Raw genomic sequence first — 72,089 nt, 5'->3', positions numbered from 1 at the left:
CATAAAGGTATAACTCCTGCACACAGAAACCCTTAAGCCCCCACCCTTCCAGCCACTTGGTTTCTCTCCCTTCTCTTGTCCCCTTTATGGCCACATCTACTGGGAAAGTCTCTATATCCTCGCCTCCCACTCACTGCCTTCTGGCTTTGCCATGGAAACTGATCTCTTGGAGGTTACCACTGGCCTCCTTGTTGCTAAACCCAGTGGAACCTTCTCAGCCCTTCCTTATTTAGCTGACCTTTCGGCAACATTGGGCACCACTGACCACTCCGGCCCTGCCTCTCCTGCCCTCTGCAGGTCTCCTTCCACCTCCCTGGGAGCCTCTTTCTTTTCTTTGCCTGTCCGTTAAATACTGGCATCTCTTAAACTCTGGCCCAGGGCCTCTTCTCTGTCTGCACACACCTCCCAGGTGAGCTCATTGCATCCTGACTTTCACGCTCACAAATGACTTCAAGATCTGTGTCGAGGTCTGTGAACCTCCTGGGCTCCAGTCCTCAGGACCCAGCTCCTCCCGGGTGGCTCCTTGGATGGCTCCCAGGCATGTCTAACTCATTTTGTCTGAAACAGAACTCCCCAAACCTGCTCCATCCTGGACTTTCAGGGAATGCTGTTATTAGCCGAACAGACATGACCTTCATTCGTAACTTTCTGTTTTCTCTCACCAGCAGCTCCTAACCCCCGTTTAGTTGGTTGAACACAAAGTCTCATCCATTCTGCCCCTCAATCATTTTGCAGTTCTATCCATCTTTCTCCATCCCTAATCTGGTCCCAGCTACCACTGTCCTCAGGAACAAGTCCAGACTCCTTGTTAACAGGATCTTACTGCTTGATCTTACCTGCCCTGCGTCTTGGGCCACATCTCCCTCCACTTCCCTTCTACCTCAAGGTCCAGCTTCACTGAACTTCTTTCAGTTCCTTAGACCTACAGTCTCCTATTGCCCCCGGGCCTTTGCAAATACGGTCCCCTCTGTCTGGGACACACTTAGCCAGCTGACTTGCATTTATTAGTAAATGTGTGGGCGGTGTGATGGAGTGGACCTTGGAAAGAGGCAAGCGTGGGCTTGAATTCCAGCTCTGTCATTTGCAAGCTGTATAATCTTAAGCCCGTCAACCAACCTCTTTAAGCCTGTGTCCTCATCTGTATAAAGATTCATGAAAAGACCTACCATACCTAACACATACTGGCTTTTCTTTTCAGTCACCTAAACCACATTCACTCTGACAAGCCTTTTCTGGGAACTTCCCCCTCTTCCCTGATCATATAGGAACAGTGGTGGTCCCTGATGGCCACATTGGTAGCACCATGTGACACAGCCCACTCCCCATAGATAATTGGGCCAGAGATTGGCACCTGACCCAAGCTGGACCATCAGTCCCTATCTCTCAAACTAGGAACTGGAATCCAGAGAGTCACACTGGGCTCTTCCTATGTGGTGAGACCGACTATTGACCCCACCGGTGTCAGTAGCCATATGCTTCTGTGTGGCTGGGAGCAGAGGCTAGCCTGAGGTAGATGGAAGTAGATACAGAAATGAAGCAAAGGGCCTGAGAGGAAAAGGGGGGGCAGAGTAAGGGTCTTGTACACTTGACATCCCAGCACCAGTGACCAATTGAGGTCAGCTGCCTTGAGCCTGTGAGAAGCACTCGGTATCCTTAAACCAAAAAACAACAACAAAAAATTTCCCCTTAAGTAGCTAGATTGGATTTTAATGACTCAAACCAATAAAGTCCCAAGTAATTTACCTATCTTATGAAAAATTATTGTAAAAATTAAAAATGAAGCTGAACACTGTGGCTCATGCCTATAATCCTAGTACTTGGGAGGCTAAGACAGGAGGACCACAACCTCAACAACTTAGTGAGGCCCTGTTTCAAAATAGAAAATAAAGCCAGAATGGCCGCGCACACTTGCCAGTATTTTGGCAAATCCCAGTATTTGGGAGGCTGAGACAGGAGGATCACAGTTCGCAGATAGCCTCAGCTACTTAGTGAGGCCCTTTGCAACTCAGTGAGACCCTGTTTCAAAATAAAGAATAATAATAAAAAAAAATAGGGCTGGAGGTGTAACTTTGAGGTAGAATGCCCCTGGGTTCTATCCCCAATACTTAAAAAGAAAAGAAAAGAGACTTCCGGGAAGATGGCGACCGAGAAAAGCAGGGCTTAAGAGCCCCGCTAACAACAAATCTCCATTACCACAAAATCAGCGCCTTTCATAGCCAGAAAACACCATCACCAGAGGGGAAAAAAAAAATCACCAGGCTCCAGAAGGAAAGCGACTGAGAACAGAGCTGCAGAGGAGATCTACAAGCCCGAGGATGCGGCAGCAGCGCCATACTGCCGGCAGCACCGGCGAATTCACGGGATGGCTACAGCAAGCCGAGGTGAGCCACTGCGGAACAGCCAGGCGGGATTTCTCTGCGCAGAGATCACCTAAAGCTCCCAGTGGCCGAGCTCAGCACACGCTGCAGGGATTCAGAGTGGAAATCAAAACCAAGAAGAAAAACTACAGCCCCACAGCTGAGGGCGTAGCAGCGGCGCCATATTGCCACCAGCGGCAGCAGCAGCGAATTCATCGAATTCAGTACAGCTACATCTGTGTACTCAAGAACAGTGAGTCAAATTGCGGGCCACAAAGGAGAAATCCCAGTACTGTACTCCCTGGGACTTGAACCAGTGGGAGAGAGGCGGTGGCAGAGATATCACACCATAGGAGAACGTGCAACCTGGCACCCCCCCACAGTCTAAAGCAGCCTCTATTGACTCTCTGGGTCGGAGACTCTGTGATACAACCCAGTAAAGGAGTAGTGGGGTCTGAGATACTACTGACTCTAGATCCAGAACACCTTAAGTGAAGTCATAGTGACCCAAGGGAAGAACCCAGAGAAGGCACAAACATCCAAAATCATGGGAAAGAGGAATAATACTGGAGCAATTAATGCACACAACCCCACAACATCAGAACCCGATAAAACAGAAAATCAAAGATTTCTAGAAGATCAAATCAGGAAAATAACTGTAGAAATAATAGAGGTGCTTCGAAAAGAACTCAGAGAGAGCCAAAAAGAGATAAAGGATGCAATTAATGAAGTAAAGGCCTCAATTCAAAGCACAAACAACCGATTAGAACATATGGAGAACAGAATCTCGCTCTTAGAAGATGATCATTCCAAAAATGAACGCATAGTTTCTAATCTAGAAAAAAATATCCAACAGCAGGAATCTGATATTGAAGAAATATGGGCCCATTTTAAGAGAGCTAACCTAAGAATAATTGGAATAGAGGAGGGAAAAGAAAATGAAACCAAAGGGATCAACAATCTCTTCAAGGAAGTAATATCAGAAAATTTTCCAGACATAGAGCAAGAGGTTGATACACCGGTCCAGGAAACTTATAGAACTCCCTTTAGACAGGATCGGAGAAGAGGATCCCCACGCCACATAATTGTCAAAATGACCAATGTGGAAGCCAAGCAGAGAATCTTAAAGGCAACAAAAACAAAGGACCAAGTGACATTCAGAGGCAATCCAATTAGAATCACTCCAGACTTCCCAAACCAAGTCATGAGAGCCAGAAGGGCTTGGAGTAACATATTCCAAACTCTGAAAGAAAACAACTTCCAGCCAAAAATTTCCTACCCAGCAAAACTTTCTATCAAATTAGATGGAAAAATAAGAAGCTTCTATGACAAACAGAAACTGAAGGAATTTATGTCTTCAAAACCAGCACTAAAGAAAATACTCAAAGAGATTAACTACAAAGAAGAAATAGGTAACACACATCAGAACTAGAGAAACAAGATTTTCCATCCAACAGACAACTAAGATTGGTTATCTGTGGAGATTCATTATTTATGTTAGTCTGTTACCTATCTCTAAAGGGTATTGTTTGCCTTTATTGTTGTTAATTTTTAGGATTTCTAGTTGGAATATTAATATACCTTCAGATATAGCATTTGGAAATATTTTATCCCATTCTATTAGCAACTGTTAACTCTGTTTACATTGTCTTTGGATATACAATATTTTTTTTTTTTTAGGGAGTTTGTATACTCTTCTGTTGCCTGTGCCATTGAAATCATAACCAAGAAATCACTGCCAATTTCAATGTTGTGAGGTTTTATGACCCAGATTTTCTCCTAAAAGTTTATAGTCTTAAGATTTATATTTAGGTCTTTTATCTATTTTGAGTTAATATTTGTATATGGGATTAGGTAAGGGTCCAATTTTATTCTTTTCCATGTAATTTTTATTTTTCAACAATATTTAGTTAAAAGATTATTATTTCCACCACCAAATGTTCGTGGAAACCTTGTCAAAAATAACTTGACAATATAGGGAAGAATTTAGCTCTAGGCTTTTATTTAACTCCAATGGTTTATATATCTGCCTTTAGAATAGTACTACACTGTTTCAATTATTGTAGCTTTATATGGTTTGAAATCAGAAAATATGTATCTTCTAGCTTTGTTCTTTTTCAAGATCGTTTTGGGTACCTAGAGTCCATATTACATATTAGGATAGATTTTTTTTCTGAAAAATAAATATATAAATATATGATAGTTTCACCTAAAAAAATAGAAAAAAAAATATTCTCTGGTAAGAAAGAAAGCAAAAAGAAATATTGAAAAGTTATCTTTAAGTCATCAAAAGCTTGGTATCAGACAACTGAAATTGTTATGTGAGATTATCATTTTTAATTTTGGATAAATTGCTATAATACTAGATGTCAACCACTAAGCCAAGCATGGGAGGGAGGGATAGGGAGAAAATGGGGTGGGGATCGGGTGGGGGCTGACTGGGCATTGTGTGCATGTATGTCTACAAAAGTATGTATCCCACTATGATGTATGAATACAGTGCACCAATAAAATAAATAAATTAATTAATAAAAAGAAAAGAAAAGAAAAGAAAAAGGGCTGGGGATATAGCTTGGAGGCAGAATGTCCCAGAGTTCGATCCCCAGTACCTCCAAGAAATTAGAAATGAGCTTTGTATATAGAGTGGATATTTAATAAATAGCAATATTATTAATATATTTAAGAGGGGATATTGAAATTTTCTGCACCCATTTCTTTATAATGGTTTCAGAAATAGGGACCAGGGACCAGCACTAATCATCCCATGAGTATTTACACACACACACACACACACACACACACACACACACAACTCACACACATATATATGGATAGAGTTCTGAGATGGAGTCTATGTTTCCCAGGGTGGCTAACTCAAGTGCTAAAGCTAACAGGTGTGTGTGTGTGTGTGTGTGTGTGTGTGTGTGTGTGTGTGTGTTGTACTGAGGATCGATCCCAGGGGTATTCTACCTTCAAACTACATCCCCATCCCCAGATCTATTTTATTCTTTATTTTTTATTTATTTATTTATTTATTTATTTATTTATTTATTTATTTTGGTGGTACTGGGGTTCCTGGAAGCCCTTCTATCTCTGGGCTACACTCCCAGACCTATTTTTACATTTTTATTTGGAAACAGGGTCTCCTAAGCCAGCGCGCGCGGCTGGCTTCGAACCTGAGCGATCCTCCTGTCTCTGCCTCCCAAGTGCGGGGATTACGAGCGTGCACCACCACGCCTGGCTTATTTTATTTTTTATTTTGAAACAAGGGCTCACTATGTTGCTGAAGGTCTTGTTAAAGTTGCTGAGGTTGTCCTTGAACCTTCCATCATCCTAAACCTCCCAAGTTCTGGGATTATAGTCATGTGCCACCACACCCAGCTTATTTTTTTAATTAAAAAGGCAAAGTATCATATTTTGGTAATTTCAAAAAAAAAGGAAAAAGTTACACATAATCTTACCTCACCAAATTGAAGTATATTTTTACTGCATGCATACTTTACATACTTATAATCAGGGTGCACATTCCATTTTGTGTCTGGTATTTCTCATACATATCATAAATATTTAAGCAGCTGGGTGTGGTGGCACACGCCTGTAATCCCACTACCGGGGATGCTGAGACTGGAGGATCTCAGGTTTGAAGCCAGCCTTGGCAACTTAGTGAGACCCTGTTTCAAAATAAAATAAAGCTAGAAGCCTAGCTCAGTGGTAGAATGCCACTGGACTCTTCCTCTCAAACTAGGAACTGGAATCCAGAGAGTCACATTGGGTTCTTCCTATGTGGTGAGACCAACTATCGACCCCACCGGTATCAGTAGCCATATGCTTCTGTGTGGCTGGGAGCAGAGGCTAGCCTGAGTTCAATCCCCAGTATCACATATACACACATACACACACACACACACACACACACAAAAAAAAAAAAAAAAAAAAAAAAAAAAAAACACTTTAAGCCAGGTGTGGTGGCACACACTTGTAATCCCAGCATTTGGGAGCCTGAGACCAGAAGATCGTGGTTTGCAGCCAGCCTCAGCTACTTAGTGAGGCCCTCTGTAACTTAGTGAGACCCTGTTTCAAAATATAGAATAAAAAATAGGGCAGGGGATGTAGCTTGGAGATTGAATGTCCCTGGGTTACACCCCCAGACCTGCAAAAAAAAAAAAATTTTTGTTTTAGTAATCATTTTAATGATTATATAATATTGAGTACAGTATGTTATATGGTTTTAAAATCATTCCCTACATAGATGTGCTTTCTTTTTTTCTACCATAAATCATGCTGCAATGAAGATATCTTTATGGATAAGGCTATTTATTATTTATTTATTTATTTATTTATTTATTTATTTATTGCAGTACTGGAGATAGAACCCAGGGGCCAGCTACACCTACAGCCCTATTTTTTATTCTTTATTTTGAAACAGGGTCTCACTGAGTTGCAGAGGGCCTCACTAAGTAGCTGAGGTTGTCCACGAACCAGGATCCTCCTGTCTCAGCGTGCGCCACCACGCCGGCCCGGCAATAAGGCTATTTTAAATTAGCTTTTGTTGATTGTTTTAACTACAAAAGGAACATATAGTAATCTTTGAAAATGTTGATGATACAGATAATCAAGAAGAAAATATAATTTCACCAGGCAGAGAGAAGTCTTGTAAACATTTTGCTATATACATCCTTTAATTCTCTTCTATGCATAATTTTTACAAACATTAGATTATATTGTACAATTTTATAATCTGCTTTTCTCTACCCTAACTATATGTAAATATCTCTTATTTCTTTCTCTCTTTTTTATATTCATTTATTTATTTATTGGTGCTAAGGATGGAACCCAGGTTCTCATGAATGCCAAGCACGTGGTCCTCCACTGAGCTATACTTCTGCCCCCATTAAATACTTTTCTACAACCCTTTGTATAAATGCACCTTCTATAAATAGTTCTGTATTTTTGGAATATTTATTTGTTTTCAGCATTTTAATATTCAGGTGAAGGTATGAAGACATTTCCAACCAAATCTTTATGTCCACGTACACTTACAGTATTTCCTTAGAATAAATTTCTTCAACTGGTCAAGAACCATGTGGAAATTCTTGAGATATTTTCTAGGAGTGGAATTATGAAGCCACATTTATTACATTCTCCAAGGCTCCTTCTCTTCTGCTCTTAAAAAAAAGAAGGAAGGAAGGAAGGGAGGAAAGGAGGAAGGAAGGAAGGAAGGAAGGAAGGAAGGAAGAAAGAAAGAAAGAAAGAAAGAAAGAAAGAAAGAAAAGGAGAGAGAGAGAAAGAGAAAGAGAGAGTTTGAGTTGATCTCATGCCTGTAATCCCAGTACTTGGGAGGCTGATCTGATACAGGAAGATTCCAGGTTCAAGGCCAGCATGAGGTAGCTCAATGAGGTACTGTTTCAAATAAAATAAAATAAAATAAAATAGGACTAGAGGTATAGCTAAGGTGTAGAACACCCCTGGGTTCAATTACCAATACCCCCCACAAACACAAAGAAAAGGTTGTCAATTTTCAGAAGTGGAATTTGGCTCGGGGAGAAAGGATGGCCTTTGTCCTCTCAGAATAACCTCCTAATGAAGAGTCATATGGGGCGTAGGGACCAGCTGTTGGCCTTCTCGATCCCTGCTTCCCCACCTTGTGCTGGGGAACCCTCTGCTGCAGGTGGGGAGGGGAGCCTCCATAGGCATCCTCCCAGCCCCCACTGGCTGGCTCTATTCTGGGGGCTAGGTTTTGGTTGGTCCCTATTGCAGAGACTGCATTCGTCATGGTGGGATTTTTTAGCTTTAATCAACAGCCCCGTCTCCCCTAAACCAAGGCAGCCACTGTAGGTTCCCATGACAACAGCATGCCTGAGAAGGACCAGCTTGGGGAAGAAACAGATTTTACTGTAAGGAAAAACTGGCCAGAAGCCACAGACAGGGCAGGCTGGGACAAGGGCTCTGCAGTGGGGCGGGTCCTGGGACAGGGACCACACAGGTATGAGATCCAGCTCCATGCTAGGTGCTGCGGCCAGAGGTCACTACCTGTGCTGTGTGTGCCTCAGCCATTCCATGCTCGCTGCAGACCTAAAGTCGGTGCATTGCCCTCTCTGCTTTGCAAGCGAGGAGAGAGAGGCATGGCGACATGAAAAGTTGGCTGTCTGACTTCAGCGCTGGCATCCCTGACATCTCAGAAGTCATAACTCTCATCTCTACCATCTTTGGCAATCAATAAAGGACAGTTTCATTCTATCTGCATACGTACTGAGCAAGAGTAAAAATCACTATTCACATATTACAGATGAGAAATCCAAAGGTCAGAAGGGAGGAGTGATAGACCCCAAATCACACACGTAGCAGGAGATAGAGGCCATGGTCTTGTCGAGTGTGATGGTGCACACCTGTACTCTTAGTGCTTAAGGGGCTGAGACAGGAGGATTACAGGTTTGAGGCGAGTTTTAGCAACTTAGTGAGACCTGGTTTCAAATTTAAAAAAATAAAAAGGGCTTGGGAGAGTAGCTGGGAAGTAGAATCCCCCTGGGTTCAACCCTCAGTACAGAAACACAGGTCAGAAAGAAAGAAGGAAGGAAGGAAAGAAAGAAGAAAGGAAGGAAGAAAAAAAAAAAAGGCCTTGGTCTTTCCTCTATGAAGGCACCTGGAAATAGAACTGGGCTTTCGTACCTACCCATAACTACATTTTCCCATAAGCCTGGGAGGAAGGTAATGGTTGGTTAAGATAGCTTTAGGGGCATGAGTAGGCATGTTTTCAAGCCTTTAGTGTTGTGTCAACCTGTTCCCAACACGCACACATGCACATGCACACATGCACGCACACACGTTCCCATAGGCATAAACACAGGCCCTGACAGGATGACACGGCTCTCCTCCCAGCCAGATCCGGGCCCGCCTACTCACAACAGGCTTCCAGGCAGGTGAGCCTGCCCACACCTGCTTGCCTCGTGGGAGAGGCTGCTAGAGGGGATATCTCCCCACCCAACTCATTCTGCATAAGCAAAGCTGGGGCTTCCCAAAGGAGGAGGGAGGGCAGTCCAAAGGCCACTCAGACTTCTTGGGCTTTCATTTCAAAAACACAGGAATTCAGCTGGGCATGGTGGTACAGCCTGCAATCCCAGTATTTAGGAGGCTGAGACCCGAGGATCGTAGGTTTACAGCCTGCCTCAGAAGTTTAGCAAGGCCCTCCAGAACTTAGCGAGACCTTGTTACAAAATAAGAAATAAATAGAGCTAGGGATGTAGCTCAGAAGTGGAATTCCCCTGGGTTCAAGGTTCAATCCCCAGTAACACACACACACACACACACACACACACACACACACACACACCACGCATGTGTGCACATAAGGATTCTAAACATCAGAGCCTGGAGCCTAGGATGCTTGGGGCAGAGAAGGTTCTGTTATCTCTAAAGGATACTTTCTACTTTCCGTAGGGTGTGGTTGCACACTACTGTAATCCCAGTATTTGGGAGGCTGAGACAGGAGGACCACAGGTTCAAGGACATATTCAGCAAGTAGTGAGACTCATCAACCTATTCAGACCCTGTTTCAAAATAAAGAATAAAATAGGGCTGGGGGTGTAGTTGGGGCTAGAATCCCCTGGGTTCGATCCCCAGTACTACCAAAAACTTTTTAAACAAAAAGAAGAGTGGGGTTTACCTCTCAGCTACACTCAATAGGATCTCATTAAATCACTACACACTGGCCTCTAACCTGCAATCCTCCTGTCTCAGCCTCCCAAATACTGGGATTACAGGTGTGTGCCACTGTGCCTGGCACACGTTCCCTATTTTTTCTTCTGGGGTTCATTTTTCACTTAATATATGTCGTTGTCTGTGTCCTTGTTTGATTATTTTCTAGATGGCGGCCTTTGGTTGTTTTGTTTGTTTTCTTTTGTGAGGTATTAGGAATTGAACACAGGGCCTTGCACATGCTAGGTAAACTCTGTACCCCTGAGTTACATCCCCAATGACTAGTCCATATTTCCAACTGAGGTCTTACCTACTTCTGGAGTAAAAATCTCGACATTTCCATAAAATGTTCATTCAATCTGGTGGCGTAGCTCAGTGGCGGGTGCTTGCCTACCATATGTGACGCCCTGGGTTACATTTCTAGCACTAGGAAAAAAATAGTCATTCTATGGGACTGATCCTATCGCTTCATCTTCAAAGGCAAGACAACTATAGACACTTAAGGATCCTCCCCCACCTACAGGGTTAAGGGAGGCCACAGAAGCCATAAGTCCTGCCAAGATCCCTCATAAGACAGTAGGCTGAAGGAGGGCAGGGACTCAAAGGCGCAGCATCCTCTGATTCCTCTCCCCAGCGCTGTCATTCTGACCACCTCCCGCCTAATGACAGGGGGAGGATTGAGATGCCTGCTAAGAGGCTCCACACCAGCTCCCTCCAGCCTTTGGCAGCAAAAACCCCATCTCTGTTCTATGTCAAACTGTAAAGGACTGAGTGGTGTGTGGCACACTGCAGCCTCTCAGCTTCTCACGTGGGGAGCTAGCCTCACGGCCTTCCTCTCAAGGACCCACACATCCATCCACAGGACAGCATGGACGCCACAGCAGCAGGGGCTGCAGACTCCCAGAAAAGGAGGGCAAGAGAGCAAGGAGGTGGGGGCTGACAGGAGACACAGAGGGAGATCGTGGCGGGGCGCAGCCAAAATAAAGCAAGACCATTCTGGCTTTCCCTTTTGGGGGCAGGGAGAAGACGGCACTCCTGCGGTCCTGCGCCCTGAGCCCCTGGGCCTGCCCCGGCCCCCTGCTTGGCACAGGCTCACAGTGCACATGTAGTAAGTGCACATTAGAGCCGTGATTATGTTGATGAGATGACGGCGCAGCCCTCAGTCTGCAAAGTCCAGACTTCTGTCTCTCCCACCCCCTGGGAATTTCATAAATAAATCCCTGGACCTGTTCCAGGAAGAATTTCAAGGCTTCTTGGCATGTGTGTGTATGTGTGTGTGTGTGTGTGTGTGTGTGTGTGTGTGTGTGTGTATTTCCAGAAACACAACAATTTTACATGATGCCTGGCGTGCAAATTCCTAATCAACTCATGGGGAGGAATGAGAGCTGGGCATGGCGAAGCAGAGGTGGGCACACTGGGTCAGGTCATCCACCGGGCCAGGGTGGGCCTGGAGAGCAAAAGTCAAGGGCCGCGGCGGCGGCGGCGGCGGCGGTGGCGGTTTGAGTCCAGGCTCTGCAGCTGGCGGCTGCTAACCTGGCTCCCCAGACGCCCAGTCTGCCCCGGGCTCAGATTGCCCAGCCTCCCCTCCCCCACCACAGTGCCTTGGCAGGATTCTCCATCAGGTTTTTGCAAAGTGCTGGGGTCTTAAAATAGCTTATATACTCATTCGTGCGTGTGGCCCCCCCACGCACTTTCTGGACCACATAAAGAAGATCAAAAAGAAGAGAGAGTAGGGAGTGGAAGGAAGACTCAAGGCACCTTCCAGAGCTGAGAGGTAGTGAGTGGTCAGGCCGGAAATGGGTGGGCCACTGGTGTGAAGAGGAGATGGAGGAATGGGGAGGAGGGAACAAGATAGAGCCTGTGTCTGGGTGTGTGTGACAAGGTGACAGGCCGATTGTCATGTCTGGAGTATGTATGTGAGTGTGTGTAGGTAGCTGGGATTGTAAAACCAAAGGTTGTGCTGGAGAGACCAGTTTGGCAAGGGGGATTTGGATTCCCTTCCTGGGCTATGAACTCCCACGGGCAAGGTCTTTAATGCACTCATTCCCAGGGCCCAGCCCAGTGCCTGACACACAGACACACAACACATGCTTCAAGGATAAATGAATGACAGATGGATACAAGTATTCATTAGAATATAAAATAATAGCAAAAAGGATAGTCCAGCTTCAAATGGCAAAATTAGATATGGGTGCCCCCAAAGTCAGCAGATTCTATCAATCAAGTATGAGCTGAATATTGGGAGGCAAATGGAAGCAGCCACGGCCATGCCTGGTTGGTATCTGTCTGGGGAAGGTGAGATAAATACACAGAGCAGGGAAGGCTTCCTGAAAGAGTCAGGCCCTGAGTTGATAGAATTATGCAAACTGGTATTCTAGCCAGGCTCACAGGCTGCAAGGACAAACACTCTCAAGCCAGCACAAGTGAAAATAGGATTTCCTGGGAAGACAGATGGGAATCTCAGAGAACCCAGTAGTGGAAAATACAGCCAGATCTCATGGGATCTGAGAAGACACCCAGCTGGGTGTGTGCTGGGGACTGTGTGACTGTTAGGGTGAGGCTGGAGAGGCTGGAGGGTGTGTGTGCACAGGGACACACCCAAAAGCACACCTGGGGTAAACTCAATCTCACTTGCTCGCGTGCACTCTCTCTCCCCTGTGTCTTTACTCCACTCTCCTCCCCTGGCTCACTTGGCCCAGGGTGACCTCCAGGTACTAGTCTCCAGTGTCTGCCACCATCTAAGTAATTCAGTTTCTCCTCTTCCTCTTCCTCCTTTTTCTCCTCCTCTTCCTCCTTCTTTTTGTGGCACTGGGATTGAATCCAGGGGCATCCTACCTCCAAGATAAACTCTTAGCCCTGTTTTTGTTTATTTTTAAATAGGGCATCACTAGGTTGCTGAGATTCTCAGCACTGCTGAGGCTGGTCTCAAACCTGTGGTCCTCCTGTCTCAGCCTCCCGAGTATTAGTACTGTAAGTGTGCACCACAACCATGACCAGCTTCAGTTTCCGTACCTTCTTAGCTTAAATATGAGAGGACTCGATTGGCTCAGCTAGTCGATGCCATGCTTTCTCCCAGTTCAGATGCTCAACCTTGATGCAATCAGCTGTGGACAGAAGGTAGACCATGCACCCTCCCCTAGGAGAAGCAGGGGAGACAGGTGATAGTGATAGATGCTTGTGATCCAGGTAGGAGAAGCGTGTGTGTGTGTGTGTGTGTGTGTGTGTGTGTGTGTGTGTGTGAGAGAGAGAGAGAGAGAGAGAGAGAGAGAGAGAGAGAGAGAGAGAGAGAGAGAGAGCAGCCAGGGCAACAGGGGAAATGGGGGTTGGCTGGGTGACTAAGAGCTGGTCCTCAGATTCTTATCTCTACATGGGGCTACTGTGAAGATAGAGAAATAAACTGGGGAGAGTTTTGGACAGTCAGTGATGAGTTTCTGAACGCTTTTTTGGTGTGTGTGGTAGTGGAGATTGAACCCAGGGGCCATTCTACCCCTAAGCTATATTCTCAGCCCTTTTGAAATAGGGTCTCGAGCCAGGCATGGTGGCACACGCTTGTAATCCCAGTATTTGGGAGGCTGACAGGAGGATCATGGTTCGCAGCCAGCCTCAGCTACTCAGTGAGGCCACCTGCACCTTAGACCCTGTTTCAAAGTAAAGAATAAAAGCCAGGTGTGGTGGTGCATGGTTGTAATCCCAGCATTTGGGAGTCTGAGACCAGAGGATTGTGTTTGTGGCCAGCCTCAGTGACTTAGTGAGGCCCTTTGCAACTCAGTGAGACCCTGTTTCAAAACAAAGAAAAAATATATAAGGCTGGGAGTGTCATTTGGAGGTAGAATGCCTCTGGGTTCCATCCCCAGTACTACAAAAAAGGAAAGAAGGGGAAAAGGAAGGAAGGAGAAAATAGGGCTGGGAGTGTAACTTGAAGGTGGAATGACCCTGTGTTCTATCTCCAGTACTGCAAAAAAAAAAAAAAAAGAAAGAAAAGAAATAGAGAAGAAAAAAAAAAGAAAACAAGGTCTTGCTCGATTGCTGAGAGTCTACCTGCTGAAGCTATTCTTGAACCTGCGATCCTCCTGCCTCAGCCTCCCAAGTTCTGGGATTTTATGTGTAGGGGAAGTCAGTCTGGATGGATAGTAAGCTGTCACTATATAGAGGTCTTGACTGACAGTGTGGGCTCTGTCTTGGACAAGACGTTTTTCCCCTCTGAGCTTCAGTTTCTCTATCTGTAGAACTACAGGATCAGACTAAGTAATTTTGAAACTCCCTCTAGGTTTAGCATGCCATGATTTGAAGCTATGGGGAGCCTGTATGTTCTGGAGAAGGCAGCTGGCAGAACACAGGGAGCTTTCTTGGAACATGGGTATGCTGTGGAGTGCCTGGGGACTGGCAGGAGGGCAGGAGGAGGTGGGGAGGGTCCAGGGCCAGGAAGTGTGCTCCGACGTTCTGGCTTGGAGCGTCACTGAGGCATGGAGGAGAGGGGTGCCAGTTGTCAGTCAGGCCAAAGCTGGGATGTCTACAACAAAAAGAGAAGGACCAGGAAAGCAATCCTGGTGGCCACTGGGCATGCCCAGATGGAAACCAAAGTATGACTCATCAAGGCTGAGGGCACAGGGCCTATTTACCAAGGAGGCACTGGGGTGGAACGAGGTCAGTGCGAGGGTCAGCAGAAAGAGAAGGCCTGCCTCGAAAGTCACGCAAGAGCCTCTGGAGCAGAAGGGAAGAGGAACACGCAGGAAGGTTTTCTTCAGGAAGACCATAACTCAGCGCCATCCCATGGAACCACTGCACGCAAACTTCCTGCTGCTGACAGCGTCAGGTTCCTGACACCAACTGAGGCCTTTCTTTTTTTTCTTTCTTTCTTTCTTTCTTTCTTTCTTTCTTTCTTTCTTTCTTTTTTCCTTTTTTGTGGTACTGGGGATTGAATACGGAACATTCTACCTCCAAGTTACACTCCCACCCCTATTTTTTATTCTTTATTTTGAAATAGGGTCTTACTAGGTTGCAGAGGGCCTAAGTATCTGAGGTTGGCTGTGAACCTGTGATCCTCCTGTCTCAGCCTTCCAAGTGCTGGGATTACAAAGTGTGTGCCACTACACCTGGCTTATTATTATTTATTTATTTATTTATTATTTATTTTGGTGGTACTGGGGTTGGAACCCAGAGGCGTTCTACCTCCAGGCTGTACTCCCAAACCTACTTTATGGTTTATTTGGAAACAGGGTGTCACTAAGTTGCTGAGAGGCTCATCAAGTAGCTGAGGCTGGCTTCGAACCTGTGCAAACCTCCTGTGTCAGCCTCCCAAGTGAGGGGATTACAGGCACCACCACGCGGCTTATTTTTTTATTTTTAAACAGACACTTGCTAAGTTGCTGAGGCCTTAGCCTCTAAATTGCTGAGGCTGGCTTCAAACCTGAAGTCTTAACCTCTCAAGTACTAGGATTACAAGCGTTTGCTACCATGCCTGGCTCTGGTTTAGGATTTTTTTTTTTTTTTTTTTGGCAGATGGAACCCAGAGGCATTCTACCTCCGAGCTATACCCCTAGGAAAGCATCACCAATGGGCTTAGGTTATCAACCCCTGAGACTCTTTTCATCTTGCTTGACCTCTTCTCAACATTAGATACTAGGGACCTCATGGGACCATCCCCTTTCCTTACCTCCCACATCCAATCAATCTGGTTTCCACCGAATTTCTCCCGAATCTGCTGGGCATGCCTATAATCACAGTACTTAGGAGCCTGAGACAGGAGGACTACAGGTTTGAGGCCAGCCTCAGCAAATTAGCTAGACTCTCAGCAACTTAGTGAGATCCTGTTTCAAATTTTTTTTTTTTTTTTAAATTTTATTTTATTGGTGTCCTGTTTCAAATTTTAAAAAATAAAATAAAATAGGTCTAGAGGCGAGCTCAAAGGCAGAATGCCTCTGGGTTCAACCTTCAGTACCAAAAATTAAAAAATAACTCCTGAGTCTATTTCACATTCCCACTTTCGTTGTTTCCACTTGGGATCAGGTCTTTCTTCTCTCTTGTCTGGGAGACAAGGCTCCTGGAATTACCTCCCTTTGGTTTCCTTATCTTGCCTTCTGAACAATCCTCTGAACAAAGTTTGAGTGTATCTGGCTCAGCAAAAGTGACCTTCCTAAAACACAAATATGATCTCTTTATTCCCCTAGTTATAACCAAATGTACTGGAAAAAAGTACTCCTCCAAGTATAGTTTTATGTCTGATTATTTCTCCAACATTGTCTTTTGGCTTTTCCACCGGCCCCTTCAACCTGTGCCCTCCGGGTGTAATGCCATGCCACTCACAGTGCCCCAAAATGGCAGGTGAAACAACCTCCTGCCATCCCTGCCCCTGCCCTGCACAAGCCTGGCTCTCTGAGGAACGCTCTCTGTTCTGCCAGGAACCAGCAGTAGCATGGCCTCTGTGTAACCTTTCCCAGCTCCTAAGCTTTTTCCTGTAGAGGTGAATCATCTGTGCCCTCAGCATGCCCTCGCGGAATCTTAGGCTTGCACCACACGGATAACTTGCTGTGTTGCTGCCCTTTTCTTTCATGGTTGTCTCTGTTAGATTGCAGGTTTCATGAGGGTAAGGACCAAGACTTATCTATGTGTATATGTTGTGCCTGGTGTACTGTAGGAGCTCAATAAATGCTTGTTGGTGGATGAAAGATACTGAGTGAGTGCCTTCTTAGGACTAATGATCTTGCTGTTCACCAAGACAAGCCATGCTGAATCCTCTAAGTGGCTGTGTCTTGATGCCTTGGACCAAGATGGCAGCTGGGTGGTCTAGTCACTGGGGAGGGGGTCCTGAGGAGCTAACTCTTGGTAGCTATGAGGCTCTGAGGAATCTCATGACAAAAGGGACAGAGCAGGGGAGATAAGAAATTCATAGACTGTGACATGAGTCCAGCCCTAAGACTAATAGAAACTAAAGTAGAATATGGTTACCAGAGGTTAGAGAGAGTAGGGGAGAGGGAGGGATAGGAAAAGGTCAATCATCAGGTACTAAGATACAGGGAGATAAGAGAAATAAGTTCTGGTGTTCTATTGCACAATAGGATGATGATAGATAACAATAATATATTGTGTATTTATTTCCTTTTTCCTTTTTTGTACTGGGGATTGAACCCACAGGCATTCTACCTTCAAGCTACACCCCCAGCCCTGTTTTTATTTTTTATTTTTGTTTTGAAATAGGGTCTCTCTATTTCTAGTTGTGGAGGGCCTGGCTACTTTGCTGGCCTTAACCTGTGATCCTCCTATCTTAGCTTCCCAAGTACTGGGATTACAGGGGGCAGCCACCATATCAGCTAGTGTATTATATATTTCAAACTTTTGAGTTCTCTTTTAGAGAACGTTTCCTGATGCTGAAGAGACTGAACCATGGTGCCAGCTCAAGAAAGGATTTTGAATGTTTTGACTGCCTATCAAGAAATGATAAATGTTTGAAAAGATAGATGTGTGTACCTTGATTTGAACATTATGCAATGTATACATGTATAGAGATATTACATAGTACCCCATAAATATGTACAATTTTTATGTGGTCTTTGGGGATGGTAAAGAGAGGTAAGAGGAGGCCTCCTAGGGCCAGGCTATGGGAGAAGCAAAAAGTATAGGTATGAATGGTGCTGTCTGTCTCCACGTGGCTCCAAGACCTCAAAAGGAAGGTAGATAGATGTCTTCCCTAGGACAGTTCTGATGAGGAGCTGCACCGACTCTCATGAATGGGACGTGAGCAATATAACTAATCCTCCTTTCCCTTGGCAAATCTCATTTCTCACCTTCAATTGAATTCTGAAGGCCAGTGCCCAGAAAAGCATGAAATGCTATGGTTTGGAAGAAAGTACACAGTCTGTTGGCTGTGGCTTTGATAACTAAATACATGCAAGCTTAGGCAAGTTGCTTCCTTTCTCTAGGTCTTGGTCATCTCATCTGTAAACTTGGCGACCCAACCACTTCAGAGGATTGTAGCAAAGGCCACATTGTAATACAATAATAGCTTTTGTTTCTATATTGCTTCCTATGTGCCAGAAACTATGCTAAGAACTTTATATACAATAATCAATCCTCATAGCATCTCTATGAGATAGGACTATTACAAGCTCAATTTGAGGTAAAACATTTTGCTCAAAGTCAAAGGCCATGAAACAAGCAGATGGAGGAGGCATTTGGTCTGTGGACCCAGCATTCTGGTTCCCTGTCCTGTCTGTTTAGGCAAGTGGCTGATCTTACTGTCTAGGAGTAAAGATCACTTGTAGGAACCCTGTTCTTGCAGCACAGTGGCAGCACTTAGCAAGGAATAAGGAAGAACAGCTCCCTCTCACTTGGCCTCAGAGACGTGCTCCTGAGAGATCAACTTTCTGTTCCCAGCTTCAGGGATTGGTGATTGCAATGGTTTGAACAGCATCCCCCCAAGATTTGTGTCAACCTGAAACCTGTGAATTTCTACCTGTTGGCCATCCTCTATACTTATTTGAGTCCTATTGACTCGTGTACTTATAAGAAAAGAGAAATTGGGGCTGGATGTGGTAGTACATGCCTATGATCCCAGTACTTGGGAGGCTGAGACAGGAGGATTGCAGTTTCAAAGCCAGACTCAACAATTTAGCAAAGCTCTCAGAAACTTAGGCCCTCGGCAACTTAACAAGACCTTGCTTCCAAATAAAAAATAAAATAGGGTTGGAGGTATAGCTCAGAGGTAGACTGCCCCTTGGTTCAATCCCTAGCAACACACACACGCACACACGCGCGCACACACACACACACACACACACACACACACACACACACACTCTGGAAATAGAAACTGGGACCCAGAGACATAGACACAGAGGAAACCAGCCATGTGAAGGTGGAGCTAGAGACTGGAGCCACAAGCCTTGTCTAGCTTTGGAACCATCTGAAGCTAGAAAAGGCAAGGAAGTTTTTTTTCCCTAGAGACTTTAGAACGAATATGGTCCCACCAGCACCATGGTTCCAGATTTCTAGCCTTCCGAAGAATTATAGAATAAATTTGTTATTATTTTTTATTTAGTTGGTTTTCTTTTCCTTTGCAGTGCTGGGGTTGGAACCCAGGGCCTTGTACATGCAAGCGCTCTATCCCTGAGCTACATCACCAGCCCAATCTCTATTCATTAAAACTAATCAGTTCATGGTACTTTGGTAGCCCTACAAAAGTAGTACAGTACCTTAGCACTTGTCTTCCATAGCTGGGGCACATAAGGGTAAATACAGCATAGTTTGGGAGGCCAGCTAGATAACTTTGGAGATAGGGAACTGCATCCGGGGGGATGAGGGAGAACCAAATAAAAATAAGGTATTTACTCATCCAGCTACATTGACCAACTTGTAGACGTTGTTGGTGTTTGTGTGCATTGTGTCTGTTGTCTTGTTCTTTCTGGATATAAGGATAGGAGTTCTTCAGGTTGGTAACTATTTGGAAGGTGAAGATTCCATTTGGGAAACTTTTCCTCCCACCCCTTGGCTACTCCATGTGGTCTACCTTGAGATCTCACATGATGAAACCATGCCCTGGAGAGTTAAAATCTTGCCCAAGTTTTCACAGCTAGTTAGTAATAGAAGCAGAATTCAGATCTAAAACTCTCTGGCTTCAAAGATCCTATTTATTTACTTACTTATTTTTAGTACTAGGGTTTGAACCCAGGGACATTCTACCTCTGAATTACACTCCCAACCATATATATATATGGTTAGTTAGTTATTGTGGTACTGAGGCTTGAAGCCTGGGGCATTCTACCTCCAAGCCATATCCCCAGCCCTAATTAAGTCTTTATTTTGAAACAGGGTCTCACTAAGTTGCTGAGGCTGGCTGTGAACTGTGATCTTTCTGTCTCAGCCTCCTAAATACTGGAGTTACTATTCTATACCACCACATCCAGCTGACACTGCCTTTTTTTTTTTTTTTTTTTTTTTTTTTTTGGTGGTACTGGGGTTCCTGGAAGCCCTTCTACCTCTGGGCTACACTCCCAGACCTATTTTTATATTTTTATTTAGAAACAGGGTCTCCTAAGCCAGTGCGCGCGGCTGGCTTCGAACCTGCGCGATCCTCCTGTCTCCGCCTCCCAAGCGCAGGGATTACAAGCGTGCACCACCACGCCCGGCGACACTGCCCTTTTAATGCAAACCAAAGAAAGTGAGCACTTTGCCTGACCAGGGGGTACATGTCTGTAATCACAGCTACTCCAGAAGTTGAAGTTGGAGGATCACAAGTTCAAGGCCAGCCTGGACAACTTGGGGGCGGGTAGGGATATAGCTACCCTAGATTCAATTCCAGGTACTGCCAGAAAGAAAGTGAATACTTCAAAAAGATACAGTGATTCCTGTTACCTTTTATATGCATCTTTTCCCTAAGCTTCAAAGTAATGTTTATTTTGCAAATATTTAGCAATTCCTGAAATGTTTAAAGGAAAAATAGAAAATTATTCCTGACAATAACTACTGATATATATTATCGACAAAATTTGAATAGTACTTTGGTTTTGTATTTTGCTTTTTCACTATTACCTCATTAGTATTTTCTCATGTCATTAGTTTCTGTAAACATGACTTCTAATTACAAATAATGTTCCATCATATGGATGTACCATAATGTGCCATAGGTCTTCTAGTATTGCCTTTTTAGTCTCTAGCTTTTTATAATAATAAACAAGGAAGTTAACATTTTGTGTATATTTATTCTCATTATTTCCTGAAGACAGACATGGGATAATACTGGATAAATGGAATGAAAATTTGGAGGCATTATAATACATACTGCCACATCATTTACCAAAAAGGGTTCTACCGGCCAGCAGGCTGAGGCTGTCTGGGGCAGCAGCACCCTCACCAAGACCGTCAACAACACAGGCCTCGCTGTTTTGAAAAGAAGGCTGCCAACGATTCCATCATACAGGTTGCCGCGTGTCCAGAGGGTTGCGGGGCGAAGACCACAGGGAGACGGGCAGGAGACGGTGGCGACGATCGCAGAGGGACCGAGAGGGCCGGGGGGAAGGCGGCGGGGAGGGAGGCCCGGGAACACGCCGCGGGTCCGCACGGCCTGGACTGGTGCCCGGCACCGGCGCTGATAAGGTGATCCGCGCGGCGCCGGGAGGCTCGGGCGGGGCGGCGCGTCGGCCCAGCCTTCTCCGCACGGAGCGGCGCGATTGGCCGGGCGGAGTCCCGCCCACCCTCGGACACGCCCTCGCCGGCGGGCGCGCGCCTCGGGCCCCGCCCTTCGGGGGCGCGCGCGGCGGCCGCGGCGCCGGCTCCGCCGGGAGCGCACGTGCCGGCGCGGGGCGGAGGAGGGAGGCGGGAGCGGGCGGCGGGAGGAGGGAGGCGCCGGGGGCGCGCGCGCTGGGCGCTGCTGGGCTGCGGCGGCGGCGGCGGCGGTTACTATGGCGGAGTCGGCCGGAGCCACCTCCTTCTTCCCCCTTGTTGTCCTCCTGCTCGCCGGCAGCGGCGGGTCCGGGCCCCGGGGGATCCAGGGTGAGTCCCGGGGCGGGGGCCGGGATGGAGAGGGCCGGGCGAGGGCGAGGCCTCGAGCCGCGGCCCCTGAGCGACAGCGCGCCCCCTCCCCACGCGCACAATATGGCCGGGCGGGGGGCGCCGCGGAGTCGGGGTGACCCTCCGTCAGCTCCCCGACCTCCGAGGCGCGGCCGCCCAGCGAGCCGCCGGGCCCCCGGGGACCCGAACGCCTTTTCCAGGCGGAGCTGGAATCGGGGAGCTCCGGGGGTCGCGCTTCAGCACCCCCGTGTTTCTTAGAGGAGAGTCTGAGCTGCCTTCCCCAATAATTTTAGGACTCTGGTTTCTGCCCTTCAGCTCGTCCAGGGGTCTTTATTTCTTCCCACCAGATGCTCCTGGGGGCCGCCTTTTCTCCCGCCAAGATGTGGGGTTCGGCGATGGGGTCTTGTTTCTCTCAGGTCTGAGAGAGCCCTTGAGCACCTCTGAGAGGAGGAGGGGCTTCCAGCCTTCCCTTCAGCTCCTGCACTTGAGGTGTCTCTCCCCTGCTTCCCTGATGTTCTGGGAACTGGAGTCACATTTCCCCTTCGCCTCCCGTGCCGCGGGGCAAACCCCCATCTCCCATACACATGCCTGTGGAAGCTGTTTGGGAGAAATGGGACGAGCAGGCCCCTAAATCATTCTGGAGCTTGGCTCTAGAATCTCTAACCCTATGAAACCCGATTTCCCTGCGGTTAATCTAAATCTAGGTGTATTTGCTTTCCTTCTCGCCTCCCCCACCCACCCCACCCCAGGAGGCCCATGCAGTTAATCACTTTGTGGATGCCTTTCAGGTGAAATTCTAGAACCTGCCTGCAACCCCCAAGAGCATTTAAAGATCCCACCACTGGACCATCTTCCTGGTCCTTGGTCCATACTTATTTTCTTTCACACACAATCTCTCCTTCTAGTCCTTTCTCACCCTCACACACCCCTTACCTTCCAACCCCCACAGCATTCTGCTCTCCTGATCCACCCCCACCCTTCCCACTACAGAGGTGGGTACCTTTCTGTGGGATACTCCACTGGGCGTGTTGTTTATGAGGCTTTGGGGGCTGAGAAGAGCGGATGAAACCCTAAATTTGAGAGAGTCCTCTCAAATGTGTTTTGGCATTGGGGTTGCAGATGAAGGTTATATTTGGCAGTTATATTGAAGTGATTATTGACCCACAGATGGATCTGTGAGGGACTATCAGGATTGTATTTGCTCCCTGTGTACAAAGCCTGCTGCTTTGACTTCTCAGCAGCCCCTAACCTTCCAGCAATGGGAGAGCAAGTGTGTTCTGGGGTTCTCCTGTCTACTAAAAATAATGGTTCTCAGATGAGTACAGGCTCTTTAATAAACCAGACCATTAAGAAAAGACACCGTGCCACTTTGGAGTTCAAAAACAAGTTCATTATCTCCGGCTTTGATATTTGTTCCCAGTGGTGTTGCCTGTGCAGTGAGGTCTTTGTTCACTGGCTAATGCTTCTGTTAGGCACCTCGTGTGTGCACCTCCGTGTTGCTGCTCTGTGGCAGAGGTAACTGCTGTGAGGTCTGATAAACATGCTGAAGATGTAAGAACAGAGCTTAACATGTGTGGCGAGATAATGATTTTCAGGAATAAGGATGTTCACTGGGCCTTGTTATGGGCCATGTTTCCAGAATGTGTAACATTATTTCTCTAGTAAGTTTGTAAAAATAAAGGAGAGTCAACCTTTAGATTTGTCATTTTATGTGTATATGCATAAAATCTTTAAATTCCTCAAGCAGGAATTTTAACCCTGTCCCTAATGTAGTCAAGATTCTAAACAGTCATTATCTGCTGATAGGATATAGGGTATGTGGGATTTTTCTTATTGTGAGCCTAGTTAAGAATGTTTAATTGATGATCCAGCTGGTTCTGAATGGTTCAGAATTCATTTTTATAACCTTTCTAAAGTGGATGTTTGTTGGGGTGAGGGTGGGTGAGCATAACAGAGAATTGGTTTCTTTTTTTGGTAAATGGGAAATTAGGTTGTGTGTCCAGCAAACATTTTTGAAGGCCTTTAAACTTCTTGGCCAGACACTACAGTTTTTTCCGGGACACATCTAGTTGCCAATAGTGCATGCTACAGAGACCACTGTTGCAAAAGGCTTAAAGTAAAAACGTCAGTTCTGGGAAAGTAGAGGCTATGTAACAAGAAGTTAGGGTTTTTTTTTTTTTTTCCTCTTCCCTGCATTTCCTATTTAGTGCTTCCCTATACAGACTAGAAAAGTGACAGAGCCAAGCAACTCTGATGCCTGTACTTGGACATGATATGAAGGCAGTAAGGGATAGGTGTTTCTATTAATTAATGAATTAACTAGGATTTAATAAAAGGCCAGTGATAAGGAGAATGTGTTTCAGGCTAGAAATAGCATCCATTCAGTAGGTGTATGATGTTTTAAGACCTAGCCTGGAAATTTTCACACTAGCATTTAAAAATATAAAATTGAGTTAGTAGCAGGAGAACATGACATTCATTTCTTAAGACAAAAGCAACAAAAAAGGCATTTGAGGTTCTGATAGGAACATTTTGAGTTTCTGTGAACAGATTAAAGATCTTTCAGGTCGAGTCTTGTAGTTTTGTTGAGTGGACATGGATTTAAGTACAGTGGAAGTGAACTACTGTAGAGGAAAAGAGGATCTCTGATTAGTTTGTTGAAACAACTCCTGGAACTGATGTGATAAAGCATATTAAAATGGCTACTCTGGTTAAAGGTTAGAACCAGATAGGAGGAGGCTTTGCTTCCTTACAGGTTGTCCTTGAACAAGTAACTTAACCTTTCTGTTACTGCTTCAATTTTCCTTTTGAAAATAAGAAAATATTTTGTGTCACTCTTATTGGGACATTTGTGAGGCTGACTTACTGATAGCCAGTTGGCAGGGAGGTATTTTTAGACACAGTTTCTGACTTCAGTGAATAAGCAATGTTGGGTTACTTTTTATCTTATGGGGCAAAATAACATACCCTGTGACTGATAGATGCACCACATGTCACAGGGGGTTAATTTGTTCATACTTCTGCTGTTTTATAGGCCCCTTTCAGGTTTCCTCAAGTTAATGTCTGTCTTTGGCAGGCTTTTACTTCATAGACAAGGCAGCATACCTGTGCTAATCAAAGACAGTCTGGAGGGAGTGACCCGCTTTAGGCTTTATTGGTTTGGCAACATTACGCAATTCTGGGTGTTTATGGCACTATGTAAATGTTACATAAGAACATGGAAGCTGAGAGGTGGCCAGGATGGTGACTGTGAACACAGGAAGGTTAGATTGAGGACTGCATCTGAAAGGACCTGGGGAATCTGCAGTCAGTTCAGGAAGAAGCTGCACTTTATTTTCCTCTAGAAACCTTTTTAGATGATTGTGTCTTTCAGGGGGACTGCTGTGTTATAAATAGGTGTATTCTCTACCGGTGAGCTAATTGTAACCTTGCTACCAAAATATGAATCAGTAAATGAGAAAAAGGACGTGCTGCTGCTTTCGGTATGTCCTGTTGAAGCTGCTTGTTGCATTTTGGAACATGAGTTGAATAGCGTTGCAGTCTGTTCTTATAACAACTCAGGAGAACAGGGTGTTGAGGTAGAATGGATTTCTCAGTTCATGGTGCTTTCGATCCCCTTTATTTTTAAGGGTTAAATTAGAATACTGAAGTGGCTCTTTTGTTTTAATTTTGAAATCTTTATTATTTACTGCTCAATTTTGCTCAGAGCAGCAGTGAACATTAATTCTGGAACCCTGTCTCTTTGTTCTTGTTTTTTTTTTTTTTTTCTTTTTCTTGCGGGTCTGGGGATGGAACCCTGGGGCATTTGACCTCCGAGCTACACCCCCTGCCCTATTTTTTATTCTGTATTTTGAAACAGGGTCTCACTGAGTTGCAGAGGGCCTCACTAAGTAGCTGAGGCGGTCTGTGAACCACGATCCTCCAGGTCTCAGCCTCCTGAATACTGGGATTACAAGCGTGCGCCACCACGCCCGGCATTGTTCTTGTATTATTAGCCTGTTATAGTAGGAGTTGATGTAAGAGGGTCTTATATCATTTTTCTCCCTGTACTTAAAAAGAAAATCCCAGAGTCCTCATCAGCTTCCTGGTGCTGGCTGTTCTGCAGACACCCCTCGCCCATCAATAACACCTAGGCTGGGAAGGCTGGAACTTTTAAGTAATCAGCTCTTGCTGGCACTCTAACTGGCATTCTCTCACTTTCTTACTCAGATGGGAATACCTGCTGTCCGGTTTGCTCTTGTCAGTTTTCATTCTCATGGCTGGTTTAACCAGTTTGGGCTTCAGAAGTCCCATCTCTAGTCTGTTATACCTGTTGTCTCCTCCATCATGGACAAATGGGACACCAAGCAAAAGTACTACTTCAGAGTATCTTTCCCTTATTCTAGAGTTGCCAGAGTTTGGGTTTAGCTGTGAATTTTCTATACCAGGCAATCTTATCTACTCTGTAGACTTCAGAGACAGGCAATGCTGGTCATCTTTTTGGTATTCTTTCCCCCCAGTCTTAAGCTTGCATTTGTCTTGCCAAATATTTTGAATTAAATGCTACGAACAGTATGTGGGAGGCTAAGACAGGAAGATCACAGGTCGTGAACAATTTCAGCAACCTAGGGAGACTCTATTTCAAAACAAAACAGGACTGAGGTTGTAGCTCAGAGATAGAATGCCTTTGGGTTCCATACCCAGTACCACCACCACCACACAAACACACAGTTATGAAAGTAACCTTATATCACTCCTAATATTTACATAGTTAAATATAGAAGATGTCTTTATTTATTAAGTTGGGTATGTTCCTAGAACAGTTTTTGGCATAAGAAGATAGCAGAGAAAAAGATGAACAAAAGTTCCTAAATCTCTACTCCTGTGGAACTTAAAATTGCAGTGGCTGAAACTGAACATAAATAAGTAAACACAAAGTCACGAGTGCTGTAACGAATATAAAACAGGATGATATACTAGAGTGTGCCTGGAGCTTCCATTTCATTTCTTTGTCATCTTCATTGTTTCATCTGTAAAATAGGCCTCATTATTTGTGGTAGTTATGTTCTGTAAAGTGGCTGCTAACAGTGAATTAGTGAGTACTGAGCATTGCTCTTAGAGGAAATACGGAGGTAGGTGCCTGTGAGCCTCTGGTTACAGCATTTTCATCAGTCAGTGTATAACCTTGTTTTATGGTTTCTCTGTGAAGACACCCTATTTAATATATAGTTGATTCATCAGCATTGAACTCAAGAACAGCACTATAACTCATGCCTGAACCAACCTTACCTAACACACATAGTATCTCCATAAGGCACATCACTATATTCATGTGCTTAGGAATACTAGACATCATTTCAGCACTACTCTTGAGGACCATTTAAAATAGCAAAATCATCAAAAAAAAAAGTATGACACTAAATATACTGCCAAAAGGACATGTGTTTACAGTATGAGAGCTGAAACAAGAAGGCAGACTGTTGCCTTGTTTGACCTCAGCTGGGAACATGCGTGTTGGGTGGCTCAGACCTTTAACTGTTGTGTGCATGTCCTCAACTAACCAGGAAAAGTGTTGCAAATATTGATTTTGAGGGTTACAGATAAATCTTAGCTAGTAGGCAAAATCATATATATGGAATCTAATGAAGACCAGCTGTATTTTGTTATATCTTAAAAATGGGATAGAGAAGCTGGGCGTGGTGGCGCACGCTTGTAATCCCTGCGCTTGGGAGGCTGAGACAGGAGGATCGCACAGGTTCGAAGCCAGCCTCAGCTACTGAGTGAGGCTCTCAACAACTTAGTGAGACCCTGTTTCCAAATAAAGTATAAAATAGGTCTGGGAGTATAGCCCAGAGGTAGAAAAGCCCCTGGGTTCCACCCCCAGTACTAAATAAATAAATAAATAAGGGGTAGAGATAAAATAATAAAATTGTATCATGTAGATAAAATTGATTCGTGTAGAATTCCAAGGACTCATAAGTGGTTTGACTGAACTAGGATTTGTTTTTTTGTTTTGTTTTTAGGTACTGGAGTCTAAGCCAGGGGCATTCTACCCATGAGCTATATCCCTAGCACTTTATTTTTTTAAGTATTAGGGATATTGAGCACAGGGGCACTCTACCTCTGAGTTACACCCCCAATCCTGTTTTTATTTTTTATTTTTGAATCAGGTTCTCACTAAGTTGCAGAGGGCCTCACTAAGTAGCTGGGGCTGGCGGCGCACCTGTAATCTTCCCGTCTCAACCTCTCAAGTATTGAGATTACAGGCAAGCGTGTGCCACCATGCCCAGCTTTTGTTTATTTTTTGTATTGAAACAGTCTCAACCAAGTTGCATAGTCTGGCCTTGAACTTGGCCAGATCTTCCCACCTCAGCCCACTAAGTACCTAGGACTACAGATGTGTGCCACTGTACCAGGCCAGAATTTTAATACATATGGTTATAAGTTCCATTTCTTATATTCCATTTCATTTTTTGTAAATAATGAAACCAATATACATATGCATATTGAATATCTATTATGGTGATCTAAAGATTGTCCTTTAACACATTTATTGAATACCTGCCATATGTCAAGCACTGTTATAGGTGCTAGAGATACAGCAGTAGACCAGAGGAGACTACTGCCTGCCCTCAAGAAGCTTACCATCTGCAAAGTGAGGTAGACAGTAAGTTAAGCATAAATCAGTTGTACCTACTGCAGTTCCCTTCGGTTCTCTGCTCCTTCAGGATTCCTGAATCTTGGTGTACACATACCTGCTTTTAGTTATTCAGTCTAACACTAGTCCATATACTACTGCTTAGGGATTTGCAGATGTAATTAAGATCCCATTAAGCTTGACCTTCAGGTAGGGAGATATGGTAGGCCTAACCTGATTAAACTCTTAAATCAGATTTCTCGGCCATTTTGCAAAAGAGGAAGTCAGATATGCTCCAGGTGCCTTGGAAACAAGCAGACATCCAAGTTAGAAGTTGCCCGTTCTGCCAGGTGTGGTGCTGCGAACTTGTAATCCCAGTACTTGGAAGGCTGAGACAGGATCTCAGGTTCGTAGACAGCCTCAGCTACTTAGGCCCTCTGCAACTTAGACCCTGTTTCAAAAATAAAGAATAAAAAATAGGGCTGGGGTTTAGCTTGAAGGTAGAATTCCCCTGGGTTCAATCCCCAGTACTGAGAAAAATAATAATAAATTGCCCATTCCAATAGGCACAGGGCAATCTCAGGCAGTCTAAGAGCTGAGAGTGGTCCCTTGTGACAACCTAGGAGGAAAATAAGGACCTCTCAGTTCTATTGTAAGGCAGCAGATTTTGCTCACAAATAGTGAGCTTGGAAGAAGATTTAATCCAAGATGAGAGAGTAGCTCTCAGTAACATTAGTTGTGCTGTGCCTGGACTTCTGACCTATAGACAATCTGATATAATAAAGAGGTGTTCTTTTAAAATGTGTGTGTGTCAGCCGGGTGTGGAGCCGGGCATGGTGGCACATGCTTGTAATCCCCGCGCTTGGGAGGCTGAGACAGGAAGATCGCACATGTTCAAAGCCAGCCTCAGCTACTTAGTGAGGCTAGAGACAGGAAGATCGCACATGTCCAAAGCCAGCCTCAGCTACTTAGTGAGGCTCTCAGCAACATATTGAGACCCTGTTTCCAAATAAAACATAAAATAGGTCTGGGATTATAGCCCGGAGGTAGAAAGCCTCTGGGTTCCACCCCCAGTACCACCAAAAAATAAAATAATAAAATAATAAAATGTGTGTGTGTCAGCTGGGTGTGGAGTTGGGCATGGTGGCACATGCTTGTAATCCCCGTGCTCGGGAGGCTGAGACAGGAGGAACACACAGGTTCGAAGCCAGCCTCAGCTACTTAGTGAGGCTCTTAGCAACTTAGTGAGACCCTGTTTCCAAATAAAATAGAAAATAGGTCTGGGAGTATAGCCTGAAGGTAGAAAGACTCTGGTTTCCACCCCCAGTACCACACACACACAAAAAAAACATGTGTGTATGTCAGCTGGGCATGGTGATGCACACTTGTAATCCCAGCATTCAGGAGGCTGAGACCGGAGGATCGTGGTTCTTGGACAGCCTCAGCTACTTAGTGAGGCCCTGTTTCAAAAATAATCAGCTGGGCGTGGTGGTGCACGTTTGTAATCCCCGCACTTGGGAGACGAAGACAGGAGGATCGCGCAGGTTCGAAGCCAGCCTCACTTGCCTTAGAGACCCTGTTTCCAAATTTTAAAAAAATATAAAATAGGTATGGGAGTATAAAGAATAAAAAATAGGGCAGGGGGTATAGCTTGGAGGTTGAATACCCCTGGGTTCCATCCCCATACGTGCAAAGAAAAAAAAAAGTGTGTGTGTGTGTGTGTGTGTGTGTGTGTGTGTGTGTGTGTGTGTATCAGGTGGTGATGGTTGAGGAGGGTACTTGAGACCTGAAGCCCAGCTATCCTATTGCTGGAGCTTACAAAAAAGTTCTTTGAGCATATGTGGTTTTTAGCTGCCGGTAACCTTTTTCTAGATATTTGTGAGTGATTAGAGAGCAGAGAGGATTGTACATGCTTTGGAGGTCAGTTTTTATAGGCTCTTGGGATGTTTGAGTTGAAGAATATGGGAATTAAAAATTTTTTTAAATTATTTCTTAAATTAGGTCTTTGTAGGAAGCACCTCTGCCCCAGTCCTCACTCAGTATCTCAGTGTGAGTTGTATATTACAGTTTACACTTGTAGCTGATGAGATGGAATTGGATTCAGTCAGTGTTCATTTCAGATGTCCAGGATGTACCTAGCCCCAGGCTGAATGTTGAAAGGGGTTCTGAGGAAAGAGTGTGTCTTTACCCTTCAGCAGTTTACACACAAATTGCCTTTTCTTCTGCTTGTTGGAGAGTGTTTTTTTAATTTCCAATCACTAAAAAATGCTGTGAACATTTGTTACTTAGAAAATAATTTCTTCCCATCTCACCTCTTTCATCCCTTTATTTACCACTACCCATTTTTATTTACCACTACCCATTTTATTCCAGCCAAATAAACTTGATTTTAGCCTCATTAGATTCTATATCTTTGCTGGATTTTTTTTTCTCCTTCCTTGGCCCAGTTGTCCATAACAGTCATTCATATCCCGTTTCTTACTCAAAATTGACATACACTGTTTCCTCCCCACTTACCCATAGTAGAGTAAATAGGTCATGAAGAAAATACCAGTGATAAATATTCTTCCCTGCCTTAATGAGCCAGAAATATGTCTACTTAAATGTAGTAAAGTAAGAAGACAATGCTTTTACATGTTAATTATAGACTTTAAGCAAAAGAGAAGCGCACTGGGTTATTAGTAAATAGTCTCTTAGGACATCATATTGTGCACACTAGGTCACAGGTCATTGGACACCCTGCCGTAATGGTGCCACTCATTCCGGTTTTACTTTGACGTTCTCCTGGGCAGCAGGTGGGCCCCTCCTTGATGCACAGGCACTTATAGCCAGTCATAAATAAAACTGCAGTGACAGGTCTCCATAGCATAAACATCAAATGTCTCTTTTGAGTGAGAACAAAGCTCTCATTCTCTAGACCTGAGGCTTAAGGTTGAACTTGTTTAAACAGCTCTCCAGGGTTGGGTTTGTCTCCAAGTAGAATGTCAGAAAGGCTGTTTGTAGAATGGGTATAGTGTGGAGTTGGCTTTTCAAACACCTTTCTCTTATGCAACCCCCATTCCAAGATCTTTTCCCAGATTGCAATTAAATACCAAGCTTTTCAAGTGTCTTATTGTTAAATCTGTGGCTTTTGCTCCCCCCATACAAATAACTTCCTTTATTAAGTCAGTTATATTTTTTCATAAGTGGTTCATACCAGCACAGTAACATTTTGTTTGTTTGTTTCAGGATAGCACTAGCTACACATATAAAATTTGACTTTATTATAGTTTTAGAGAACTTTTTGTTATTTATTTATTTATTTATTTATTTATTTATTTATTTATTTTTGCGATACTGGGGATTGAACCCAGGAGCAGTCTGCCTCTGAGCTACACGCCCACCCCTATTTTTTTATTCTTTATTTTGAAACAGGGTCTTGCTGAGTTGCAGAGAGCCTCTCTAAGTAGCTGAAGCTGGCCGAGAACCTGAGATCCTCCTGTCTCAGCCTCCCAGATACTGGGATTACAAGTGTGTACCACCACACCTGGCTTGTTTTGATGTATTTTAAACTAATTTTGATGATTGTGAAAGATGAAAATGTAACTTCAAAGGTTTTTTTTGTTTGTTTGTTTTTTAACCAGTAGCATATGGTTACTTTACTCTGCAAGATTTTTCTCCTTAGAATAGTTAGAACTGGGGTTTAGTATCAGTTACCCATTACTGCCTTCTCACCCCCCAGGAACCCAAACATTAACTCAGCACCAGGCACGTCCTTTTTTTTTTTTTTTTTAACTAGGATATTCTAGTATTCTGCCTCCAAACTATATCCCCAGCCCTGTTTTTTATTCTTTATTTTGAAACAGAGTGTTGCTAAATTGCAGAGTGCTTCACTAAGTAGCTGAGGCTGGCTATGAACCTGTGATCTTCTTGTCTAAGCCTCCCAAGTACTGGGATTACAAATGTGGGTCACCATGCCTGGCGACATCTCCATTTTTTAACCCAATTTAGGATTTTCATAAACCTTTTCGCAATTGTCTAAATGAGTGGCTGTTGAACAGTTTTCTTTTTAAAGTAGTAGAGCCCCCCCCCCCCGATATTTTCAGTACTGAAGTTTGAATCCAGGGATGTCCTACCACTGAAATACAGCCCCAAAACCTTTTAAAGATAGGATCTTGCTAAGTTGCTTAGGCTGGCTTCTAATTTGTGATCTTCTTGCCTCACCCTACCAAGTCTCTGGGATTATGGACGTGTACCACCTTGCACAGTCCAGTGGATCCCTTTTTAAAATTGAAATGTATATAAAACAAGAAAAAGCTGAGCAATTCTGGTAGTGCATGTTTGTAATCCCAGTACTTGGAAGGCTGAGACAGAAGGATTGCAGGTTTGGGGCCATCCTTAGCAACTTAGCAAGACTCTATTCCCAAATTAAATATATATATATTTATATATATATTTAATTTAATTTAATATATTTATATATATTTAATTTAATATATATTTAATTTGGGAAATATATATACACACACATACATATATATATACACACATATATACACATATATAAACTACACACACACACACACACACACATATATATGTATATATTGAACTGGGGTGTAGCTTGGAGGTAGACTGCTTCTGAGTTTGATCAGTACCCATTACCATAAGAAAAAAAGAAAAGAAAAGGCTGAGATTTGTCAAGTGAAGTGCAATTCATCAGGCACTGTACTAGACTAGTCAGGATGAAAATGAAAAAAGCATTGGTTCCCTCTTTTTGTAGTTCAGAGGTTTCTGGAATATCAGAGGGAGTCCAAAGATTCAAGAGGGACACAGTGCCCGGCGTGGTGGCGCACGCTTGTAATCCCAGCACTTGGGAGGCTGAGACAGGAGGATCGCACAGGTTCAAAGCCAGATTCAGCTACTGAGTGAGGCTCTCAGCGATTTAGTGAGACCCTGTTTCCCAATAAAATATAAAATAGGTCTGGGAGTATAGCCCAGAGGTAGAAAGCCCCTGGGTTCCATCTCTAGTACCACCAAAAAAAAGAGAAAAAAAAGAAAAGCACTGTATTTCCCTATTTCTTTCCTGTACATGTGTTAGGGATGTTTTGGTTTTATAATTGGATTATATTATATATACAAGTTTACGAATATGAATTTATGGTAGTTTTTTTTTAATTGATGCACTGTATTCATACATCATAGTGGGATACAAACTTTTGTAGACATACATGCACACATCGCTCAATCAGCCCCCACCCGATCCCCACCCACTTCTCTCCCCATCCCTCCTTCCCATGCTTGGCTTAGTGGTTGACATCTAGTATTATAGCACTTTATCCAAAATTAAAAATGATAATCTCACATAACAGTTTCATTTGTCTGATACCAAACTTTTGATGACTTAAAGATAACATTTCAATATTTCTTTTTGCTTTCTTTCTTACCAGAGAATTTTTTTTCTACTTTTTTTAGGTGAAACTATCATATATTTATATATTTATTTTTCAGAAAAAAATCTGAGTTCTTTTCGAAGCACCTCTATTATTTCTACAGTTATTTTCCTGATTTGATCTTCTAGAAATCTCTGATTTTCTGTTTTATCGGGTTCTGATGTTGTGGGGTTGTGGGCATTCATTGCTCCAGTGTTATTCCTCTTTCCCATGATTTCGGAAGTTTGTGCCTTCTCTGGGTTCTTCCCTTGGGTCACTATGACTTCACTTAAGGTGCTCTGGATCGCAAGTCTGTAGTATCTCTGACCCCACTACTCTTTTACTGGGTTGTATCACAGAGTCTCCGACCCAGGGAGTCGATAGAGGCTGCTTTAGACTATGGGGGGTGCCAGGTTGCACGTTCTCCTATTGTGTGATATCTCTGCCACCGCCACTCCCCCACTGGGTCAAGTCCCAGGGAGTACAGTACTGGGATTTCTCCTCTGTGGCCCGCAATTTGACTCACTGTTCTTGAGTACTCAGATGTAGCTGTACTGGCCTCGCTGAATTCGGTGCTGCTGCTGCCGGTGGCAATATGGCGCCGCTGCTACGCCCTCGGCCGTGAGGCTGGCGTATTTTTTCTTGGTTTTGAGTTCTACTCTGAGTCCCTGCAGCGTGTGCTGAGCTCAGCCACTGGGAGCTTTAGATGCTTCCTGCACCGAAAGATCCCGCCTGGCTGTTCCACAGCGGCTCACCTCGGCTTGCTGTAGCTGTCCGGTGAATTCGCCGCTGCCGCTGGCAGTATGGCGCTGCTGCCGCGTCCTCTGGCTTGAGGCCGGTGTATCTCCTCTGTGGCTCTGAGCTCTGTTCAGTCCGCTTTCTCTCTGGAGCCTGGTGATTTTTTTGTTTCTCTAGTGATGGTGTTTTCTGGCTATGAAAGGCGCTGATTTTGTGGTAATGCAGATTGGTTGTTAGCGGGGCTCTTAAGCCCCGCTTTTCTCTGTCGCCATCTTCCCGGAAGTCCTGGTTTTTTGTTCTTTTTGTTTTGTTTTGTTTTGTTTTGTTTTTATTGCGGGTCTGGGGATGGAACCCTGGGGCATTTGATCTCCGAGCTACACACCTGCCCTACTTTTTATTCTTTATTTTGAAACCGGGTCTCACTGAGTTGCAGAGGGCCTCACTAAGTAGCTGAGGCTGTCCGCAAACCACGATCCTCCAGGTCTCAGCCTCCCAAATGCAGGGATTACAAGCGTTTGCCACCACGCCTGGCTATGGTAGTTTTTTTTTTTTTTTTTTTTTTTTGGTGGTACTGGGGTTCCTGGAAGCCCTTCTACCTCCGGGCTACACTCCCAGACCTATTTTATATTTTTGAAACAGGGTCTCTTACGCCAGCACGGCTGGCTTCGAACCTGCGCGATCCTCCTGTCTCCGCCTCCCAAGTGCGGGGATTACAAGCGTGCGCCACCACGCCCGGCTGGCTATGGTAGTTTTTAATTTTGATAAACTACATATTACAAAGTTTACCATTTTAATCATTAAGTGTGCAATTCATCCAGGTGTGGTGGTGCAGGTCTGTTATCCTAGTACTTGGGCAGCTGAGAAAGGATCAGAGGTTCAAGGACAGCCTCAGCAAGTAGTTAGAGCCTGATCAACCTGGAATGACCATGTTTCAAATTAAGAATAAAAGCCAGGTGTGGTGGCGCATGCTTGTAATCTCAGCGTTTGGGAGGCTGAGACCTGGAGAATTGTGTTCGCAGACAGCCACAGCTACTTAGTGAGGCCCTCCACAACTTGGTGAGACTCTGTTTCAAAATAAAGAATAAAAAGTAGAGCAGGGGGTGTAGCTCGGAGGTCGAATGGCACTGGGTTCCATCCCCACCTGCAATAAATAAATAAATTAAAAATAAAATAGGGCTGTGAGTATAGTTTGGAGGTAGAATGCCTCTGGGGTCAATCCTCAGTACCAAAAAAACAAACAAAACAAAAACAGTGTAAAATTGAGTGGTGTTGAACACCTTTATAATGTTGTACAAATTGTCACCACTGTGAAGTTCCAGAATTTTTTCATTATTGTAAAAGAAAACCTTTTGTTCCTCCCTATCCCCTAACAACCACAAATCTGCTTTTTGAATATTTCATATAAACAAAATCATATGAAATGTGGGCTTTTACTTCATGTTTTCAGGGTTCACCCCATATTCTTGTATGTATCATTAGTTTATTTCTTTCTATGGCTGAATATATTCTCTGGCAAGACGACCATGTTTTGTTTATCCACTCATCATTTGATGGATATTTGGGTTTTTTCTACCTTTTGGTTATTGTGAGTACTGCTGTATGAATATTCATGTACACATTTTTGTTTGGACACTTTTTTTAAGTTCTTTGGGGGTATATATACTAGGAGTAGAATTGCCAGATTATATGGTGATTCTATGTAACTTACCAAGAACCATCAAACATTTTCCCACAGCGCTATGCCATTTTATATCTGTGCTAGCAATATACAAGCGTTCCAGTTTCTCTGTTTAGTCACCATCACTTGCTATTTTTTAAAATTTCTTATAGCCTTCCTAGTGGGTGTGAAGTATATCTCATTGTGGTTTTGATTTGAATTTGAAATGCATCTGAGATGATGTTGAACATCTTTTTGTGTACTCATTGGCCATTTATATTTGGAAAAATGCCTGTTCAGGTCCTTTGCCCAGTTTTAAGTCCTTTGCATTGTGTATTCTGTGGTGTTTGATCACTTAATTATTTTTTGTTGCTGCCACTCCTCCTGATCTGATGTTGCTGTTGTTCCTAGAGCCCCAGCTTCCACCATTACTATTTATCCCACACCTTGAAAAAAATTTAAGAAGGAAACATGAGTCACTTTTGTAAGCCAACAATCAATAAAAACAAAGGACAACCTAGTAAAGAGAAAGCTTATTAAAGAACCAAAACCTGGTATTCAATATTCATAATTGCATTAGTAATGTTTACAGTGACTGGCCTTCCCTACCAAGTAGAATTCCCCAAAATGAAATACTAGAATTGGAAAGCTTAGTGGCAATGTTTTGATGTACGATATTAGATTCTGTCTCAGCAGCTGGGTGGGAGGAGAGCCAGTAGATTGGAGGTGTTAGACTACAGTACCTGTGGGGAGGAGGGACCTGTGCTAAACACAACAGGCAGGGGAAGCTTGACCAGAGAGAGGACAGCTTGAGATACCTCAGCAAGATCTTTCCCTTATGTGGTATAGTTGAGCCAGGAGGGATATGATACAGACCACTTGGCCAGGTATAATGACATTGGAGAAGCCACAGAATTAGGTCAGACATTAATAACTGCAGACTTTAACTCTCTAAACATGAACAAGAGAGGAACAGAGCAGTTTTAAGAACTCATCCTTAGCCAGGTCTGGTGGTGCATGCCTGTAATCTCAGTGCCTGGGAGGCTGAGCAGAAGAATTGTAACTTTTTTGAGACAATAGAGGACTTTTGAGCATTGATATTGAAGCCACTGTCATTTATTTCAGTATGATAATATTTTGGGAAACAGGGAAGTTTAAAATACAATTTATAAGCCAGGCATGGTGGCATACGTTTGTAATCCCAGCATTCGGGAGGCTGAGACCAGAGGATCACGATTCGCAGACTGCCTCAGCTACTTAGGCCCTCCGCAAATTAGTGAGACCCTGTTTCAAAATAAAGAATAAAAAATTGGGCTGGGGGTGTAGCTTGGAGATAGAGTGCCCCTGGGTTCAATCCCTAGCACCACACACACCTGTACACACACACACACACACACACACACACACGCACACCCCTTATAAAAGATCCCAATATCAATTAAAAATTAAAAATATTTTAAAACAAAAGTTTGTAGGGCATCTGCTAGAGACTCACTGACAAATTGTAGTTGGATTATCTGACTTTTTTTTTTTTTTTTTTTTGGTGGTACTGGGGTTCCTGGAAGTCATTCTACCTCTGGGCTACACTCCCAGACCTATTTTTATATTTTTATTTGGAAACAAGGTCTCTTACGCCAGCGCGGCTGGCTTCGAACCTGTGCGATCCTCCTGTCTCCACTTCCCAAGCGTGGGGATTACAAGCGTGCACCACCACGCCCGGCAATCCAACTTTGTGTGTGTGTGTGTGTGTGTGTGTGTGTGTGTGTGTGTGTGGTACTGGGAATGGACCCCAGGGGCATTCTACCTCTGAGCTACAACTCCAGCCTGATATTTTATTCTTTATTTTGAAACAGGGTCTCACTGAGTTGCAAAGGGACTCACTAAGTAGCTGAGGCTGTCTGCAAACCTCAATCCTCCTGTTTTAGCTTCTCAAATGCTGGGATTTTAAGTATGCACCACCATGCCCAACTGGGATTATCTGACATTTAATATACAGTTAACTTTATAGGCACTTTGCTAAATGCTTTATATACTGATTATATAATTTCTCAGAGACACCCTATGAAGTAGATTCTGTTGTTATCCCATTTTGTAATTGGGCAGATGAGGCCAGCAAGCTTAAGAAACTTGTCCTCTGTCTGGTTCAGCTAACAATTAATGGAGTCAGGATTCAAACTGAGGCCATCTGGCCTCTGAGCCCAAGCTATTGTTAATCACCATGTGACTATATTTCTGAAGGTGCTGTCAGTGATAGAGAAGATAACCGAGAAATTGAAAGAATTATTTCTCTCATTTTTATTGAAAAGCATATTATAGAAATATATATCCCCCAATGCTTCCAAAGTGGACAAGTTATAAATGTTAGATATTCTATCTCAAGGTGGTAAAGAAATCCAGTCATGTGTTCATAGTTGATTTGCAGCAAGTGTTACTTTATTCTGAATTTAGTCATACAGGATGTTTTAGACCTCCTTTAATTATAAAGAAGTCTTTGTGGCACATTGTATCTCCTAAATGACTGCAATGATATCTCAATCTCACCTGCTCTTACACTGGGACTTTAACATTCCTCCCACTAACAAATTGTCCCCCTTCAATTTGCATGGTGGCTTGGCTACTTCAGCTTAACAGGATATGGTGGATGTGATGTTCACCAGCTTCCTTTTTGCGGTACTGGGATTTGAACCCAGATCCTCTCTCATGCTAAGCAAGAACTCTACCACTAAGCTAAGCCCCCAGCAGTGCCCTGTGACTTCTATGGCTAGACTGTTAAAAGGAGTTACTGCCGTTTTGCTGGTGGTATATGCTTGTAATTTCAGCATTTGGGAGGCTGAGACAGGAAGATCACAGTTCCAGACAGCCTCAACTACTTATGCCATTTGCAACTCAGTGAGACCTTATTTCAAAATAAAGAATAAAAAATAGGGCTGGGGGTGTAGTTCAGAGGTAAAATGCCCCTGGGTTCAACCAGCACCACAAAAAAAAAAAAAAAAAAAAAAAAGGAAAGAAAGAAAAGAAAAAGGAGTGACTGCCTTGTTGGCTCCTTTTGGAAACTTGTTCTGGGGAAGCAGCTGCCAAGCATGGTCTGAGGAGCCTCAGACCAACAGCTGGCATTACCCACCAGATTTAAGAGGGAATGGGCCTTCAGATAATTCCAGCCCTAGCCTTGGAGTCTCACATCTGAAGCCCTGAACATCATGGAGTAAACGCAGGTTGCCCCCTACTTACACTGCTTAAATTCTTGGCCCTCGGAATTCATGTGCAGGATAAATGGTTGCTTGCCGCAGAGTTTGGGGGTAATTTGTTCCATGGCACTAGTAAGTGGAACAATGTCCTTTTTCCTTTTCTCCTGAAGGACTTTGTCATCATAGATGGCCATTTGTGGAGCTTAGAGTGGGCCACTCAGATTCAACCCTTCAGGTGAATGGAAAACAGCCTGTTTCTTCTAGCAGCACTTCAGCCAGAAGATTGCTGGAGTGACCTGTCCTCCTGTGCAGACTCCCAGGGACCCTGGGTGCTGTGCTGATGAGATCCATCATAAAAGTTAGGGCCCTGAACCCAAGAAAACATTACCTACTGGAGGGAAGGTGTCAGTGTGGTTTTCCTAAGACCCAGGCAGTCTAATAATTTGGAACTTCTTAAAAAGGTAAGTATGTATATGAAGAGAGAAGAATTGAAAGACTTAATCTGAGTTGTCCGGACTTTAATAAGGTATGTGACAGGAGGATCACTTGAGCCCAGGAATTCAGAGTCAGCCCGGTCAACTTAGCAGGATCACTTTAGACATTATTTTTTCTTTTGCAGTACTGGGCATGGAACTCAGGGGCATTCTACCTCTGAGCTACACCCCCAGCCCTATTTTTTATTCTTTATTTCTGAAACGGTCTCACTGAGTTGCAAAGGGCCTCACAAAGTAGGCCCTTTGTGTAGGTGCTTCTGTCTCAGCCTCCAAATGCCGAGATTACAAGCATGAGACACCACGCTGGGCTAGCAGGATCACTTGGAGAAAAAAAAAAAAAGCCACTTTCTCATGTTGGTAGAGTCACCTATGTGCAGTAGGAGTTGACAGTGAAGCCATGAGGTTTTCCGTGACCCCGTGATTTCATGGTGAAACAACAAAGTTTGCAGGTGAGATGCAGGCACACTTGGTGAGGCCCTTTGGTCAGAAAACTAAGAGTGGATTTAACATGGTGAGAGTAAAAATGCATATAGGGTTGAGTATACTTGGGAGACTGAGACAGGAGGATTGTAGGTTCAAGACCAGCCTCAGCAACTTAATAGGACCCTGTTTACAAACAAACAAAAAATAGAGCTACAGGCATGGCTCAGAAGTAGAATGCCTCTGGGTTCAATCCCCAGGACCAAGAAAAAAAAAAAAAAAGAATGCATATAGGCTGATATCAGTAACATTTGCTGGACTATGAGTCTAATCCTGAGGATCATAGTGCATGGTGGCCCTAAAACATTAGGAGTGCTGGATGTTGTCAGAAGGTACTTTGTAGAATGCTGTGTGGCAATGCAGAAAAGTGCTGGACTTAGGGTCTAAAGCCCAAGTTTTGAGATGGGCCCCATCATTCACTTGTTTACCATTTGTGAGCTGCTTAATCTTTGTGCTCTTCTACTCACAAAGTGGAACAGCTACACCTGCCTCAGCTGTGTGGATTCCCTGGGGATCACGTGAGCAAATGAATGTGAAAACTCTTGATAAAGTAACAGTGTAGCTGTGAATGGTATGTTCTTAGGGGAAACAAAACCGAAAACATCACATTCTAATATAAAACTTGTGTCCTGGTTCTGAAATCAAAGATGTGGTCTTTGTTCTGTCTCAGAGAACCTGGGGCAGGGGTATAGTTCAGGTAGAGCACTTATTTATTTATTATTTATTTTTAATTTAATTAAAAAAATTTTTTTTGCGGGTCTTGGGATGGAACCCAGGGTCATTAGACCTCAGAGCTATAGCCCCTGCCCTATTTTTTATTCTTATTTTGAAATCGGGTCTCACTGAGTTGCAGAGGGCCTCACTAAGTAGCTGAGGCTGTCCGCAAACCACGATCCTCCGGTCTCAGCCTCCCGAATGCTGGGAGCCACCACACCCGGCTTTATTTTTTTATTTTTATGTGGAACATATTAAAAATGGCATACATTTAGACTATGCTTGGTGCCCCCCCCCACTTCCCTTTATCACCTTCCCAACAATGAGTGTCCAGGTTGACCATGCTGCATTCATAGTTTTACACATATTCGGATGTAGCTTCTCCATTAATCAACCTCGGCCTTCTTCCTCTCCTATCCTTCCATTCTACCTTTGCTGAGGTTTCCCCTCCATTATCTGGAATCCCTCTGGTATCCCTAATACTCCCTAGTTTGGGCATATTAGAGAAAACATATGTCCCTTCTCTTTCTGCGCCTGGCTGATCTCACTTAACATAATGCTCTCCAGGTCTTTCCATCTTGTTGCAAATGACATGATTTTCTTCTTTATTGCAGAGTAGAATTCCATTGTGTGTATTTCCCATAATTTTGTAATCCATCTCTTGATGGAGACCTAAGTTGGTTCCATATTTTGGCTATTACGAATTGTGCTGCTATGAACATGGGTATGCATATGTTACTGTAGTTCTCTGATTTCAACCCCATTAATACCCAGGAATGGTAGAGCTGGATCATATGGTGGATCTATTCTCATTTTTCTAAGGAATCTCTACACTGATCTTCATAGCGACTGAACTACTCTGCACTCCCACCAACAGTGTAAAAGAGTTCCTCTTTCCCCACATCCTCGCCAGCATTTGTTGTTATTTGATTTCTTTATGCTTGCCACTCTGACTGGGGTTAGATGGAATCTCAGCGTAGTTTTGATCTGCATCTTCCTGATGTCTAATGATGTTGAACATCTTTTCATGTATCTATTGGCCATTTGTATCTATTTGTGTGTGTGTGTGTGTGTGTGTGTGTGTGTGTGTGTGTAGCATCTATTCAGTTGAGTTGCCCTTTTCTTTTCTTTTTTTTTTTTTTTTTTTTGTGTGTGTGTGTGGTACTGGGGGTGGAACTCAGAGGCTTTCTACCTCCAGGCTATACTCCCAGCCCTATTTTATATTTTATTTGGAAACAGGGTCTCACTAAGTTGCTAAGAGCCTCACTAAGTAGCTGAGGCTGGCTTCGAACCTGTGTGTTCCTCCTGTCTCAGCCTCCCGAGCGCGGGGATTACAAGCATGTGCCACCATGCCCAACTCCACACCCGGCTGACACACACACATTTTATTATTTTATTATTTTATTTTTTGGTGGTACTGGGGGTGGAACCCAGAGGCTTTCTACCTCCGGGCTATACTCCCAGACCTATTTTATGTTTTATTTGGAAACAGGGTCTCAATATGTTGCTGAGAGCCTCACTAAGTAGCTGAGGCTGGCTTCGAACCCGTGCGATCCTCCTGTCTTAGCCTCCTAAGCGCGGGGATTACAAGCGTGCACCATCATACCCTGCCAGTTGCCCGTTTCTTGATTGGGTTGTTTGTTTTGCTAGTGTAGAGTCTTTTGAGCTCTTTGTATATTGTGTGTATTAGCCCTTTTTCAGAGTGGTGGCTGGTAAAAATCTTCTCCCATTGTAGGCTTTCTCTTTAGGTTTTTGATGGTTTCCTTTGATGAGAAGAAACTTTTTAGTTTGATGCCATCCCACTTGTTAGTTCTTGCTATAATTTCCTGTGCTTTGGAGGTCTTGTTGAGAAAGTTACTGCAAATGCCTGTATGTTGGAGTGTTGAGCCTATGCCCTCCTCTAATAACTTCACAGTTCTTCATAGACCTAGAAAAATCAGTCATGAATTTTATATGGAGAAAGAAAAGACCCAGAATATCCAAAGCAATTCTCAGCAATAAGATCCAGGCAGGAGGCATCACAATCCTGGACTTCAAATTACACTATAGAGCAATAGTAGTGAAAACAGCATGGTATTGGCACAACAACAGGCATATAGACCAGTGGGACAGAATAGAAGATACAGAAACAAACCCACGCACTTATAGTCATTTGATCTTTGACAAAGGGGCCAAACTCATGTGCTTGGAAAAAAGACCGCCTTTTCAACACATGGTGCTAGGAGAACTGGCTATCCATTTGTAGAAAGGTGGAACTAAATCCTTACCTCTCACCATGCACAAGATGGTTCAAAGACTTAGAAATTAGACCAGAGACTGTGAAGTTATTAGAGCACTTACTTAGCAAGTGTGAGGCCCTGGTTCCATCCCCAGCACTGCTACAACACAAGAACAAGTCTGGTGCAGTGGTTCACATCTGTAATCCCAGCTTCTCCAGAGACTGAGGCAGGAGGATCACAAGTTCAGTGCCACCCTGGACAGCTTATTGAGACCCTGTCTCAAAGTAAATAAAAAGGGCTGGCTTTAGCTTAGTGGTAGTTCACCCTAGGTTCAATTCCCAGAACTGCAAATAAAACAAAGCCATAAAAATAAGCTGTGGGGGGTTTGGATAAGGTCCAGGGAAGAAGAATTAAAATAATCTTGGTTGTAGTGGACTTTTGGTCTCAGTGTGGCCACGGTGATGAGTCCTCTCATCCAAAGGACAAGGGCTAAAAAGGCGTGGGTAACCAAGCTATGAAATCATGCGAGTAGGGCAATACAGACTGATGTGGTCACTGACATGTGGGTGTGCCAGAACTGGAGGCTGCCCAGTGAAATTTGAAAGAGGCAACTTTTGTGTACTTACACAGAACCATGCTCCACAGCGAGCATTAAATGTAAAAAATTTATTATCCCTAAGCAATCATTAATAATTAAATCATAATTGCTATAGCTTTAAAACAGTTTCAGATGTGTCCATGGACTCTGACTACTGGGCAGACTTGAGTGTGTCTCTGCTGCTTACCATTTGGGGCTGGGCGACTGTCACCCTGCTCTCCCAAGCTAGTTCCCTGTGATGCGCTTGGATCAGAGTACGGGACCCAATGGCTAACTCTGTGTGGGGTTCCCGGGGATTCCAGCTGAGCCACAGCCTTGCCAAGGGTAGGTGCCCTATCTCTTCTGAGGCCTGGCACACAACTAGACAGAGTCTGCCCAGGTGGGGACTTGTCAGCGTTCTCAAAACAGCCTCTCTGGAGATTCAAGTTTGCATTTACATCCTACCACAAACCACTTTCTAATCATACTTTGGAACCATATTCAAATCCTGCCAAGGTGGTTTAGCTGTAGAATAGGAGCTAGGTGTGTATAGTTTATATATACATATGTAGATTTCTTAACCTGATGAGTCACCATGAAACATAAGGGACTGATATCACTAGTCCATATTTACACATTTAGCCTTTTTTCCTTTCTTTCTTTCTTTTTTTTTTTTTTTTTTTTGTTGTTGTTGTTTGGTAGTACCAGGGGTTGAACCCAGGGGCATCCTGCCTTGAGCTATACCCCCAGCCTATTTTGTATTCTTTATTTTGAAACAGAGTCTTACTAAATTGCAGAAAGCCTCACTTGATCCTCCTGTCTCAGCCTCCCAAATATTGAGATTATAATTGTAGGTCTCCACACCCAATTCACATTTAGCTTTACAAAGAATTGAGTTTAATTTTGTGAATTTAGACATGTTCACAATTCTGTTATTGTTGTTACTGGGATTAAACCCAGGGCATTCTACCCTCTGAGCTTTACCCCCAGCTGTTGTTGTTTTTTTTTTTAAACAGGATCCTGCTAAGTGGCTGAGGCTGATCTCAAACCTTTGATCCTCCTGTCTCAGCCTCCCAAGTACTGAGAATATTGGCATGCACCACCATACCTGGCTGGATGTGTTTATAACTTTGTTATCATTATTCTGTTTCATTGAAAAATGAATATTAATAGAAAACTAACAAAAATGGCTTGTCTTTAAAAGACATTTAGAAGCCAGGTGTGGTGGCACATGCCTTAACCCCAGTACTTGGGAGGCTGAGACAGGAGGATTGCAGGTCTGCAGGTAGTCTTGGGCCCTCTGCAACTTTGTGAGATCCTATTTTATTGGTACTGAGGATTGAACCCAGGGACATTCTGCTTCTGAGCTACACTCCCAGCCCTTAATTATTTATTTTTTATTTCTTATTTTGAAATGGTCTCATTAAGTTTTGGAGAGCCTCACTAAGTAGCTGAGGCTGGCTGGGAACCTGCAATCCTCCTGTCCCAGCTTTCCAAGTACTGGGATTACAAGCCTGCACCACAATGCCCGGCTAAGACTCTTGTTTCAAAATAAAATAAAAATAGGACTGGGGTGTAGCTCAGAGGTAGAATGCCCCTGGGTTTCATCCCCAGTAATGCAAATAAAGAAAGAAAAAGACATTTAGGAGAAGGTATGTATATAGTATATAAAGCAGAAATATCCCATGTTCATGAGTGACTCTGTAAATTGAAAAATTAGATTCAGACTTATAGCTGGCCAGGATTTTAGAGGTCATCTAGTTCAGTCTCTTCTTTCTGGTTACTCATGAGGAAAATGAGGTTCAGAGGGGTTAAATGACTTACACAAAGCCACACAGCTAGTTACTGGCAGAGCTGAAACTTGAACAATTTCTTGCCGAGACCTTGTTATAACTTGCTGTAAGTGGACTTTCTGATTAGTGGTTAAAGAGAGACATGTTACTTGCGTGGGTTTTTTTTTTTATTTTAGATTTACATTAAGAAGAGGGATTCAAGTTGAGCATGGTGGTGCATGCTTGTAATCTCATACTTGGGAGGCTGAGACAGGAGGATTGCAGGTTTGCAGCTAGACTCAGCAACTTAGTGAGGCCCTCTGCAACTTAGACCGTGTTTCAAAATAAAGAAAGAAAATAGGGCTGGGGGTGTAGCTCAGAGGTAGAATGCCTCTGGGTTCAATCCCCAGCAACAGCAGCAACAACAACAAAAAGGATTGATGTTTATTGAGCAACTGCTGTTTATTAACTGCTTTCCTATTACTTCATACCATTCTTAAATAGTCCTCTAAACTAGTTATTAGCAGTCCCACTTTACAGATCAAGCACAAAAGAAACTATGGTACAGTAAGCTTATTAACTCATTCAAGGACATGTTATTAATATATGAGCTGGCATTTGAGCTTTAGGTCTTTCTGACCTGTTTCTGCTAAGATACCCAGGCTCCTAGGTCTGATGTAAATTCAGACCTTTTCATGGGTGTGGGTAGTAGTGATGGTTATCTTAAAAATATCTGTTTAGACTTCTCACTCATTCTGTAAAATATGTAGATATACACAGATAACCTGTAAAGTGAATCTTCCTTAGGGTACCCACAGCACTTAGCAGACAAGATGTTCAGCTAATCTCCCTACCATCTCTGTTAGATAAATAGTGTTTTCTGGTTGGACAGTTGAGGCTCAGGGACTTTCCCAGTTTCTTATCACAAGCCCACGTGGCCCAACTCCCAGTTCCGTTCTCTGTCCCTTCCAGCATAGATTTCACCACTTTTGCTCTTTCCTGCCTTACACCAAGATTTTTTAAATACTTCCCAAAAATAATGAGCCACGTGTGGGTGTGTTCATTCTCCAGAATGAATCACTGTGAAAGAGACCATGAACCAAGGAAAGGGGAATAAATAACTGGAATCAGAGACTCCTCACTCCTCTGCTGTACTAATTGATGGACTCTGAAGTGAGCTCCTTTTAAAAAGGCGACTGAGGGTTTGGCCTGTGTATCTCACCCTGCTCAGAATAGTCCTCTCTTGAAGTTGTTAATTTCCCTTTCTTGCTTCCCAAAATAGACCCAATGCTGCTCTCTTTGCTGGACGTCACAACACACGTACTGAGAGGATGCTTCCCACATGAGCCCCTTCGTGCCTAAGTGACACCAAGGGGAATGGGAGTGAACTTTCTTAGACTAAAAGGATTCTGGCGGGAGTAAAAGAGAGCCAGACCAAGTATTCTGAGAGTTGCATGAGTTTAAGTTAGCAAGAAGAGGAAAAGAAAACAAATAGAGATAGGAGGAAAACTGAAGTCCCTTAGTTTCTCTTGGGACTACAATGGTTTGAATTGAAACTCAAGAGGAACTTGCTTTTGAAATTCCTTTTATCATTTGGATTCTATTCTCATGAACACCTACCTTAAACTTCATGTCATTAAGAACCAACACTGGGGGCCGGGCGGCACGCTTGTAATCCCAGCATTTGGGAGGCAGAGACCAGAGGATCAAGGTTCGCAGACAGCCTCAGCTGCTTAGCGAGGCCCTTCGCAACAGTGAGACCCTGTTTCAAAACAAAGAATAAAAAATAGGACTGGGGGTGTAGCTCAAAGGTAGAATGCCCCTGGCTTCAATCCCCAGTACCGTAAAAAACAAACAAACAAAAACACTACCCAAACTCTTCAGCAGGCAGCTGCACTTCAGCAGGCAGCTACATGTTTTGAGATTTCTCTTAGAAGATAGGGATCTCATCAAAGGTTGTGGAAAAAATACAGCAGGCTGTACAGTGAAGGGTCTACCTTGACTGTCTGCCACTTGGCTGCCTCTGCTTGGTTTCCTTGAGTGGGAACAGCAAGGGATTGTCTCATTTATAAAAAGCCCAGGGCAGGAGGGGTTAGATACTGAGATATTTAGAATCTGTCTCTGGATTTGAAATGCCAAGAACTGCCTTCCAGAGTATTGGAGGAAGAGACAAAGATAGACTGTTTATATCCTAAAAGGAGAATGAGGCGGGGTGGCTTTTCATGGCACTGGTCACAGCATCTCCTGGAGCCTCCACGTGCCAATCATGTCCCCAGATACCTAAATGGAGCTTGTCGAGTGTGTCACCTGGCCTTAGCAGGACCTGCCCTCTGTGCCCTGATGGACGAGTGCTCACTCGGCACTGCAAGCCTCAGCCTCAGGGTTCCCGTGGCCGGTGCCACATTCCTGCCTATCCCAAGAGGCCAGGCCTAGGCTAGGCTCACAGGAGACTGCTGGAGAACCAACTGCTGTGTCTGTGCTATTCTTGTTAGATAAATAAAGGATTGCTGATTCCAGGGCTGCTAAACGGACTTTCAGAGGCGCCAAATTCATTTACAGTAATTTCCTGTCAGTGGCACACACTTGGTATGATATATATATATATATATATATATACCTAACAAAACCGCTTAGTCCCAGAAGTGATTGTGTACACTACCTGTTTGAAAAAGCTGTGTGTGTGTGTGTGTGTGTGTGTGTGTGTGTGTGTGTGTGTAAGAGCTATCCCGGGGCCTTTCACAATGGGTTAAACTCATTGAGCACTTTTTACACATTATCTCATTTAGTCCTTCACAATAACTTTTATGAGGTAGGTACTAATTACTTCTCTTTGGAGGACATTCTTTTTTGGGCCTCATAATAGGGACACCTGTCATGGCCTAAAGGGAAGAAACTAATGAAACTGTCAGGAGGAGCTTTCTAAAGGAGGTGATGTTAGAGCAGAATTTTGGAAGCTTTCTGAGAATTAAACATGAGAAAGAATTGCAGCAAGAGAATGTGTGAGAGCATTCACACTGCATTCAGGAGGCTGTGGCTGTCTGGCTGTGCCTGGTGCCTGAGAGAGGAGAAGGGGTTGATTCTGGCTCCAAGGATCCCAAGGTGGTGTACATGGAATGTATGTAGGGGAAGGGATGCCTTCTGTTCTCCAAAGGGAGATGCATCCTCCCAGCACACCATCCCAGTTTGAAAGAAAAGGTGGTTCCTCTATCTCCCACAGGGATAAAATAGAAACGGGAGCTGAATGAACAGGCAGAAAAGGTGGCACATGAGTTGAAGATATCTTTCTGGCCCTGTCTCCATAAAAGCTCCTTATTTTGGAACATGAAGTAGTCTTAAGTCTGGAAAGGGACCTGGAGAAGATATCACCATTGCTGTTGATGTCTGCTCCCAAATTTCCTACAGCTCTGCTGTGTGCGTGCACCAGCTGCCTACAGGCCAACTACACGTGTGAAACAGATGGGGCCTGCATGGTCTCCATCTTCAACCTGGATGGGATGGAGCACCATGTGCGCACCTGCATCCCCAAAGTGGAGCTGGTCCCTGCCGGGAAGCCCTTCTACTGCCTGAGCTCTGAGGACCTGCGTAACACCCACTGCTGCTATACCGACTTCTGCAACAAGATTGACCTGCGGGTGCCCAGTGGTGAGTGGGTGCCCTTGTTGGACTATTGGCTCATCTCAGAGGTAGGGAAACCCATCCTGTCATCCCTTGGCTTGATGATAGGTAAAGATGCCTTTTGAATGCTCCCCAAGGTGACAGGGGATGGGGTTCCTCTTGTCAGGTATGTCAATTGGAGGTTGAGAGAGGCAGATTTTCAAGTTAGTTCCAGAAATGCCAGTTGTGTTTTGGGTAGTTGCTGAGCAGCCATCAGCCGCAGAGCCAGGCGATGGTCCCTATTGGAGATATGGGACTGACCCAGAAGAAGGTGGTGAAGGTGAACCAGAATTAGGAAAACATGGAGATCACAGTACTAGATACTTCACCTTTGTAGGCCTACCATTTGGAAAGTATCATAGGGAGATCCAAGGAAGAAAGAGACTGGAGCAAAGAAGGAAGAAACTGGCTTCTGTCTTAGGGGCTGAGGTGGGACCCTGACATGCTGTGCAATTCCAAAGTCAACAGGGTTGACTTACCTGTTGGAAGGGTACATCTACAAGGAGGTTGGCATTGAAAGCATCTAGGCAGACAGACTTAACTGAGTAAGACCAGAGAGATCAAAAGAACTAAAAATATCGAGAGGAAGGGGTCTTTTTCACTTGGAGGCAGTGTTGGAGATAAGTAAGGCCACAGTGTTCCTCGTTTTTACTGTGTTCCTTCCCTCCCTCTCTCATCTGACCCAGGTCACCTCAAGGAGCCTGAGCACCCTTCCATGTGGGGCCCCGTGGAGCTGGTAGGCATTATTGCTGGCCCGGTCTTCCTCCTGTTTCTCATCATCATCATTGTTTTCCTTGTCATTAACTATCATCAGCGTGTCTATCACAACCGCCAGAGACTGGACATGGAAGATCCCTCATGTGAGATGTGTCTCTCCAAAGACAAGACACTCCAGGATCTTGTCTACGATCTCTCCACGTCAGGGTCTGGCTCAGGTACTTAGTTCTCCAGGCTTTGTCTGTTGGCCCTCATGACTGTTTCCCAGCAAGAGAGAGTGTTTGTGAGGAAGGGGGAAGGGAACGGAGGGGCTGCTTGTTTCTACCAGCATTGAGTCATTTGGTTTCATAATTCCCTTCTTTTAGAGTCTGACATGTAATAAGATATGATAATGGGTTCACAGCAAATCTTTCTTTCCATGGGATTCCAGAGGTCAAGTGTAAAACTCTACTGCAGAAACCCTGCCTCTCTTCAAGTCGTTTAATCATACAGCTATTAAGATTCAGCTGGTTCCACCTGAGCAGTAGAGTGCTCAGTTTAAGGGCCCCTGTTGAAAAACAGAAGTGTGCCAGATTCCTGTGTGGTGGTGACAGCTAATCATTGATCTCTGAGCAACCACAAGGGGAGTTAAAGAACACTGAGTAAAGCTTAGAGTTGGGATTTGGTGAATCATTGACTTGGTACCATTGCCCAGGGGTTTTTTGATGGGGGTTACCATAAAGGCAGCTTGGGTTTCCAGCCCATTTCCTGTCGTGTCTGTTGTTGATCACGTCTTTCCTAGATGAGGGCATTGAACCTAGTACTGGACCTTGGCATAAGACCAGAATTTAGGATGGAGGGAATTGAGGCTGTTCAGGTCTCGGAATAACTCAGCTAGCTATTAGATGTGAACATGACTTCAAAAGAGTTTTTTAGATGAAGATCAACTATTTTAGTCTAAGTGGTATTCCATTCTTATAAAAGAAAAACTCCTCCACAGAGACCAGTGTTGCCATATGAGCTAGAACACACAGGATCACACTATCATACTTGTGAGACTCTCGTGTGTTTTTGTCTTTGTTTCCTTACCATAGAACAGACTATTGTTCTGTAGGGAAATTATACCCATCTGACATGGCTAAATATTTCCCCTTGTACATAGGAGTACTTTGAGCTGTGACATCTCCTGAATTTCAGTGGTTTGCCTTTATTAAGCTTGGCAGTAGAGAGCACCAACGTGATGGATATATTTAAAACTTCCATATTTTTGGAAACAGAAAAAAAAAATATAGCTTGTTCTTTGCTGAAAGAGGTAGGGCAGTGGTTAGAGCTGCCTGGCTGGCTTTGTGACTTGACTTGCTGCTTGGGTGCCCCCGAGTCTTTCTAGGTCAGTTGTCTGGAGTAAAATAGTTGATGACTGTTTCACTCTGGTGGTTTAGCCCAATCTTGGTTCAGAATGTGCAGAGCTTCTTCCAGGGTGTTGGATTTTTAATAATGTGGTTTGTAAAGCAATAACTCAGCTGGGCGTGTTTGCACATGCCTGTAATCCCCAGTATTTGGGAGGCTGAGACAGGAGGATCGAAGGTTTGCGGCCAGCCTTGACAACTTAGGAAGGACCTTAGCAACTTAGTGAGACCCTGTTGCCAAATAAAAAATGAAATAGGGCTGGGTGTAGTTCAGAGATAGAATGCCCTTGGGTTTAAGAAAGAAGAAATATAGCAATAACTCCATGTTGCTTATATGAGCTCCAGTTCATTTTAACAAGTATATGCTGAATACCCTCTGGGAACAAAGATTAAAAAGTGGCGGACCACTGGACCTGGTGGTGCACGCCTGCAGTCCCAAGACTTGGGAGGTTGAGATTCACAGCCAGCCTCAGCAAGTAGTGAGACTCTCAGCAACCTAGCAAGGCCCTGTTTCCAAATAAGAAGTAGCTGACTCAGCATTGGGTAGAATAGATGGATTGTTGGGAAGCCTTACAGAGGAGGATGCATTTTAAGAGGTGAAATTTTTAAGAAAGGTTACAGAGTAACAAGGAGCATACCAGGCAAAGGAAAACACCTTAAATGAAAGGACAAAAGGCAAGAAGGTTCACAGTAAGTTTAAGAACTTATGATAAGGAGACCAGTGTGGCATGCTGTGCTAGCCATCAGAAAAGACAGGCTGGCCCAGGTGTGAGGAACTTTAGGGGCCATACCCTTATAGGTAAGAGTCTTCTACTGAAAGTTTGCATGTGGAAAAATTGATGCCCCCCCCATGGAAGTAATTCTGACAGTGGTACTGAGGATGAATTCATTCACCAACCTCCTGTTGGGAAGGGTGGGGTGAAGCAGGGCTGTGCGTGGGTGTGTACGGTAAGAGCAAGGTGAGATGGAGGCAGAAAGACCAGTTGGTCTTTCCTTCTAAGAGAAGGGCCGCAGTAAGACAGGGTATCAGGGGATAGAGAGGAAGAAAGGGTCTAGTTTGAGAAACATTTGGTTGTCTATTCTGTTGTAGTTCAAAGCATGGAATATGGAGGCAGATAATAATAGATTTTAATCTCTGCTTTGCCATTTACTGCTCGTGTGAATTTGAACAAGTTATATAATGTTTCTTCTTGAGCCTTATTAGTTTTCCCATCTGCAAAATGGAATAAAAACAATACCTATCTTACAGGTGGTTGTGAGAAAATGAGACAATTTCTGTAAAGCCTTTAGCCCAGACCCTCATAAACAGTTAAGCACACAGTACGTCTTAGTTCATATCCGCCAAATCTAGGAGTAAATGGTAGTTATTAATTAATCTTAGGAGGGAGAGTTTGAGTCAGACATGTAGTAAGGGTGATTGGATAGAGAGGGGATATTGCATGAGTCAAATGAAGCAATAACAAGTCCTACAAAGACAGTACAGTGAGCCTTAGAGTCCCCATCCACATCTAGACCTGTACTGTGAGCAGAGCTTTCTCTCCAGAGCTGAAATCCTGCATACCCTGACCATGGCTTTCATTGTCCGTGCAGCGCTGCCCTCTAGCGGCTGATGAGCAGAGCCTCTGCCCTCTTCCTGCTTCCATCAGAATAAACAGATGTGAGCAGGGCTGGTGGGATGGTGCATACCTATAATCCTAGCAGCTCAGGAAGCTGAGGCAGGAGGATGGCAAATTTGAAGCTAGCCTGGACAATTTATCAAGATCCTCTCCCAAAATGAAAAATGTAAAGGGCTAGGGATGTAACTTAGTGATAGAGTGTCCCTGGGTTCCATCTTTCCATCTTCAGTACCACCACCACTAAAAAAAAAAAAAAAAAAAAAAAGGATAGAAGGTAATCCACAGGTTGATTGCTACAGAGTTGGTAAGTCTCTTTAAACATTTATACGCAGATCTGTCATCCTTGCTTTGCTAAGGAACAGCTAATCAAATGCATTTCTCTTTTTGCACTGACTTCTAACTGCCACCTGGCTCATCCTGTTGCTAGATTACCTAGACATGGTACAGGAGCAGCTGCAGCTCTGGTTAATGGGAAAGTATAGCATGGAGACACGGTATTGAGCGCCTTTCCAGTATACCAGTGAGTGTGGGAGTTCCAAGATATGGCAGATTTGCAATGTAAGCTTTCTTCCCATTCTTTGGTTCACAGGGTTACCCCTTTTTGTCCAGCGCACAGTGGCCCGCACCATTGTTTTACAGGAGATTATTGGCAAGGGCCGGTTTGGCGAAGTATGGCGTGGCCGCTGGAGGGGTGGTGATGTGGCTGTGAAAATTTTCTCTTCTCGTGAAGAACGGTCTTGGTTCCGGGAAGCAGAGATATACCAGACTGTCATGCTGCGGCATGAAAACATCCTTGGATTCATTGCTGCTGACAATAAAGGTAAAGGCCTGGGTTGGGATAGAGACTATCCCAGAGCCAACAATATTCTCAGATGGAGCAGTGACTGGAGAAATTGAACTGCTGTAGACGCAGCAGTGTTTGCCTTGAGTTATCACCTCTACAAAGTATGATTAAGGTCATAGTTTTCAAACTCTTTGTAAGATGTGAAGCCTATTGTTCCATGTAAAGGTGATACAGGAATCCAAATTATGAAGCAGAAAAACAGGACACATACCCTCATCATCCTACCTTCCCAGTTTCTTTTCCTTGACACTTTCCCTAATCCATCCCTATTATAGTTCCTATAAGGGGTCCAGTAAGTTCACTTTAAAAATCACTCAATTGGTAGAATTGTGGCTTCATCCCTGCCAAGAAGGAGAATCATAGAGAAGCATGCAGTCTGTGTCCTATGGCATAACCAGTATTACATACACTTAAGAGTTGAGTAGCCACACAAGAATGGAGCCCTGACTACCCTTAAAGTGTCATCTAGTGGCCATTAGATTCAGCTGTTGATCTGTCCTGTCCCTGAAGTCCCTTATTTTCTCCTCCTCTCCCCTATTTTCTTGCTTTAGTTTTGAGTCTGTCATGTTTGCCCAGGCACATTCCTATTTTCGAGGACCTCACTGACTAGTACATTAACGATTGATTATGAGGCAAGTACAAGCTGTTCTAGTGAGCGCACATTGGAGATGAGTCACACCTGAGCTTGATCAAGGCAAAAGTGGCAAGAACTGGTCAGGAAGCAAACCAGTGGGAAAGGCTCTGCAGACCTGTGGAAAGGTGAGGTGTGTTTGGGTACCTGCAGGTAGCTTGGGATGGATGTGTTGCTGCCAAAGACAGGTGGAGAGGTAGGCAGAGGCCAGGTTTATCATGGGCCTTTTTGAGAAGGTTGTATTTTGTTCTGAAGGTAGGGATAGTAACTGGAATTTCATTCATTGCTTCGATAATATTTATTGACCACTGTGAGCCAGGACTTCAGCTGACTGATTGGAACATCACACCTAAAAACAAGGCAGAGCTCCAGCCCTCACAGAGTTCCCAGGAGGGGAAAAGTCACCTGGCATGGAGTGCGCCTGGAGTGCAGAGAGGACATGGCTCTGGCTTAGAAGAGTCTCTGAGGTTGCGATATAGCTTGCTTTGTGGCACAGTGACTTAGAAATTAGTGTCTGCAAAGCCTGAGGAAGATGTTAAGTATTTATTTTTTGTTCCTAAAGCAGTAGAAGACTGCTCATTCCTCTCATTGGTGTGGTGTTTGGTGATGGCGTTGGCTGGGCCCAAGCTAAAGAGTCTTGGACTTGCATACAAGAGAAGAGGGGGAGAGAGAGTGTTTTGCTCTAAGTCAGCTGCTCCTCTTTAAAATAGCATCATGGCCGGGAGTGGTGGCGGACACTTGTAATCCCAGCATTCAGGAGGCTGAGACCTGGTTCGCGGACAGCCTCAGCTACTTAGTGAGGCCCTCTGCAACTAAGTGAGACCCGGTTTCAAAATAAAGAATAAAAAATAGGGCAGGGGATGTAGCTCGGAGGTCGAATGCCCCCGGTTCCATACCCAGACCTGCAAAAAATAAATAAAATAGCATCATGTATTGATCAAATTCAAATCTTACCTTTATTTATTTATTTATTTATTTATTTATTTATTTATTTATTTTGGTGGTACTGGGGTTCCTGGAAGCCCTTGTACCTCTGGGCTACACTCCCAGACCTATTTTTACATTTTTATTTGGAAACAGGGTCTCCTAAGCCAGCGCGCGGGGCTGGCTTCGAACCTGCGCGATCCTCCTGTTTCTGCCTCCGAAGCGCGGGGATTACAAGCGTGCGCCACCACGCCCGGCAAATCTTACCTATATTTGACAGGACCCAAACATGTCTTTTCTTAACTTACCTGGGGTCCTCACAAATTGGTGGCTGGTAGAATGTGGGAAGCCATGTGTTGGGTGGGCCTTTGTTTGTGATGAGAGAAGCCAAGGTTTGTGCATTTCTTGCAGCCACTCCCTTTATTGATTCTGGCAGCTTGTGTGCATAGGAATCTGGCTGTGGACGCTCACATTAGGGCCAGGGAAGGAAAAAATCGGGTTCCTTTGTTCTTGCATTTTCACCATGGTATATTTAGTATGGTGCTCTGGAACCAGCGCCAGCCTGGAATTTGGAAGCTCTCGATCCAATTTCCAGTCTTCTTCATGACAGTAGCATAGCTTAATTAGATTATTAGCTCTTAGTGTTTCTTTTTCTCCTTTCCTCTGCCTCCTCCTTCCCATTGCCCCATGTATAAAAGGAAATAAAATAATGCTGCCCACCTTGCTCTTCTGAAGTGAGAGTAAGACGGCTTTTCTGGGAATACTTGGAAGTGGACTGTTATTGAAAAGCATTTTGGGGGGGCATGGAATATAATAATACATAAAGGAGAGCTCCCTCCTCTCAAAGATTTCCTATTTTCCTGAGAGCAACAGGCTGGAAAGAACATGACAGTGAGACAGGTGCTATAGGGGGCGTGTCCCGAGCTCAGCAGAGCACAGAGAAGGACCTTTGAGGCTCTCCCCGGCCTCCCAGGGTGTGCTCATTGGGATTCTAACGTAGCTGCGCCTTGCCAGGACCAAAAGCAGTTGTTGATGCCTGTTGCTCTCCCTGAGCATATGCTTGCTTTCCCCTGGATACCTCACATTTCACATTTTGCTGAAAAGTAGAGTGCTGTTCAGAATCCTGCCACCACCTAATAAAAATCAGGGAGCAGCCTAGGAGAGAAGAGCTGCTCCTCTGTCCTCGCTGGAGCCACTGTACATAGACAGCCACGGGCACACAGGTGTGGAGGTGAGGTGTGGGTTCAGGCATCTGGCCCAGTCTCTCCCTTGTTGCTGACAGGTCTCTTCTGAATTCATCTGTGTTCTCTGCAGATAATGGCACCTGGACACAGTTGTGGCTCGTCTCTGACTACCATGAACATGGCTCCCTGTTTGATTACCTTAACCGCTACACAGTAACCATCGAAGGTATGATTAAGCTGGCCCTTTCTGCTGCCAGTGGCTTGGCACACCTGCACATGGAGATCGTGGGCACTCAAGGTGAGTGGAGCCAGTGAGGCACAGGGCCTGGGTAGATTAAAAGCCTGTCCATCCTGATTTGCTTCCTAGAACTTTTTACTGAGAAAGTCGGGGCTGGACCTCAGGAACTCTAGTTTAATGTAAAAGACAGAGGTCTCAGCTTTGTTTAAGTGAAAAGAAAACATGGACAGGCACTCTTTCTGTCACTGTCTTTAGAACTCCCTCAGGGAAGTCTATGATGCCAGTGTTTGGCTATTTGTCAGTGGTGTGGCATAGTTGTTGTTAAAGAGTAATCATCTCAAATGCCCACAGTGCACATGCAAAAGGATGAAACTTAAAAAAACAGACCACTGCAATAGAAGCATCAGTTTAGGAACTTCACACGTTGGCTCCCAGACTGTGTGGTGGTTAGACAATGGACTCTGCTAATATTGGGAAGGTTTTCCTGGGAGAAGACCTGGGGCTGTGCTGCTTGTGGACTGGAGTTTGGCTCTTCCTCAAGGATCTCCTGCATCTGGCCACAGTGGCAGGTGTGATCCCTAATGTGTGGTTGATTGGAGCAACAGCTCTTGCTGGGCGTGGTAGGGAACCAGCGTGCCATCTGGATTCTGTTCCTTGCCGATGCACTGATCTTAGCAGTCTCAGGTCTGTGTGATTCTGAGAATCAGCCAACTCCGGAGCTTCTCTTTGTCCCTCAGTAGTTCTATGCCTGAGCTGCTCAGGACAGGCAAGCGGAAGTAGTATTAATAGTGATGTCAGCTAATACTCCCAAGGTCTTTATTTACCTACATAATGCATTGACTCGTCACAACATTCCTGTGAAGTGAGTACTGTCATTCTGATTTTCTGGATAAGAGGACTAAGAAACACTTGGGATCACTGGGTTAGCCAGGAAAAAGCCAAGACTCAGACCCACACAGTCTGGCTGCTGAGTCTGTGCTTTTAACATTATACCATCTTTCTTTAAAGATCTTTTTTTTTTCTTCTCATATCAGGGAAGCCTGGAATTGCTCATCGAGACTTAAAGTCAAAGAACATCCTGGTGAAGAAAAATGGCATGTGCGCCATCGCAGACCTGGGTCTGGCTGTCCGTCATGATGCAGTCACTGACACCATTGACATTGCCCCAAATCAGAGGGTGGGGACCAAACGGTAGGAAGAGCCCGTGCCTCTGTCCCTGTGCTACAGCTTGCGTTGAGTATCCTGTGCATGTCCTTTCCATATGCAGAGGAAGAGACGTAGAGAAAGGGTGTGGTCCTTGCTCTGGGACAGCTAAAAGTTGAACACCCATTCTCTACACTGGAAACCTACACTGTTGCTTCTGACAGATACAAGCACCAAGAGCACAGCTCCACAGAACTAAGTACACATAGATGTTAGTGATATGGGGGAACATGAGGTAACAGCAGAGAAAGAGAATCTGGAGTAGGATTAGGGAGTTGGGTAGGGGAAGAAGGGAAACACTGCAGACCAAAGGGGCAGCTTGTGCAAGACCCTGGAGGAGTGTGGGGTTTTTTTTTTTTTTTTTTAGGTCTGGGGATGGAACCCAGGGGCATTCGACCTCTGAGCTACACCCCCTGCCCTATTTTTTATTCTTTATTTTGAAACAGGGTCTCACTAAGTTACAGAGGGCCTTACTAAGTAGTAGCTGAGGCTGTCCGCGAACCGTGATCCTCCAGTCTCAGCCTCCCAAATGCTGGGATTACAAGCGTGCGCCAGAACGCCCGGAGAGTGTGGGGTTTGGAGAGCACATTTGCCAAGCTCGAGCAGAGCTACTCTAGGGTGGAATTTGGAGCATCTTTAAGGATGATGGGCCTCCTTCTCACTTCATTGAGAATTGAAGTAAGAAATAAGGAATTATGGTTGACCTTGTGGGTTGGGGGTAAGACTGTCTTTTAATAGAATAGAAGAAGAGGTCTATGTGCTGAATATAAGTGAATTTCAAGGCTGGGCATGGTGGCACATGCTTGTAATTACAGCACTTGGGAGGCTGAGACAGGAGGATCGCAGTTCACAGTCAGCCTCAGCTACTTAGTGAGGCCCTCTGCAACTCAGTGAGACCCTGTTTCAAAATAAAGAATAAAAGATAGGGCTGGGGGTATAGCTCAGAGGTAGAATGCCCCTGGGTTCAATCCCTAGTACTGCGAGAAAAAATAAATGAATTTCATTAAATTGTGCTGCTGCTTTTTGTCCTTTTGACCTGAACGATTGTAGCCACCCAAGCCCCAAAGGGTGGAGCCTGAAGTGAGCCCCTGATTTATTATTGGGGTGGGATGGCTCAAGTTGTAGTAATTACTTACAAATACTTCTCTAGAATTAATTTTCACCTATCTTTTATCAGGTTAGATAACAAAAGAAGTTCAGAGTGAAATTTAAGTTCAATTCATCACTGTGGCTACATTCAATAAAGTGAAAGGCTCCAGCAGCAACTAAATATTATGTACTGTTTGTGCCCACATGGCCTAAAGAGCAAATGTGTCTGTCAGGAAATCAAAACAGATTTCAACAAACAAAATTTGATGGTTAAAAAACAAAAGATAAAGCCAGGCGTGGTGTTGCATATTTGTAATCCCAGTACTTGGGAGGCTGAGACAGGGTTGCAGGTTCTCAGCTACTTAGTGAGGCCCTCCAGAACTTAGTGAGAGTGTTGTTTCAAAATAAAGAATAAAAAATAGCAGGGCATGGTGGTGCACACTTGTAATCCCAGCATTTGGGAGGCTGAGACAGGATTGTGGTTTGCAGACAGCCTCCGCTACTACTTAGGCCCTTTGCAACTCAGTGAGACCCTGTTTCAAAATAAAGAATAAAAAGTTGGTCTGGGGGGTGTAGCTCGGAGGTAGAATACCCCTGGGTTCTGTGCCCAGTACCACAAAAAGAAAAGAAAAGTAAAGGGGAAAAAATGTAACATTGCAATTGAGTCAGGGGTTGCAAGAAAGGCAAAACCACCAAAGGAGTGTAAAATTTAAGTAAAACCAGGCACCTTTAATTAATTGGCACCTTCGGGCAAGGTCTGTTGACCAATACTGGGGGGATATCTATTAGCAGAATTAAGTAGCCAGGGTCTTGGGGTTGGGGGCTGGTGAGACAAGAGGATGCCAGTCCTTTTCACAGCATCAAGAGTCTGCCCCACCTCTGCTTTTGGCTTTGGAGCTCCTGTCCCAGCTGCAGGGTCCCATGAGGGGAGGAGGTAGGGACCCGACCTATCATAGGGCTAGGAATTTAGCTCGGAGGTGGAATGTCCCCGGGTTCCATCCTCAGTACACAAAAATAAATAAATAAATAAATAAATAAATAAATAAATAAATAAATAAATAAATGGCTAGGGGTGTAACTTGGAGGTAGAATGCCCCTGGGTTTCATCCCTAGTACCACAAAAAACAAAAACAAAAAAACCATGAAGATACAAGCCAGGTGTGGTGGTGTATGGCTGTAAACCCAGTACTTGGTAGACTGAGACAGGAAGATCACAGGTTCAGCATCAGCAACTTAGCAAGGCCCTGTTTTAAAAATAAAAAATAAAAATAGAGCTGGGACTATAGTCCAGAAGTAGAAGGCCCCTGGGTTCCATTCCCAATACCACACACACACACACACACACAAAAGAAGACAAAGATACAGGACTAGGGATATAGAAGATTGGTGGTAAAGCAATTCTCTGGCATATAGTAAGCCATTTTTGACTCCTAGTATTGCAAAAAATGAAATAGTCTAATATGGCCAAATCTATCTGAAGTGTTTAGATTCAAATCCAAAACATGGTAGTGTGCAATGAAGGAAAGTGCTAACTTCTCTCCAAGGAACTATATTAGGAGGATGCACTACCACATCTGGGGTCTGTAGTGCAAGCTTGTTATTCCAGCAGGAGGGTCACAAGTTCAAGACCAACCTGGGCAATTTAGTGAGACCCTGTTTCCCCCCCCCCTCAAAAAAAAATGGAAGGAGAGACTGGGGATGTAGCTCTAGTATGGTTAAAAAAAAAAATCAAGCATCATCATGTCTGTGTTTAAACATGTTCCTTTTGCTATTGCAGGTACATGGCCCCTGAGGTGCTTGATGAAACTATTAACATGAAACACTTCGACTCCTTTAAGTGTGCTGACATCTATGCCCTGGGGCTTGTGTATTGGGAGATTGCGCGAAGATGCAATTCTGGAGGTACTGCTCTTTTTTATCCGCTCTACCCCAGTTCCAGCATGAGGGGCCACCTAAAGGTGCTGGTGTTGCACTGCCCCCCTTTTACAGCCTGTCAGGTGCCTGGTGCATCGGAGAACGCGGGGTCTCATCAAGACGCAGAACCCTTGAGACAGCGGCACGAAGAGTGTTGATTTCAGGCCAACTTGTTGAGTAGTATTTTGCCTTGTGGAGGTGGAGGCTCCTTTGTTTTTGTTTTTTGTTTTGTTTTGTTTTGGTGTTTTTAATATGGTCTTTACTATTAGAGATGAGGAGTGTCCTGGGTATGAACAGCCTAGGGATAATGCAGGGTCTTCTTATGTCAGGGACAGGGTTCTTAAAATTCTGAACTGGGAGTTGGGCGTGAGGGTGCACGCTTGTAATCCTAGCATTTGGGAGGTTGAAACTGGGATATTGCAGTTGGTGGACAGCCTCGCTATATTATATTTTACTATACTAAAATATAGGGCTAGGAATGTAGTTCAGAAGTAGAATGCCCCTGGGTTCCATCCCTAGTACCACACACACAAAAAAATTTAAAAATTCTGAAGTGAATTTTCTCAAAATTAGTTTTTTCTCTCCTAATTAAAAAATTTTTTTTTACTGCAAATCTTTTTATTTTTTTATTTTTTTATTTTTTATTGGTGCACTGTATTCATACATCATAGTGGGATACAAACTTTTGTAGACATACATGCACACATCGCCCAGTCAGCCCCATTCTCTCCCCATCCCTCCCTCCCATGCTTGGCTTAGTGATTGACATCTAGTATTATAGCAATTTATCCAAAATTAAAAATGATAATCTCACATAACAGTTTCATTTGTCTGATACCAAGCTTTTGATGACTTAAAGATAACATTTCAATGTTTCTTTTTGCTTTCTTTCTTACCAGAGAATATTTTTTTCTACTTTTTTTAGGTGAAACTATCATATATTTATATATTTATTTTTCAGGAAAAAAAATCTATCCTAATATGGAATATGGACTCTAGATACCCACATCAATCTTGAAAAAGAACAAAGCTAGAAGATATATATTTTCTGATTTCAAACCATATAAAGCTACAATAATTGAAACAGTGTAGTACTATTCTAAAGGCAGATATATAAACCATTGGAGTTAAATAAAAGCCTAGAGCTAAATTCTTCCCTATATTGTCAAGTTATTTTTGACAAGGTTTCCACGAACATTTGGTGGTGGAAATAATAATCTTTTAACTAAATATTGTTAAAACATAATAATTACATGGAAAAGAATAAAGTTGGACCCTTACCTAATCCCATATTCAAATATTAACTCAAAATAGATAAAAGACCTAAATATAAATCTTAAGACTATAAACTTTTAGGAGAAAATCTGGGTCATAAAACCTCACAACATTGAAATTGGCAGTGATTTCTTGGATATGATTTCAATGGCACAGGCAACAGAAGAGTATACAAACTCCCTAAAAAATAAAAAGATATTGTATATCCAAAGACAATGTAAACAGAGTTAACAGTTACTAATAGAATGGGATAAAATATTTCCAAATGCTATATCTGAAGGTATATTAATATTCCAACTAGAAATCCTAAAAATTAACAACAATAAAGGCAAACAGTACAATTTAGAGATAGGTAAAAGACTAACATAAGTAATGAATCTCCACAGATAACCAATCTTAATTGTCTGTTGGATGGAAACTCTTGTTTCTCTGGTTCTGGTGTGTGTTACCTATTTCTTCTTTGTAGTTAATCTCTTTGAGTATTTTCTCTAGTGCTGGTTTTGAAGACATAAATTCCTTCAGTTTCTGTTTGTCATGGAAGCTTCTTATTTCTCCATTTAATTTGATAGAAAGTTTTGCTGGGTAGAAAATTTTTGGTTGGAAGTTGTTTTCTTTCAGAGTTTGGAATATGTTACTCCAAGCCCTTCTGGCTCTCATGACTTGGTTTGGGAAGTCTGGAGTGATTCTAATTGGATTGCCTCTGAATGTCACTTGGTCCTTTGTTTTTGTTGCCTTTAAGATTCTCTGCTTGGCTTCCACATTGGTCATTTTGACAATTATGTGGCGTGGGGATCCTCTTCTCCGATCCTGTCTAAAGGGAGTTCTATAAGTTTCCTGGACCTGTGTATCAACCTCTTGCTCTATGTTTGGAAAATTTTCTGCTATTACTTCCTTGAAGAGATTGTTGGTCCCTTTGGTTTCACTTTCTTTTCCCTCCTCTATTCCAATTATTCTTAGGTTAGCTCTCTTAAAATGGGCCCATATTTCTTCAATGTCAGATTCCTGCTGTCAGATATTTTTTCCTAGATTAGAAACTATGCTTTCATTTTTGGAATGGTCATCTTCTAAGAGCAAGATTCTGTTCTCCATGTGGTCCAATCGGTTGTTTGTGCTTTGAATTGAGGCCTTTACTTCATTAATTGCATCCTTTATCTCTTTTTGGCTCTCTCTGAATTCTTTTCGAAGCACCTCTATTATTTCTACAGTTATTTTCCTGATTTGATCTTCTAGAAATCTCTGATTTTCTGTTTTATCGGGTTCTGATGTTGTGGGGTTGTGGGCATTCATTGCTCCAGTATTATTCCTCTTTCCCATGCTTTCAGAAGTTTGTGCCTTCTCTGGGTTCTTCCCTTGGGTCACTATGACTTCACTCAAGGTGTTCTGGATCTCGAGTCAGTAGTATCTCAGACCCCACTACTCCTTTACTGGGTTTTATCACAGAGTCTCCGACCCAGGGAGTTGATAGAGGCTGCTTTAGACTGTGGGGGGTGCCAGGTTGCACGTTCTCCTATGGTGTGATATCTCTGCCACCGCCACTCCCCCACTGGGTCAAGTCCCAGGGAGTACAGTACTGGGATTTCTCCTCTGTGGCCCGCAATTTGACTCACTGTTCTTGAGTACGCAGATGTAGCTGTACTGGATTCGGTGAATTCTCTGCTGCTGCCGCCGGTGGCAGTATGGCGCCGCTGCTACGCCCTCGGCCGTGAGGCTGGCGTATTTCTTCTTGGTTTTGATTTCCACTCTGAATCCCTGCAGCGTGTGCTGAGCTCAGCCACTGGGAGCTTTAGATTTTACCTGCGGCGAGAAATCCCGCCTGGCTGTTCCACAGCGGCTCACCATGGCTTGCTGTAGCCGTCTGGTGAAGTCGCAGCTGCCGCCGGCAGTATGGCGCTGCTGCCACATCCTCGGGCGTGAGGCCCGTGTATCTCCTCTGTGGCTCTGAGCTCTGTTCTCAGTCCGCTTTCTCTCTGGAGCCTGGTGATTTTTTTGTTTCTCTGGTGATAGTGTTTTCTGGCTATGAAAGGCGCTGATTTTGTGGTAATGGAGATTGGTTGTTAGCGGGGCTCTTAAGCCCCGCTTTTCTCAGTTGCCATCTTCCCGGAAGTCCAAAAAAATTTTTGTATTTGCAATTGATTATGACAGAATTTAGTAAAAGATAATATCAGACTTAGCAGTAAACATGTTTTATTGTTAGCTTATATCGGTATTTATGACGACTTCCAAGTGTCCTGTCACGTGATCTAGTCTAAGGCTCTCTAGAGCCTGCCCTCAGTCATTTATCTCTGATGAAGGAGACCCCGGGCAGTGGACAGTTTAAAATAACTGGGTGCAGGTTATAGTGGTGCTCACCTCTAATCCCTGAGACAGGAGCATCACAGCCTCAGCAATTTAGCGAGACTCAAAAAATTTAAAAAGGGCTGAGGATATATCTCAGAGGTAGAATGCCACTGGTTCCATCCCAGGACCATGACAACAGTAACAACAAAGCTAGCAAGCCTTCTAAGAGAACCTGTTTGTCTCTTTCTACTCTTTTCCATCTTGGATTTGTTTGGTAAGATTCAAATAATGGAGGGAGGTGCCCAGGTATTATTCATTTATTCATGGAATTGTACCTCTTAAAATGTTGATCATTATATACAGTTAAGAAAAATCTGGTTACACAGGCCTTAAACTGAATAAGTTCATTTCTCCCCCCCCCGACCCCCAGTACTGAGGATGGGACCCAGGGATATTCTACCACCGATCTACACCCCCAGCCCTATTTTTCATTCTTTATTTTGAAACAGGGTCTCACTGAGTTGCAAAGGGCCTCACTAAGTAGCTGAGGCTGTCCACGAACCCGGATCCTCCTGTTTCAGCCTCCCAAATGCTGGGATTACAAGCGTGCACCACTACGCCCAGCTGAATAAGTTCATTTCTTTCTTGTGACATCCAGAAGTTGGAGCTTAGTATGTAGTAGTACTAACATGTATCTGCCACTACTGTGTATAAACTCATTTACTCTTCACTGCAAACTTATGAAGGTAGGTACTGTTATCATAATTTTTCAGATGAAGAACATGAATCAGAGAGAGGTTAGGTAAATTGTCTGAGGTTACACAGCTAATAAATTAAAGTTCAGCTGGGTGTGGTGGCACATACTTGTAATCCCCGCACTTGGGAGGTGGAGACAGGAGGATTATGCAGGTTCGAAGTCAGCCATGCTGGCTTAAGAGACCCTGTTTCCAAATAAAAAAAAATTATAAAAATAGGTCTGGGAATGTAGCCCAGAGGTAGGAGGGCTTCCAGGAACCCCAGTACCACCCAAAAAAAAAAAAAAAATTAAAGTTCAGACTCCAGAAGGCTCAGGCCAGAGCTTAAACTTAACTACCTGTTAGATAATTACCAATCAAACTTAGTTTAAAATATCCTTTCAAGCTGGGGGTGGTGGCACACACCTATAATCACAGTACTTGGGAGGCTGAGGCAGGTGAATCAAACCTTCAAGGACAGCCTCAACAACTTAGCAAACCCTGTTTCAAAAACAAAAGGGCTAGCTGGGCATGGTGGCACACGCTTGTGATCCCTGTGCTTGGGAGGTTGAGACAGGAGAATCACTCAGGTTCGAAGCCAGCGTCAGCTGGCTTAAGAGACCCTGTTTCCAAATAAAAAATATAAAATAGGTCTGGGAATATAGCCTGGAGGTAGAAGGCCCCTGGATTCCATCCCCAGTACCACCAAAAAAAACAAAACAAAACAAAACAAAAAACAAAAGGGCTGGAGGTATAGTTCAGAGGTAGAATGCCTCTGGGTTTACTCCCCAGGACCCAGTACCAAAGAAAAGCTTTTCCAATCTTTTCCATTACTAACTCCAGATAATAGGTCTTTTTTCGTTTGGTTGTTTTTGTTTCTGTTGTTTTGAGGTTTTTTGTAGATGGGTCTCATTATATTACCCATGCTGGCCCCAAACTCCTGGGTTCCAGTGTCTCTCTTGCCTCAGTCTCCTGAGTGCTAGGACTACAGACATACACCACTGCATGCAGTTCTTGTCTACTTTTTGTGCCATGTATAGAATCAACAACCTCCAAAAACCCAGGTTTATCTTGGTGGGAAGTAGCATAGGATCACAGAATAGGTGTTGTCACTGGTTTTGAAGTCTCCTCCTGTTGTTAACTCAGGCAGATATTTTCTTTTCTCCCAGGAGTCCATGAAGAATATCAACTGCCATATTATGACTTAGTGCCCTCAGATCCTTCCATTGAGGAAATGCGAAAAGTCGTCTGTGACCAGAAGCTACGGCCCAATATCCCCAACTGGTGGCAGAGTTATGAGGTAGGAAGCTTCCTTGCCCCTCGTGACTTTTCCCATCTGCCTGATTTCTGTGCCTTAGAAAAGAGTTTTACAAGCTGAGCTCAGTAGCACCCACCTATAATCCCAGCAGTTTGGAAGGCTGAAGCAGGATGATTGCAACTTCAAAGCCAGCCTGGGCAATTTAGTGAGACCATGTCTCGAAATACAAAAGCTGGGTATGAGCCAGGCGTGGTGGCGCACGCTTGTAATCCCTGCTTGGGAGGCTGAGACAGGAGGAACGCACAGGTTCGAAGCCAGCCTCAGCTATTTAGTGAGGCTCTCAGCAAATAGTGAGATCCTGTTTCCAAATAAAGTATAAAATAGGTCTGGGAGAATAGCCTGGAGGTAGAAAAGCCCCTGGGTTCCACCCTCAGTACCACCAAAAAAAAATCCTGGGTATGGTGGTGCACAGTCTCCCAGTATTTGGGATGCTGGAATAGGAGGGTCACAGGTTCGAGACCAGCCTTAGCAACTTAGTGAGATTCTCAGTGGCCTTGCAAGATAATTAAAAAAAAAAAAAAAAAAAAAAGCTGGTGGTGGCGCACGCTTGTAATCCCTGCTCTTGGGAGGCGGAGACAGGAGGATCGCGCAGACCCTGTTTCCAAATAAAAAAGTATAAAAAATAGGTCTGGAGTGTACCCCAGAGGTAGAAGGGTTTCCAGGAACCCCTGTAATCACCAAAAAAAAAAAAAGAAGAATTAGGGATGTAGCTCAGAGGTAGAACCCCACTGGGTTCAATCCCAAGAATCCTAAAACAAACAGCTATATTTTTATATGGTTGAAGATGTTGTTCATCAATAGAACACTTGCCTAGCATGTGCAAAGCCTAGGGTCAATTCCCTGTACTGCAAAAAAAGTTTAAAAAATTGGGCCAAGTTGGGTATGGTGGCACGTGGCTATAATCCTAGTAATTGGGAGGCTGAAATAGGAATATTAACACATTAAAGGCCAGCCTCAGCAATTTATTGAGACCCTGTTTCAAAGTGAAAAATAAAAAAGGCTGCGAGTGTTAGAGGTAGAATGCCTGAGTTCAGTTCCTATAACCAAAAGAAAAAGAATGGGGCCAACACCCAAGGGCCCCTTAACTATATCCCTAATCTGAAAATCCAAAGTCTGAAACGTTTTGATTGCCAGCATAATGCCACAAATGGAAAATTCCATACATGGCCTCAGATAACAGTTTACCTTAACCTCATGTGATGGGTCACAATCAAAGCGTATGCTCACGAAAAATACTGTGTAAAATTACTTCAGACTCGTGTGTGGTAAATATGAAACACGTTGATTTTATGTTGAGACTTGGGTCCCACCTCCAAGTATCTCATTGTGTCTCTGTATGTATGTAGATGTCCCCAGATCTGAAAAAATTCAAAATTCACAGCACTTCTAGTTCCAAGCATTTTAGCTAAGGGATACTAAGCCTTTACTGCCCCATGCTGCTTCTGTTGCTGTGGTGATGATGATGATGATGTTGTTATAGTACTAGGGCTTGAGCCCAGGGGGATTCCACCTCTGAACTACACCCCCAGCCCTTTTTTATTTTTTATTTTGAAACGGCCTCAGCCAGGCGTGGTAATGCACACCTGTAATCCCAGTACCAGGGAGACTGAGACAGGATCATAGGTTTGAAACCAGCCTCAGCAACTTAGTGAGGCCTTTTGTAGCTTAGTGAGACCCTATTTCCAAATAATAAAATAAAAAGGGCTAGGGATATAGCTCAGAGGTAGAATGCTCCTGGGTTCAATTCCCAGAGCCACACAGGAAAAAAAAAAAAAAAAGAGAGAGAGAGAGAGAGGGAAAAAAAGAAAAACAGGCCCTCACTAAGTTAGGCTGGCCTTGAACCTGTGATCCTCCTGTCCTAGCTTCCCAAGTACAGAGATTACAGATGTACACTACCACACCCAGCTTCCAGTCCCCTTTCTGCGCCTGGCTATTCTATGCTATTATATACTGAGCATTCTGGGACTACAGTCCTGGTCACCATAGGGTCTCCTTTAGAGGTGACAGCCTAGTAGAAAAATGATTGGATTCCTCCCTAGAACACAGATAAGGGAGGTGGTCAAAAGATAGAAACAAAAAGTAAACTGGGAGCTTTTAGATCTGTCAAATTAGAAAAATGGCTTTGGAGCTACAAGGATGCACCAAGCTCTATAAAAGAGTTAGAAGCTGGGTGTAGTGACGCATCCTTGTAATCCAAGCATCCAGAGGCTGAGGCCAGAGGATTGTGGTTCATGGACAGCCTCAGCTATGTAACGAGGCCCTTCGCAGCTCAGTGAGACCCTGTTTCAAAAATAAAATGACTAAAAAAGAGGGCTGGGGATGTAGCTCAGAGGTACAATGCCCCTGAGTTCCACCTCAGTACCGCAAAAAATAAAATAAAAGAGAGCAGAAGGAAGAAATGTCTGAGGAAGTGGATGGAGTGTGATTATGTGTGAAGGGGAAATTGAAGCCAGGCGTGGTGGTGCACGCTTGTAATCCCAGCATTCGGGAGGCTGAGACAGGAGGATCATGGTTTGTGGACAGCCTCAGCTACTTAGTGAGGCCCTTTGCAACTTAGTGAGACTCTGTTTCAAAATAAAGAATAAAAAAAAAAAAACCCAACAGGGCAGGGGATGTAGCTCAAAGGTTGAATGCCTCTGGGTTCCATCCCCAGACCCACACAAAAAGGGGGGGGGGGGTTGAATTTGGAAGTTGGTAGATAAAATGTGGAGGGACAGTGTTTGGTATAAATAATTGAGAAAAGGACGAATCTATGACACAGATTCCTAACTACATATGTTCTGGGATCCTAGAGGCTTTAGGGGAGCCAGCTTTGCTGAGCTGAGTGTCCATGGGCTGCGTTTTCACCCAAGGCCCTGCTTCTCTATCTAGCTTCTTTTGAGGTATAGCTGATAGGTGCTAATTTGATACCTTTATATATTATAGAAGGATTACCAGTCAATTTAGTTAACACATCTGTCACCCAACCTAGTTACTTTTTTTGATGTGATAAGAACATTTAAGATCTACTCTCTTAGCACATTTCAAGTGTATGACAGTACATTGGATTCCCCACTGTGCTTGTAGTGGAAGAGGAGAGGCCGGTTCTGCCTTTAAAGTAAGTAACCACTAGAGGGCATTTTTGTATTTACTGACCAAATCACTCAGCTCAAATTTTAGCTGAAGCCTCGTTTGCATAATAAAGCAGCATTTCCCCAACTTCCTGATCGCTCAGCTTAGGTTTTCTTGAGCTCATTGAGGCTGAAATAGCTGGCCTTTTAGATGGAGTGTTTTTTGCTAACAATGGGTTCCAGAATGGGGATGCAGAGGCAGGTGGCAGGGAATTGAGCTTCTCTGGGCGTGGTCAGGTTGGCAGCTGTGTTTCCTGTTAGGCCCTACGAGTGATGGGCAAGATGATGCGGGAGTGCTGGTACGCCAATGGCGCAGCCCGCCTGACTGCGCTGCGCATCAAGAAGACCCTCTCACAGCTCAGTGTGCAGGAGGACGTGAAGATCTAGCTGCTCCTCTCCAGCACGCCAGCCAGGCCGCGAGGACCACATGCAGCTGCCGTGATGAGCGCACGATGGAGGCCTACCTCTCGTTTCTGCCCAGCCCTCTGTGGCCAGAGACCTGGCCACAAGAAGGACAGAGCCCGGGAGACTCGCTCACTCCTTGTTGGGTTTGAGACACAAATACCTTTTCTATTTACCTCCTGATGGCATGGAGACTCTGAGAACGAATCCTGTGGAGATTAATGCCACAACTCAAACTGGTTGCAGTGGGAGAGCCAGAGAGCCAGGGCATCTGGCAGGAAGCTAGGAGTGGTGAGAGGCTGGCCTGGGAGGGCCAGCAGGAGCTGAGTTGTTGCCAGTGCTAAACAGCACTGGGGGTTTTCTTCCAGGGACCAGCCCATAGCACAAGGTGGTCCAGAAGAGCCGGAGTACAGCCCCTCACAGGCAGCTCTGAGCCATGTGCTCGCATCCTCACAGACACCAGAGGGCCTGCCGGTGGAGGTGGAACCTGCTGCCTGTCTGTCCAGCCATGTGTGCATGTGCTGAGGTGTGTCCCCCATTGTGCCTGCTCCGTGCCACATCCTTACACACGTGTGTGTGTGAATGAGTGTGTGCGCGTGCGTGTGTGTGTGTGTGTAGGTGCACACTTACCTGCTTGAGCTTTCTGTGCATGTGCAGGCCGGATGTGCTCATCATGCTGTGTCTGCCTGCTGGTGCCTCTGTTCACGGTGAGCAGCCGCTAGCTTCCCTGGCACCCTGCCCTGGAGGCCGCCCCTCCCCAGCCCCTGCCACATGGTACTCTCTCCCCAGCAGGCTCCTCTGCCCGCCCTGGGTCAGCTCAGCTCTCCTCCATTTCAGACTGCAGAACCAAAGCTGGCCCAGTTGCCCACAGTAGGAGAGGCTTTGGAGTCAGTGTGAGGAGGGAGAGGGATGGGCAGAGAAAGAATCTTGGCTGAAGTCTTGCATGTTGTGGTCAGCATCAACCGTGGGAAATGAGCCAGCCCAGGGCATCATCCTCAGCAGCATCAAGAAGGGCCAAGGAATCCAAAGCCAGTCTTAGGACTCAGACCGGAATGTCACATCTGTCTGTCCCATCCCAGATTCTGCAAACTACAGTGTATATTTTTGGTGGTGGTGGGTTTGGGGTGGGGAAGGGGGACAAGGAGTGGGGAGGGAGTCGGGTGGGAGGGAGGCATTTGCATGGGCCTTCTTTTACTGGATTATCTGATCAGGGTGGAGGGAAGATGAGAGATTGTATCCACTTCAGGGGCCCTACTACAGGGAACGGCCTGACTTGAACATGTTATTTAACCTAAGTATAGTATTTAATGAAGTCTAGAAGCACGGTTGTGGGTGGTGATTTGGTCAGCATATCTTAGGTATATAATAACTTTGAAGCCATAACTTTTAACTGGAGTGGTTTGATTTTTTATTTTTATTTTACTGGGCGGTCTGGATTTTAACTTTTTTTTAATAATATTATGTTTTTGTAAAAGGAAAACTGTATGTGATAATTACCTCTCAATCCATTTGTTTTTAAAGAAATTCCTAAAAAAACAACCACAAAAAAATTCCAATGAACGCACATAACTTAATCACACTGGAAATGTTTGTCCTTGTACCTGAGCCTGCTCCCACTCAGCAGTGAGGTTTCTTCTTTATGCTGGGGGCTTGGTCTCTAGCATTCAACCTCTTCCATCCCCTGAGCACCTGGCCTTCTATGTACTGTCTGGCAGGTTGTGCCCTCCAGGCATTTGCTCAGCAAGTGTGTGTGGAGTACCTGCTGGGTGCCCCTCACTGGGCTGGACCTGGGTGTACCTGCAAACTCAACAGGCTTGGGTGCTGCTCTTGAAGCACTAAAGAAGGTCCTAACCAGGCAAGTGGGTGCCTGCTTTTAGACCAGAAGTTTTCATGGTTGGTTCTGAGAGCCTTTTGAGCCTGGAATTATTGTTCTTAAATAAGACTGCTGAGGAAAAAAGGATCCCCCATCCTCCCTTCTAAGAGAGACCACTGGTGGCCAGTGAAGCCTGGGGTTTACAGCCCCAGGAGACACCCCAAAGCCCTGCCCCCCTTCCTGCCCCAGGGGAGGCATGTTACATACGCGGCCTTCAAGCATCCCCACCTCCAGCCCAGCAATTCTTCACCCTTGGTCTGCCCATGCCCCTGGCCTTTCTATTTATT

General features: G+C 44.3%; 1 protein-coding gene across 8 annotated transcripts; it reads left to right on the top strand.

Moving 5' to 3' along the window:
• Nucleotides 1-21,442: 21,442 nt before the first annotated feature.
• On the top strand, nt 21,443-69,914 carry ACVR1B (activin A receptor type 1B; the record flags this gene model as incomplete). Of its 8 annotated transcripts, none has more annotated exons than XM_080705874.1 (9): nt 21,443-21,533; nt 48,817-49,056; nt 49,755-50,003; nt 53,517-53,606; nt 56,500-56,667; nt 57,642-57,798; nt 60,677-60,801; nt 66,269-66,399; nt 69,789-69,914. In XM_080705874.1, the coding sequence occupies 9 exons, from the start codon at nt 21,443-21,445 to the stop codon at nt 69,912-69,914; spliced, it is 1,377 nt and encodes a 458-aa protein (XP_080562000.1). The 8 variants fall into 8 exon arrangements, with proteins under 8 accessions (XP_080562000.1, XP_080561999.1, XP_080561998.1 ...); XM_080705873.1 differs by having other exon boundaries at nt 53,376-53,606; nt 66,272-66,399; XM_080705872.1 differs by having other exon boundaries at nt 53,376-53,606.
• Between the last annotated feature and the right edge of the window lie 2,175 nt (nt 69,915-72,089).

This window comes from Muscardinus avellanarius (genome assembly GCF_963383645.1).
Source record: "Muscardinus avellanarius genome assembly, chromosome: 11".
NCBI classification, from domain to species: Eukaryota; Metazoa; Chordata; class Mammalia; order Rodentia; family Gliridae; genus Muscardinus; species Muscardinus avellanarius.
Note: the sequence above shows the minus strand (reverse complement) of the source record. Positions and strands in the feature narration are given on the sequence as shown.